This window comes from Anastrepha ludens, chromosome 5 (assembly GCF_028408465.1).
Source record: "Anastrepha ludens isolate Willacy chromosome 5, idAnaLude1.1, whole genome shotgun sequence".
NCBI lineage: Eukaryota > Metazoa > Arthropoda > Insecta > Diptera > Tephritidae > Anastrepha > Anastrepha ludens.
In genome coordinates, this window is record NC_071501.1 from 65873331 (window position 1) to 65934278 (window position 60948).

General features: G+C 38.0%; 2 protein-coding genes and 2 long non-coding RNA genes across 11 annotated transcripts; 1 reads left to right on the plus strand and 3 right to left on the minus strand.

Annotated features, from left to right (window-relative positions):
* The first annotated feature begins 13704 nt into the window (after positions 1 to 13704).
* LOC128863202 (epidermal retinol dehydrogenase 2) lies at positions 13705 to 60025 on the plus strand. Of its 6 annotated transcripts, none has more exons than XM_054102228.1 (6): positions 42860 to 43005; positions 45555 to 46245; positions 58595 to 58748; positions 58852 to 59006; positions 59100 to 59460; positions 59558 to 60022. In XM_054102228.1, exons 2-6 carry the CDS (start codon positions 46223 to 46225, stop codon positions 59816 to 59818), a joined length of 954 nt encoding a protein of 317 aa, XP_053958203.1. In that variant the 5' UTR covers positions 42860 to 43005; positions 45555 to 46222; the 3' UTR covers positions 59819 to 60022. The 6 variants fall into 6 exon arrangements, with proteins under 6 accessions (XP_053958207.1, XP_053958206.1, XP_053958203.1 ...); XM_054102229.1 differs by having other exon boundaries at positions 46021 to 46245; XM_054102230.1 differs by having other exon boundaries at positions 46030 to 46245.
* LOC128863201 (uncharacterized) lies at positions 18222 to 19960 on the minus strand. Of its 2 annotated transcripts, none has more exons than XM_054102225.1 (2): positions 19872 to 19960; positions 18222 to 19621 (listed from the first exon to the last, which is right to left on the minus strand). In XM_054102225.1, the coding sequence occupies exon 2, from the start codon at positions 19591 to 19593 to the stop codon at positions 18304 to 18306; it is 1290 nt and encodes a 429-aa protein (XP_053958200.1). In that variant the 5' UTR covers positions 19594 to 19621; positions 19872 to 19960; the 3' UTR covers positions 18222 to 18303. The 2 variants fall into 2 exon arrangements, with proteins under 2 accessions (XP_053958200.1, XP_053958201.1); XM_054102226.1 differs by having other exon boundaries at positions 18222 to 19596; positions 19872 to 19959.
* On the minus strand, positions 38521 to 50332 carry LOC128863204 (uncharacterized). Its single transcript, XR_008454580.1, has 3 exons — positions 50045 to 50332; positions 39135 to 39248; positions 38521 to 39052 (listed from the first exon to the last, which is right to left on the minus strand). It is a non-coding gene; the product is annotated as an uncharacterized LOC128863204 (long non-coding RNA).
* On the minus strand, positions 46648 to 49454 carry LOC128863205 (uncharacterized). Of its 2 annotated transcripts, XR_008454582.1 has the most exons (4): positions 49005 to 49454; positions 47263 to 47357; positions 46894 to 46993; positions 46648 to 46812 (listed from the first exon to the last, which is right to left on the minus strand). It is a non-coding gene; the product is annotated as an uncharacterized LOC128863205 (long non-coding RNA). The 2 variants fall into 2 exon arrangements; XR_008454581.1 differs by lacking the exons at positions 47263 to 47357; positions 49005 to 49454 and adding an exon at positions 47050 to 47138.
* Positions 60026 to 60948: the final 923 nt, after the last annotated feature.

A 60948-nucleotide genomic window follows, 5' to 3' on the forward strand; every position in this document is an offset into this window, starting at 1 on the left:
GTTCATTATCACAGAGAAACCAGTAGAGTTTAGAAAAGTTGATTTGATTTTCAAGTTCATAGAGGGTTCGAGATCGGGGCAACCGAATGTCATAGAAATGGAAGGACTTTCACAAACGACAAGATTTTTGATGAAAGAATTACACTCGAGGGCTTGTTATTACCTGTCTAGGAACGACTGTAATTCGAAAAAGAAAAACTTTTTCTGTGCTTTGATATTTCACAATAAATTGTATTCACACGATGAAGAGAATAATACAGGGTTTCATTGAAAAGTAATGAGCCTTCCCTGCCAAGCGATCAACCGAATCGGATGGTGGGGGAAAATGATCGGTGGACCTTCCCCTTCCACTAGTACCGAAACCAATGGGCTACTCAAGGAGGTTTACGGGGACCATTCTCTGTCCAGTGCCCAGTTAAAACGGTGGCACAAGCCGTTCAAGGCCCGACCTCGTCAACAATTGGACCCTTCATCACGACAATGCGCCGGCGCACACCGCCTTGCCCCGCACCTATGCATTGGCCAAGACGGGGGTTCCGGTGCTTCCCCACCCTCCCTACAGCCCAGACCTGTCCCCTCCGGACTTCTTCTTGTTCCCGCGCCTGAAAAGAAAGCTGAAGGGGAGGCGTTTCGACTCCATCGAGGCGATCCAAAAAACTGTGACAGCCGAATTGAACGCGATTCCGGCGGATGAGTTTAAAAAATGTTTCCTGCAGTGGAAGGACCGCTACCAGCGGTGTATTGACGTTCAAGGGACCTATTTTGAAGAATATTAGTTGTATAAGCCAAAAGGTTTAATAAAACTGCTTAAAAAAATAAGGCTCATTACTTTTCAATCAAACCCTGTAAAGTGGCGCCGATGGTGGTACCGGTATTTTGCTCTCAGCAAATTTGCCAATACAGATTTTCGTGACTTTACTCTGGTGTAATTGGTGATCAGTTGACTATGTATGTATATATATATATATACGATATATCATTCATATATATATATATAGGTTTAGAATTAAGAACCACAGCTAAAGAAAATTAAATCAAAAGTAGCTGAATATGTGAAGCAATTTTAAGTTTAATATTTTATGAAATGAATGAATTTAATTTGTGATTCTTATTTATATTTTATGAACCTAGAATAACTTTTAATTTTACCTGTATATAATTTAGAATTCAAAAGTTTTAAATGACATAAACAAACGCAATGAAATAAGGTAAACTATTTTGAAGTTATTCAATAACTCATCCTACAAAAAAGCATCAGCTGTTTGTCTTCTATGGGCAGTAAGAGCATAAATCGTAATATGAGTTCCATCCACGCAGCCAATCACATTTGGTATTCCTGATCTGGAGAAATATTTGTTCCTTACTTGTTGCTTCTCTGCTTCGATGCTTATCGAGGCACTGCAAGTTTCCCTTTCCAAAATAGATAGTATCTTCCTTTAAATTGAAATTCATTCCCCACAGTTTGTTGGTAACTGCCATGAGCAAATAATCCTAGGTTAGGTTAGGTTAGGTTGAAGCGGTTGTCTTATGGGACACACTCAGGCTCATAGCCCATTGTGATGCCGCGTGGGGGAGCTTTCCCTATTTCTCCTAAAACCATTGTGCGCTTTTCAAAAATTTTAGAAGATCTCCTATTTCTGTGGAACTGAGATCTTCCAATTCGTTAAAAAATTGTTTGCCTAGAATAGCAAATCTCCGTCTGGATAGAGCAGGACAATGGCACAGAAGGTGCAAGATTGTCTCCTCCTCTTCCTCATCGAGACAACTTCTACAGAAGTCGTGTGCTTGCACACCCATCCTTTGGGCGTGCCTACCTATTAGGCAATGTCCCGTTATGACTGAAATCAGTGTGCTAAGATTGTGTTTGTTTTCGCTTAGCAAAGATTCTGTGCGTTTAGCACTAAGAGTCGGCCACAGTTGATGGGCGATTTTGCAGGTGGCTTCATTGCGCCATCTTGCGTTTGCTTTCCTTACGATTCCTTCAAGGATAAGTAGCTTACATGTTTGTAAGGGAATGCCTATGTCGTTGTTTATGCACTCATCGGTCAACTTGGTGCCGAGTCTCGCTAGTTCATCGGCTCTACAGTTACCCTCAATGTCGCGATGGCCAGGAACCCATATTATCCTTAGGCGAAATGACTCAGCCATCTCGTTAAGAGATGTGCGGCATTTCATGGCTACCTTGGAGGTTGTCGACTGTTTTATGAGGAATTTTATCGCCGCCTGGCTGTCAGTGAAAATGTAGATGTCCTTTCCAGATATCGCATCACACTGTACCAGTGTCGCGGCTTTCGTTATTGCCATCAGTTCGGCCTGAAAGACACTACAGTAGTCGGGGAGCCGAAAACTGAAGGAGATCCCCAGATGCTCGGAGTATACACCTCCGCCCACCTTTCCCTCGAGCTTTGAGCCATCTGTGTATACATGGTAGACTCGCCCTGTCTTACATCGTCCCGTTCCCACTCTTCCCTTGAGGGCAGGAGGGTCGTGAACGATGTAATGGCAAGTGTGGGCGGGAGTGCATAGTCCACCAATCCGGGAATCTCCGAAGTGCCAGCCAGGATTTTGCCGTGACCGTAGCTCTTATTTGACCACTTGCTTAGAGTGTTCAGCCCTAATGCCGTGCTGCGCGCGATATATTTTGCCTGCAAATCTACTGGCAGGAAGTTTAATGTCGCATATAATGCTTTCGATGGTGTGGTTGACATCGCGCCAGTTATGAGAACAGATGCTAGTCTTTGAACCTTGTCAAGTTTTTTGATGTTCACCCCCTTCTCAAGGGCATTCCACCATATTACAATGCCATAGTAGAGAATAGGCCTAACCACTGCTGTGTACAGCCAGTGTACCATTCTGGGTTCCAATCCCCATCTCTTTCCAATTAGCCTTCCGCAGGAGTACAGCGCCATCATGGATTTGCGTACTCTATCTGCGACTGTGAGCCCCAATTTAGCTTTCTATCCAGTATAAGTCCTAGATATTTCGCCTTTTCTGTTACTCTAAGTGGTTTCCCTCCTAGGAGTATGTGTTTTAGAGCAGGTGTTTTATGTTTTCTGCTAAATAGTATCAGATCCGTTTTCTCCGGATTTACTTCAAGTCCTCGACTTTTACACCAGAGTGATAGTCTATTGAGGGATCTTTGTTGAAGATCGCATAAAGTTGGAAGGTGCTTCCCCGAGATTGCTATAACAATATCATCGGCATATGAGATTATTTTCCCTCCCATTTTTTCAAGTTCTTGAAGAAGATTATTGACAGTTAAGTTCCACAGAAGTGGAGATATTACCCCACCTTGGGGTGTACCCCTGATCGGGAATTTCTTGGCGGATGTGTCACCCAACTTTGCGATTATTGTTCGCCCAGTTAGCATTCGTTCTATAAACGAGACTAGTGCCCTATTTACACCCATTTCCGTTAGCGAAGTTGTGATAGCCTCCGGATAAATGTTATTGAAGGCACCCTCGATGTCCAGAAAGGCAGCGAGGGTGTATTCCTTATAGTGAAGTGATTTCTCAATCGTGTCGACTAGCGCGTGGAGCGCTGTTTCCACTGATTTGCCTTTGCTGTATGCGTGTTGGGACGGTGATAGCTTATTGCCAATTTCTCCTTTGATATGCATATCTAGTAAACGCTCCAGGGCTTTTAACAGAAAGGATGATAAGCTAATCGGCCTGAAGTCCTTCGGTTTCGTGTGTGTGGTTTTCCCTCCCTTGGGAATGAATACCACTTTTACTTCCGCCCATTTTTTGGGGATATAATTGAGTTGTATCGCCGCCTTGAAGATTAAGGCGAGTATAGGTGCGATCATATCTCTTGTATGTTGCAGATCAACGGGGATGATTCCGTCTGGACCTGGCGATTTGTAAGGTCTGAAGCTGCCAATGGCAAAGTTTATGTTATCCTCCGTTATGAAATCTGTTGGGGGATTCCCGTTGTGAGCTGTGGTTTGAGTTCTACTGTCTTTGTTGCAGAGACAACCTGGAAAGTGTGTCTGCATTAGTAATTCTAGTGTTTCTGCACTGCTAGCTGTCCAGTTGCCGTTCTCTTTTATGAGGTAGCTAGGGTTGCTTGGGCTCGTTGATAGGACTTTCCGGAGCCTACTAGTCTCCGAAACACTTTCTATCTTTTGACAGAAATCTCTCCAAGACGCTGTTTTTGCTGCCCTTATGGCATACTTAAATCTACGTTGACATTCATTGTATCTATCCCACGAGTTAGTTCTCTTCGCTTCGTTATACATAGTTCTACACTCCCTTCTAAGGTCTGCTATGTCAGTGGACCACCAAGGGGGGTTCGGTTTGCCTCTTCTTGTTCTCTGAGGACATGCTGCTTTCGCAGCTTGTTGAAATGCTGAGGTTATCTCGTCAACCGCTGTGTCGAGCTGTAGCTCGGAGTCAATTTGGTATGTCGCGCCAGGGAGTTTGCTGGCCAGTGTGGTTTCAAACACGCCCCAGTTTGTGCGTCTGCGGTTTATGACCGGCTTGCACTTCTTAGTTGGTAATGAAATATTGTACATTAGGTACCTAAGATCTGAGAAGGAGTTGTCTTTAGACACTCTCCATTCTTGTAAGATTTGCGCCCCTTGTTCATTGACACAAGTGATGTCTAGAACTTCCCTTCTTGTAGTAGTTACAAAGGTAGGGGTATTGCCTATATTGCTAATATAGAAATTGTTGCACATAATGAATTCAAAAATGTACTCACCGCGTGCATTTGTGTCTGAACTACCCCAGACATGATGATGTGCATTTGCATCTGCTCCCAGTATGAATGGGGTACCGCATCTTGATGCTTGCTCAGTTGCACTTCTTATGAGCGGTGATGGAGGTGGTTGCTCCGCGTCATGTGCCATGTATGAGGAGGCAAGCCATATCGTCCTTCCGCAGGACTCCACCGATATGATGACGTTATCCGCATCGCTAAATTGTATTAGTAAATAAACATTAATACATTTCTTTGCTAATATAGTATACACGACCTGGGTTTACCTTTGTCAGTGACATAGATCAATTTGTATTCTTTATTGCTCAAACCGCAAACCTGATCTTTTATGACCCATGGTTCTTGGATGAGCACTATATCCTCTTCTCTTTCTGCGAGACGGAGGATGAGTGCGGCCGAGGCCGCCTTACTGTGGTGAAGATTGATTTGTACAACCTTCACCATCGCTTGTATGCGTTATTGAAGGGCAGCCAACCACGGTTTGGTCGGCGTTCTCTTCATCGGATGTAGGGGGGAGAGACTCCTCATCCTCCATAGCGGAGAGGTCAGAGTACTCCCCCATATCCTCTAAGGTAACCCTTTCAAAGAGTTCACCAACCATGCCGGAGTTGGATGCCACCTCATCGTTGTCTGTGACAACTTCGTTCGCCTCTGCAGATGTGGTCGTATTTTCTGTGGAGGTGTTCTTATTAGCTACATCCTGTCTGTAGACATGGAGAGTTAGTGATTGGAAGCCATAGTTTATCTTCCAATTTCTTTTGGCGAGTGGGTCTAGTGATTCCTCGTTTAGGATTATCACTGCTAGTCTTCTTTTGCCGTCCACTTCGCCAATCTTTGCTACCTTCCAGTCGCTGGTAGGTAGCTCAGGGTTGCCTAGTTTAATGTGTTCCAGTACTTCCTCTGTGTCAGTATGGAAGTCTGGTATCCAGGCTCTCGATCTTGGCCGGTTGGGAATGTCTTCTCGAGGAACGACATCAAGACGAGCCCCCGGCCAAGGTACCCCTATGCGATTAATCGCCAGGGTGTAAAGGTCCACGGATCGCTGATCAGCGCACCTTATTAGTTTGACGCGGGATTGAAACCATCCCGCATCCGAGCAGCTGGGTGGAGGTCCTGGATTCTCTTTCAGGATGTCCCTGTACACCTTCCAAAGACTCCTGTTTATCAGGTCCCAGTTTTCTTGAGAGATCGCACCATCATGGGAACTGCGATCAATCACCGCCCGTATGTAGCTTTCTTTCGCTATATCCGCGAAGGACTTCTTTGCCGTAACATTTATCGTCTGAGTGGCGAGCATCTTAGTTCTTTTGGCTGCAGCCGATGCCCCTTCACTCGATCGTTTGCGTTTGATTTGCGCAGAGTCTATTTTGGCCTTCTCCCGGTGTTCGGTGATGAAAGCTTCAGCCCACGCCTTGGAGTCTGACTGTTCCTCAGTCAGGTCCTCTAGTCTGATGTCCTTCAGTCTCTCCAGGATTCTGAAGGCGGATCGCCTGGTACGATAGTACCTTTCTGAGGCACTTATTTGCTTCCGGGGGAGGGTACTACCCGGGGCAGTGATAGTGTCAGAAGGGCCGGCACCAGGAGCCATTGGCTGAGCCATGTGGTCCGGTGCTGCCGACGTTGCTGTGGGTGTTACTCCTCCCGGAGCTCCCGTGTCACCTGGAGTGACAGGGACAGCAAGATCCGCTTGTCTTTTGACAGGGCAGATTTTGCTTCCCGAGAGTTGTGTTGCGAGGGGGGGTCTACTGCTGGCACCAGACGTGGATGGAGTGTTGTCCCCAACTTGTCTTATGACAGGGTTGGGGTTGTTGGTATGGAGGCCAGCAAGAGACCTCGCTGCCGTGGAGGCAGTCCCTGAAGGGACGGAGCGGGAACTAGGCCCTGGCTTAGCCAAAGGTTTCGCTCCGCTTGTGTGACTGGTCTTCTTTGTGGGAAGACCTGACCTTCCCGAGGGGTTAGGTTTTTGTTTAGTTGTGCCTTGGTTTTCCGAGGCTAGGTGTTTTTTATTCATTTTACATATTCATAATCGTCCGCGCTGCTCGACGTGGCAAGCGTGGCGGACTAAGTTTTTTAGGGGGGGGGAAAGGGGAAACGCCGACCATGGCAGTCCCCTCTACCATGGCAAGGTCATTCTACCTCCTGAGGTGACCCAGTTTCAGGAGGGCGCCGTTAGAATACAGCCGGATACCCCTGGCTGCAAACCATCCATTGGGCACGGTGACGCGTAACACCCTGGATTAGGGGGGACAGGGGAAGGAAATGATAGGATACCAGGCTAAGGAGTGACAGTGGGATCGTCGGTACGGTAATCTCCGCATGGTGATTGAAGGGCCACCACCACCGTTTAACGGATGGGTGGCTAGCCAATACCCATAGGGAGCTTCCCTCTTAGTTCGTGGTGGTTTACCCTCCATGAATATGGGAGTTAAACCAACACTTAAGCCTCATCCCCGCGGCAAGGAGACCAACATGATGAGGAAATAATCCTAGCACACAACACAATTTTAGCATTGGCATTTTGGATAATGACTGGCGGCAATGAAATTTATCTTTAATTTTGTCAAGCATAAATATAAATGCGTCCTTACTTTTCCGTAAGTTCGTTATGAATCTACAAATGCAAATATGTAAGTAAATATGTATATAAAAAACACAAAATTTGCTTAAAACCATTCAATTTTCTTCGAATCGATTATCTGCATTAAATACTTAAATTGCGGTCGGCAGCTCCATGGGACTGGAGTGATTTCTTATAAAACGCCTCTGACGAAGAAGGTTAACTCCCGGTTCATGAGTGAGAATTAATGAGATCATTCGCCACTCCAAATGCAAATTTTAGTTGTGTTCGCCAAAACGTTCGCTTCGCCATATTTGGTCGGTTTGTGTTTAAAATTTCTTATCTTTATTTACATTTTTTCCAAGTTTGTTCATTTTGTTCTCCCTCAAGCAGTACATTTTCTCTCTCGTAACTGCAGTGTAGCCTAGTTTTGGATATAAAAATGCACCGAAATACCCATTTAAAGAAAAAAAAATCCCGAATTTGTATTGAATTACTTAAAAAACTTCGTATGCGTGTCAAATTGACTTAGACGTTATTTTCGGCTCTAAGTTTGTTAACCAGCTTCAGTGTAAGCAATATTTTGACTGCAGTATTGGGTTTTCGAAAGCTGTGTGCACAATGGGTGCCGCATTCGCTAAGAAAGGAACAAAAACATTTTCGAATACGACTTTCTCAGCAACATTTTAGCGTTTTCGAAAGGATAAAGTGTATTTGTGCATGGATTCATCACTATGGATGAGATTTGCGTTTATCACCATCATCCTAAATCAAAACAAGAGGCTAAAGAGAGGTGTGAACTTCGTTCTTCGGCTCCGAAACGAATTCAAGCAGGAGTTGGCATCAGCTTTTTGGGATGCGAAAGGAATTTTGTTTGCGGATTATTTGCAAGCTGATAAAGCAATAAATTCTGAATATTATTGTAACCTTTCAGACTAAATGAAGGAAAGATTAGTGAAAAATTACACAGTTTGCAAGAGAAAAAATTCTTTTTCATCACGACAATGCACCGTGCCACAAGATCATTTCGTATTCACCAGAGTTGGGTCCTAGCGATTTCCACCTGCTTCTAGACCAAAAAAGAAAACCTTATAGCATAAAAAATTAAAAATTCGAAAACAGGCCTTCCCTAAGTAATGGTAACTACACTTAAAATTTGATGAAACTTCGCTTTATTAAGTGAATTTAATCAAGCTGATGGCTAATTTTAAAATTTTCGCGTAGACAGAGACAAAGAAAATGACACGTTCTCCGAAGGAACACTTTATTCCTCAAAGTCTATTCTTGGATATCTTCCGTCATTTACTACTGCAACATGTTGAACCTTTTCCAAAAACTAAATAGAAGCCATTCTATCCAAATGTAGGTATTTTTTTCCAAATCTCAACTAGTGAACTCATCTTTGTGTCTAAAATCTTGCACGACCGTATACGATTCTGTGCAATTAGTAATGTAAGTACGCATGTTCGCCCTCCAGTTTTGTTAACTAGTACATAAATATCGCTGACTCTTTACCACATGCTGAGCCTTTAATGGCTCAATCGGCACGTCTTCGCCAGGTTGTATGCAAACAATTTGCAGGCGCTGTTTGAAAACACTTCGGTTTGCAGCAATCATACTGCACAGTTTACGTATTCTACGTACAATGTCCTTGTATACTTCTGTATTATTTACTGTCTTTATCGTTTTTTTTTCTGCATTGCAACGTTGCTATTCACTTAAGATAGAACTAAAATCCTTGTATGGCAAGGTCATTGCGATCATTAACAGATAATCTACGCAGTAACTGTAGTATGTCGCGCAACCCAATTGACGAAGGTCCACACACAGTTGGTGATAACATCGAAATTGTCAACACTCGACAACCACCTACTGACTTGTGACTTCGTCCTTTCCACGTTTCATTTAACTATTTGATTTCTCTACTTGCACTACTCGTGCTAACATTTTTCTGCTGCTGTCCTTTTGACACTTATTCTTGCTTAAAACTTTCATTTGCCTTCGTTCGACTGTGGATTTGTGTTAAATATCGTTTTCCTTGCTTGTCTTGTTTGTTGTCTCTGGCCAATGCGATGTTGTAAATGTTATGGTTGCTCTAGCAAAGTCATCTTATTGGATTTACCTTGGTGGGACCGATCGTTTGCTCTGATCCGCTGTGAAGCGCCGTGGAGCGTTGTTGTAGTGCATTCCTGTTCGAGTGAATGGTTAGCTTCCTTATGGGTTTAATTATAATTCTCATTCAGATTCTTGGGTTGTTGGATACGCTGTAGGGTGGGATGGTTTTGAAATCAAATTTGAAATGGTTGTGGTTTCCACTGAAATTTAATTTGGTTGACATAAATTAAAAAAAAATGTAGGTTGAAGTTTACTAATGAATGCAAAATTTTCATGCTTTTTAATTTTGGGTATCGCTAAGAGTTGTTCATTTTAGTATTTTATAAGGCACATTAACGATTTTTTATTTTTTTATAAAATCAATTTTTTATAAATGCCCCCATACGCTTATAAAGTAGGCCTAAAGATCTTTGGTTCGGGACGAATACCATTATTTTCTTAATAAAATAACTATAAGGTAATTTGTTAAGAAAAAAAATTAAAATTTATGAATTCTTTACTGTCCTACAACAAAAATAAAATTATAAAAAATAGCTGACGGTTAACTTAAAACGCATCACATTATACCATAAAGGCACACCTACTATTGCTATATTTTATATTATTGTGCACAACTCTCGATAAATGTTTGTATATTAGTTAGAGTTCAATAATAAAAAACGATATTTTGTGATTAATGATTAGTTTAAGAACACTTGACGTGCTAAGCTATTAAATAATATTTGACTCAGAGCGTTGAAAGGTCACTGAAATCGTTTCCAACGCATATCCTGCATATTTACACGTGTGTATACAAATATGCACATATGTATATGCATATACTAACATATAACAAAACATTCAAGCCATCGATGAGTGCTCCCTTGTGCATATCATGTAAAAGCGATATGGCGATAGCGAATGTCCGCTTCAACGCAATCGTCACAGTCGCAACCGAACTTGCTTCGTTATCAGAGTTAATGATTTTCCACTGCGGCAAAATTGCGCAATAGCAATGGTAATTCTTACCAACATTTCAGCTCATTTACGAACAACGCGCAATGGTGGTAAGTCGGCCAACACTACTTTACTATTTCACCGCACAGGGAATGTACGGCTGGCCATACTTATATTGCCTTACATATACATATGTACATACATTGGTTGATGATGATCGGTGCAATGGGACTCCTTAATTTCGGACTGCGTTGGCTGACGCCTAGCGTGACGATCGCAATTGCCTTTATTATATTATTGTTATTGTTCTTGTGTGGTTGTGTGGCGCTCAACGGTTACGGTTACGCTTTTACGCAAGCAAAAAAGTATAATAAACAATAACCAAAAAATATGTACTATCGTGTATAAAACGATAAAAAACACATAAGCTGTTAACTTAGTGGTAGCATTAATTTCTAAACCATTACTTATGTACAGGTTGCTTGAAAAGTAGGAAAGCTGAAAATTCTGCAAAATACTGTTCCACAGCACAAACTTCACTTCAAATTTTGATTTTCGTAAGGCCGTTTCACATCATACATAGTACCACCGATCACGCCCGATTTAAAGAATACAGATTTGTGGCCAACATCAGACAGTTGGCGGCTCTAAGAAATTTTAAAGAAATCAGCTGATCGGTTGACGCAAGCGACGTCATGAGATTGGTTGGTGATATATGAAAAAATCAATGCCATTCAAATGTTACTCCGTTGCTCTCTGAACAATGACTGATTGGGCGAGCGTGTGAATACGTGTGAAATGAGTGGTCAGTATTTTGTTCCCGGGTTCTTGGTGACGAGGCAGCCGAAGGTACTCTCACACTTCGGATGGCCAAACCTGGTAGTATATCATTGCCCTCGATCAGGCCCTAAACAACATCAAACACTCGTCGATGATTTCTGGTGTTGCTGCACTTTTTGAACGTCCACAGTGCATCCTTAAACTCTAAAGCACATCGATGTATCGACGCATAAAGGTGGAGGGACAGATTGCTTTAACACTTTCACCATATTTTGTTAATTTTCTATTGCTGATAAACCTTCCAAGGCAAGGAATGCACTGTCATGCCAATTTTAAATGGGGTGTATGTAAAAAAGAATGAATTGACAGAACGAAACGAATTGATTTTGTGTTCAAATGAGAGCTGGAATATTAATTGGTGGTTTGCACAGTTGTAATATTACAGCTTTGATACTCTCTTACAAAAGTTTGCATATAAGAAAGGTAGGAAAAGTGGAAAAAAATGATATCCCTTTTAGTAAAATTAGTATCCGAAAAGGTTTTTTTTACTCACATGGAACGCGAACGGGTTAAAATATAAATTTAAATTATTAGAGAATGTTTTGAAAATACACAAACAGAAGTTTGGAGCTTTTTGAAATCTACTGCAGTTTGCAAGAAGTGTTTGATGCTCTGAACAATTTTTTTTATCATAACTGCGTCTTGAAAATTGAGAGTCAAATAATGTTCAATGGTAAACGATTTTGACACTTTAAAAATAGTGAAAAGAAATTCCGGAATTCGTAATATGGTACATTATTTGGGAGAAGCTTCTACAAAAGTTGAAAACTTTTACTTGCCCTTATTGGTTTGAAGCTCTCAGCTGAAGAAGATCTTGCTGGTCTCTCGGTCATGTCAAATAATTCCTGGAGAATATGGTTTTCCTCCTACTTTATTGAAAAATTGCACTGCCGCATTAGCCTTACCTTTGTCAATTATTTTTACCAGATCACTAATTCCGGGGCAATTTCTTTAAGACGCAATTCGTCCGCAGAAATATTATTGTATCTGATGCTATTAAAGCCACTTCTGGTGTACCTCAAGGGAGCCATCTGAGGCCGTCACTCTTCTAGATATTTTTTACTGATATTCCGGACGTTTTTGTAATATCAGGTTCTGTGAGGTATGCAGATAAGCTGTAGATATAAAGTACAGTTGCATAGGTAATGTGTAAGACTGCATTAAACTTCAAGATTACTCAGATTGCGGGTATAGTGTGATGCTAAATTATAAAAGTAGCTGCCATTGCTAAAATTGCAAATGCGTACAGAAATTGCCAAGTGTTATTTAAAAAGAAAAATGGAATAATTTAATCCAAGTATTACAATATAATTTGTGAATTAAATTTTAAATTTGAAACAGATTGTGGAGCTGCCAAGTTACGCCATTATAAAGCTATCAAGTCATTTAAGCAAAATATGTTGTAATGAATTATTTCTTAGAAGAAGCGTGCGTATGTTTGGAGTTTTCCCTCAAGTCACGATTTTCCTTACACTGCTAACTACTTGACAAAGAACCTGCACTTATTTAAATTAGTTATTATTGTATTTGTTTAATGTTTAATTAGTTATTATAATATTTGTAAATGTTTAATTAATTGGTAAATTCTTGCTTTGAAGCAAAGCTTTTTGACGTTGGCGCAGGCATGTACGTTATTGGAACTCAAGAAGTTTTTCCAAGTAGTTATCACAGTGCCGAATAGTTGCACGGTTAAAACTTAGTATTCATAAGCTCTAATTTTTTGCAGTCGTTAAGCCTCCCCTGTACACCTCATCCACCCATTGGAAGGAGCACTAATTATTACTAAATCCCAGCAGTTTTCAATGTGTCCGATCGCAACCGCATGGGGAGGCTCTTCTTCTTGTTGGGAAATGATCTCCCGTTGCAAAACGAGAGTTCTTTCATAAGAAAGTTTATTAAATTCTTCACCGATGTACCACTTAGGCAAAGCCACTCCGCTTCATCAGTTTATATGTTTTCACGGGGGTTGCCGGCTGTAATTAATTACATATTGCTGATTTATGTATTTGTAAAACAACTTGCCTGTGTTGGGAATGCTTCGGGCAAGGGTTTTCAAAAATTTCACCTTTAGCGTGTATTGCCCCAAAGACATGCTCTATTAGATCTTGATTTAAGCGGTATGTCATACTGGGCCTGAACATATTATTGTTCATGATAAAATTTTTTGTTCATGAGCACACACTTTTGGAAACGAAATGGTCTTCCTACAAGTTTTACTTTTCCTCCACTTTTATTGAAAATTTCTGGAGTAAACAAACAGTTTCTTACTAAGGGAATCAATTTGTCAAGAAGGAACGAGAAAGTTGTTTACTGGGAGAACCTTTTATTGTAGAATCATGTTGGAAGTGTATAAATTCTGATTTACCTACTGTTTAATAGCCTTGACTTCCAATATTTTTTACGAACCTGTTCATGTCGAACGCGTAGACCAAAAGACGTACTAAGCCTTTGCACTTTGAATATGCATATCCATCTACGTACATAGGGGCACACATACACATACGCAAACTTAACTAGCAACCTGCCATCGCAAAAGAGTTGTCGACTCAAGAAATTTGTTGTGAACTATGTAGAATGACGTTGGCCGGCAATAACTTTTTATATTGTAATTAGTTTTATATTTTTTTTCTTTCATTTCGTCAAAGAGGTAGCGCGCAAGCAAGTGAGTGAAAATGTTGCACGCCATGCAGTCAAAGGAGTAATGAACGACATTGCCCGATATTTAACAGCTCCGTTGAAAGGATAACTACGTGCTAGGCCACCTAACAGCCGCCGCAATAGGTATATATTTATAAATATTTATGTGTGTATGTATATTTTAGCATATTTACATACATATTAAAGACCACAATACAATAGTTCTCCTTCAAACTAGCTGGCAAGGACTTTCACCCATATCATATTGTGCGATCAGCAAATAAGTATCGGTTGTTTCTTTAGTGTGACGTATCCATATGTAAAAATATTTGTGTGCAAAATAAATGGATTTGCATTCAAATAACTGACCTCATATGTGCATAAGTGTCTGTATTTTGCGCTAAGGCGGGACTATACATTTTTGCTGTCAAACGATGATTTTTTAAAACTAAGGCTACTACTAAGGCCCCCATGAACCGAGAAAGGTGAGGTGCATTTTTTTGTTTGTAGTTTCTATGTTCATACATCGTATATCTGATTGTGATCAAAGTTTGGTTTGTTGAAGTGAGCTTGGAGTGTTTGAGAGAAAGATTCTCCGCAAGATTTTTGGACCTTTGCACGTTGGCAACGGCGAATATCGCAGGCGATGGAACGATGAGCTGTATGAGCTTTACGACGACATAGACATAGCGCAGCGAATAAAGATCCAACGACTACGTTGGCTGAGTCATGTCGTCCGAATGGATACAAACGCTCCGGCTCTGAAAGTATTCGATGTGGTACCAGCTGGTGATAGTAGAGGAAGAGGAAGGCCTCCTCTGCGTTGGAAAGATCAGGTGGAGAAGGACTTGGCTTCACTTGGTGTGTCCAATTGGCGCCGGTTAGCACGAGAAAGAAACGGCCAAAATCGCGTAAGCGGTTATCGCGCCAATTAAGAAGATATACTTTACCGGATAAAACAATCTGCTACAAATTCGACGGCCGTTGGCATGAAAAACAGGACTAGATTTGGAACACGGAGTATTCGTACACTTATTGAAGCATCACGCCTGGCTCAAGTGAGCAAAGAAATTTTAAATAACTGCTCGCTAAGCAAGCGCGAGCGGCACTGATAGAGTGGAAGCAATACACGGATCGCATCATAGTTGCCTGTCCAAGATCTCGCGTCCGAAATATCACCTATATCCAATGTTATGCTCCTTCTGAAACAGTTCCCTACTCCGAAAAGGAAGCCTTCTGTTGAGAATAGACATAAACATCGCGAAAGGTGACATAATATTGCTATTAGGCTCAGGCAACAAAAACATGGAACGCGTGATGGGAAGGTGCGCATCCAAAAACAAAACGATTAGTCAATAATTGAACAAAACCTCAAAATTGGTGGGTGGCATGGGTGGCAAAATGCCACGGGCCCCCGACCCAAGAGGGCCCCGGGCCAACAGGCCGCGAGCTCAAGATTTTTTTTATATTGTACATGAGTAATTTATTTTATGTGAAAAGTATATTTTTATAAATTCTGCTTGAAATCCAATCAATAAAACGTTAAGCATTTCAACCGAACTTAAAAAAAAGATGTTTATTCATTTTTAGAGAACCACGCGTGACAAGTAATTTTACTTACTTAAGACCGTCAATCAAAATACCGATAATTGCAGGTTCTTATTCATTTTAAAACGCATCCATTGGTTTCTAATCAAGTGAAAAGGTTCGTGATTGCCGACATTGCAAACCTAATGGCCCTTTCTTAAAAGATAGTAACAATAGATCTTTTATAGAAAAACCATACTATATTGTTTCCAAGTCTGGCATCAAGCTTGAACGTACATGGCTTTCCTATTCTTTAATACTTCAGAGTGTGTATTGTGAACCGTGTTGGTTATTCGCAAATCGGGCATCTAAGAATATACAAAATGTTTGGATTGAGGGCTATGACAACTGGAAACATATTGTAGATGGCATACAAAGACACGAGACATCAAAAATTCCTGTCTTACGTATCAACAGTGGCGACTACATGGAACACTCGATGAAGTGCAAGAGTCTATGATCAAAAAAGAAAAATCCTTTTGGCGACAAGTACTTTCTAGACTCCTTGATGTTACTCTGACACTTTCAACATGTAATTTAGCCTTTCGTGGCCACAGAAAACGCAGATAGCATTGATCCAAGCTCCAAAGGAAACTTTTTGAGTATTGTTGAGTTATTAGGAAAATACGATCCGATTTTGCAAGAGTTGTTAAATAAACCAAAGGGCCAAATAAAATACTTAAGTCCGAAAATACAAAATGAGCTAATTTCTGTCCTGGTTTTAAAAGTAGAAAATTCACTTACAAATGAAATAAATGAAGCACCGTTCTACTCTATCATATTCGATACAACGCAAGATATTTCAAAAATTGATCAAATGTGTGAACTTTACCGTTATTGTGTGATCAAAAAAGATTGTAATGGGATCCCTAAGGCACTTGTCATTAAAGAAACATTTTTGGGATTTCATGAAGTTAAGGACTTATGGCAGGACTAATTATATCTCTATACAAAGAGAAGTAAAAAGTAGCGTTCGCCGAGACAAGCGCGCAGAAGTAAATGCACTAGCTACAGAACCCAACCAGCTGCCGAGTTCAACCGCAGCAGATACCCGTATATGGCGGCAAAAAGACTGGTTAAAAGAAATAACCAAGTAGCTAATAGGCCGTTAAAAACATCTTACGGTGAACTGGTGACCACAACGGAAAAACAACTCGCGATTTGGGTGGAATGCTACACTCGATTGCTCTCCTCTGTAGCAGGAACGGCTCAAAATATATCTATCTGTCCATCAATTCAATCCAGGTCGCTTAAATTCCAATCGGCATGCATGCTTTCATCTGACCATATTTTGCATAGAAGCTAATGCATGCACCTTAACAGCTTCTCGTCGCCATGTTTGAATAGCTCAGCCGGCAGTCCGTCGGCTGCCGCGGCTTTGTGGTTCTTTAGCCGCGTTATCGCTATTCTCACCTCGTCATGGTCGGGTAGCGGAACGATAATTCCGTCGTCAACGATTAGGGTATCGGAATCTTCACATTCTCTGTGACATGTGCGGCTGTCACTATTTAAAAGGCTCGAGAAGTGCTCCCTCCATAATTTAAGAATGCTCTGGATGTCAGTCACCAGACCGCCGTCTTTGTTCTTACAGGAAAACGCCCCGGTCTTAAAACCTTCTGTAAGCCACCGAACTTTTTGGTAGAATTTTTGGGCGTTGTTCTTATTGGCCGCAATCTCAAGTTCATCACCCTCACGCATTTCGGCCTCTCGTTTCTTCTTTCTGATAATACGACTCTCTTCCTTTCTTAAGCCCCGGTAGCGAACCCACATGTCGTCATACCAATTGTTTTTTCGGGCTCGTCGAAATCCAATTTCTTCTTCGGCAGCGGTACGTAAAGAGTTGCATTTACTAAGGTAAATTCAGGTCGGAATTGGGCAAACGTAATATTCACGAATGAATTTTCCTCTTTGGCGAATAATTTCATACGTCGGTCATGGTGAATATATTTTTTATTTATATTTAATTATATTATATTTACTTTACAATATTGGACTCCAACGATAAATTAGGGATTAATAAGAAGTATTGCTTCATTCTTTACAAAATTTGCTTTATAATTAAATATTCACAGTTTAATACTCCATGTTTAAGATAAGACGGTGAAATAGTTTTTTACAGTTTTCACTTAAGTTATGCTTAAGCACTGAAAATCGGAGATTTAGCATTGCTTATGTACAAGCTAATATTTGTTTTGAGTTTTCAGCAGAGGTTAATAGAATAAAATAAGAAATTTTTAGCTGAAAAAAAAAAACATTTAATCGGACTGCGGTTGTGATTGTGATAGTAATAATGAATATGATGAAATGTCAAATGTTAAATCAAATGCGACGAATAAAAAAAATCAGATCTCGGCCAGAATTCTTCAAGTTATATAAAGAAAACGATTTTCGCGATCGACTCCGGATTTGCAACGAAACTATCTGGAATGTGCTTGGTTTTGTTCGAGATACAATTAAGCAGAGTAGCACCGCAAAACCGCATACAAAATGCATCTAACAATACCAAAACCAAAGCATTGTAAATATGTAATGACGTGCTGAGTTACAATCTCTAAGTTTCTATGGAAACTAAGTAAAATCTAACAGAGTTAACAGAGCTCTAAGCTGTGGTGAAACCGGCGATCCAAAATATTCTGTCAAATTCACTACTATTTATTGATAGTCGTTCAAAATTCTATTGAGTAGACATTCGATTGTTTAAGCCAACATACTTTGAAATAAACTCATCACCTCAATACTCGTAATACATAACTTACCTATTAATAAATCATGTAAACTTTAATTAATAAATTTTAATTGAATTATATTTACAATTTACAGTTTTCGGTATTTATAATGTAAATACTAATGTACATTCACAACCTCTGTTTCTTAACTCCTTATCACAAGGCTTACATTTACGGCACCCTCTAAAATGTAGCCGAATGACACCGTCTCCATTTACAGGACGCAACTGTAGAGGATTCATCATTTCTTAAGCAACCGCAATGTGGACACATCTCATCAGGTGGCTTTTTCCAACGAACGAAATATGTTTTATAAATGACAGCGTGAATTTTGGATTTGGGCTTCGGGGCTTTTGAACGTTTGGGTAGCCAATGAAACAAATTCCTGCGTCGCTTCGCTTTCGTATTTTTACCGTCCACTACTGATGAAAATTTCTTCTCTGCCACATTTTGCATCAAATCAATTTTGTCGCCATTTACCCAATTGGCATGTTGCTCCAGTGTGATTGCATCATGCATAGATGTCTGTAGTGCACCACCAACCACAGGCAGTGGTGTAGCTTTAGAAGGCGAATTTAAAGGACTGCCGAAAATGCCGGTGTCAACTTGATTATTATTTTCTGCAACTGATGCACAACTCTCGGGAATGCGTACAGACTTGATGCGTAGATCAAGTGGAGCTTCCATGCCACTTTTAGTTGGCTGTATTGTTATGACTTTCGCAGGTATTTTCTGTTTCCATAACACACCAAAAATCTTTGTGCGCGATTCAAATATTTCGGGGCTTTCATTTACTCGCCAACAGCAATGCGCTAGTGGACACTTTGGTATTGAACGTTTTTTTTCGGTAGTCGCGCTTTCGGCGGACTCTTTTATTCTTTCCACTGCCCCCGCTGGCAATACGCGACGGTTTCTTTGGCACGGAAAATAACGCAAAAAGCCTTTTCCTCGTTCACAATTGTCAGTCTTACTACCCTCCTCTTCGACAATCGTATCCATCCTGCTGCTGTATCCAAATTGGGGTTCAGGCAGTTGTACGAAAATGTAGTGATCATTGACTAAGCAAATTTCTGAAACACGTTGAGGCCTCGCGTGATTGTTTGTGGTCGAATTAAAGAAGTCTGCTATATCGGCACTTTGGTAAGCAATAAAATCACCACGTGCTAGTAAATCCTCTGGGACACGATAGAAACTCTGGTTGTATTCTATGGCTGAGCATGGAGTGCTTGCTGTTGTTGAAATGCTATCGCTGCTACTCAAAGCTTGACAATTATTTTGCAACAATCCACCGTTAAAATCTTCCAGCAAAAGTAGCTCACTTTGTATTGAAGATCGTACGCTGTTCGGTTGGTACTCGCATCTTCGCTTCGGTTCTTCGCTATGAATTTCACAAGTGTGGGCATATTTTTTGGGCGCTGAATTAGCAGGAGCAGACGAAACCAGACTTTTTTGTGTATTCCGCTGCGTAGACATTTTCTGATGAAACAAAACAGAAAGTTTGCTATTAAATAAAAATATAAATGAAAAATGAAGAGTATTATTAGAATGGAATTGTAATGGTGAATAGGTATACACAGTAAGCAAAGTTCATATTCGCCACACTTGCTTAACAAGAATTATTATGTATTACATAATGATTGGTAACAAATAATTCGAACTTCTGTTATCACAACATATTTATCGATATGTTTACTTTGCAATTTGATAAAAAAAAACTCCAAAATTCATATTCGTTCTCCCTGGCAACGTACCGACACAGAAATAAAATTGTAAAATTTTTTTGTAATTAAAACGCTAGAACGGGAATCGGCCACAGTTCGCTTTCAACTAGCAAGTAATATTAGAAAGATTTTTTGTAATTTTAGTTTTATTCGTTTCAATTTCTTAGGAGCATTATTTATATTTCCTCGCCGTATAATGTCTACAATTAACTATATATGGATGCAATTGGCATTATTTTATTTTGATCAGTCGTAGCAGAGCAGCAGAAGGGGATTGTGTTTTGTTTCCCGGTCACAACGTATTTGTCATTGAATTTGAACGACGCCAGTTCTCTCGCGATTTCTGACGGTGTTGATGTGATTTTTTCTGTCTTTTCGTGTAATTATGTTATTTAAGTTTGGCAGTTACGTTTTTGTTCCCCCCCTAAAAGAGATATTAATAAAAAGATTATTTTTGCATTATGCATTTTGATCATAATTTTTGCGGCGAACCAAAATATTTGCGGCGATTATTTTTGCTTCTGTAGGTCAATGAAAAAGGTAAGAAATTAAAAATGTATACTTGCTATACTTAAAAATGAATTATAAGTGTAGCACGTTTGCCACATATTCCCATACACATGGACCCCATGCAAGGGATTTTTTTTTTATGTTATATCCATAAATCGATAGACAATGAAATTTTAGGAAGCTACCTGGAAGCTCAAACCGTTAGCTATAATATACCTAAATATGTTAAACTCGCATCCAAAGTCGAAGAAGGTCTGGCCAGGCCTGGGTGCCCAATGGAGGGTTCTTAAATAAAGGAAATCGCTTATGGAAAAGCGTTATTTTAGCGAAGAATGTAAACATAACTTGGAAATGTCCGACGGTCCGATTAAAATTTGAAGAGAAGCAACACTCGTTTAAATCGACGCAATCTCATGGGGATGTTTTAGTGGTTCGTTGAAATTAACTAAGTAATTAAGAAATACTTAAGCAGTACGAATATGAATTTTGCAATATTTAAGTTGAGATATTCAGTTTTTACAGCAACAATATCAGTGAATAGTTTTTTTTGTTTACTAACGAAAACCCTAAACCGCCTCCCCCATGGGTATAGGTTATATTCGAACATTCTCCATGAAAATGCATCACTGTACCAAAATAAAGAAATTGCAAGCAAAACGTGAACTTATTATGAAAACTTTAGCAGTTGTTTAAAAGAAATAGGCAATGCCATTGCAAATTCTTGAATTGTGGAAACGTGTCAATTTATACAATTCAGTGGAAAATTACCTGAGAAACACACTCTGTTGAAATGGGAATTTTTGAGTAGTAAACAAAGAAAAAACTAGTTTCTTTTGAATATAATGAGTTCTAAGGCATGAATAACTTTAAATAAGATAAATTAAATAATAACTTTCGCGGCATGTTTGGACTACTTCCAAGCTATTACTGTAGGATCTACATACAAATTATAAAAAAAAACTGGTCAACCTCATTTGCAGTTTCCCTGGAACGAACTCAGTTTCAAATTGTGCGTAATATATAAGTACATGCATATGTACGAAAAATCAAAGATGGAAAAATTTGGTGCGTTGTGCGAGTGCTGCCTCCTTCTATTTGTTAGCAATAACTTCACTCCCCTAACTAAACGTGGCCTTTGAAACAATTCTTTTTCACTCTATTTTACACGGTAGATAGATTCTTAAAAAAGCGTGCAAGAACAAAAAACCGTGTAACAAAACATGAGGCGTAGGTAAATTTGGGCATATGCTCCACAACTTAAAAAATCGTGTTAGATGAAAAAAACTGAAGAAGAAGTACTAATGAAATCAACAATTATTAAGTATTATTTATAAAATAAAACCATTTCATTTTTATTATAAATTGAAATTAGTGTACAGTGAAAATGCAATCCATAAGTACAAAGCATGTAAAAAAATTAGGAAAAAAATATCAGTTTTACAACTATTAATCGCTACTTGACAACAAACGTGATCGTTTATTACGGGCTGGACCAAAAATGCTACCATTTGTCAGATACTATGCCAGTTATGTGCAGCATATCTATCGGGTTTTATTCAAATTATTAACGGCTTCGGTTGGTTTTTAGTCTGCTTTTGAGCATTCTCGAGTTGTGTATACAAGGTGGCGCTAAATTAATCAGCCAATCGGAAAATTTGTAATTTTTGCAAATGGCGTCGTACGTCAATCATATTTGACACTTGTGATACAAAGATACAAGAAAAGAACTGCGTAAAGGTCAAATAAAGATGTCCACCACTCAAAATTATTCGATGCTTAATTTTGCGCCACCTTGTACTATACCTGTTATCCAGCTACGCGCAACCTAATGATTACGTTGAAATTTTAATGCACAGTCGGACTCGGTTAGTTCTAAAATGTACTTATTAATTTTAGGTTACACGAAACATTTTTTTTTAATAAGGCATTTTCGTAGAAATTATGTTTTGTTTAGAATAACATTTTGTGTTTTAAGATTCGTGCAAGAACGAAAATTTCGAGTAAAAAAAATTATTAGTGAACCGTGTTAGTTCAAAATCGTGTATAAAAAGAGAGTTCGATGTACATATCTTGCAATACTATCGGCTGGTGGCATCTTATAATGAGATAAACATCTTTATACTTATTGCTTTCGATTTGACACTTTTCTGTTCACTTACCAGTTCATACATACAACAACATTAGTTGTGTTCGATAACAAAATTAGCCATCATCAGCTACCAATCCAAATGCAGAGCGTAAAATTCTCTCTTAAAGAGCAGAAAAATCAAAAAAGTTCACGAACGGAAAATTCGCCATCACTTACTAAAACCGGAAGAAGAAGAGATATCAGCGAAAATGTTTAAACGTTTTTGTGTTGTCCAAAAAAATTCTTATCAGATCATATTTTTAGTGGTGGATAATTTGTTTTGACTGAAATTTCTCCAGCACAAAATAAGGGTTTCTCTTGCTTGGAACTGTCACTTTGCTCTCCATGGATATGTGATGGATACTTTTTTTACCCTATCGAACGCCTACTGGCAAGAATTAGAAATAACTATTACAAATTCTTGTTTTATAAAAGACAACTAATATAATATGGCGAGGAGCTGGTAAGGTGCATGCATCAGCTTCTATGAAAAATATGGTCAGATGAAAGCATGCCTGCCGATTGGAATTTAAGTGTGCTCTGCCCAATCCATTAGAAAGGCGATCCTGCAATCTGTGCCAATTACCGCGGGATTAGACTTCTAAATATCGCCTATAAGGTTCTAGCGAGCGTATTGAGTGAAAGGCTGAAGCCCACCGTCAACCAACTGATTGGACCGTATCAGTGTGGCTTTAGTAATGGAAAGTCTACCATCGACATATATTCACAATACCCCAAATCTTGGAAAAGACCCATGAAAAGAGAATCGAAAAACACCATCTTTTCGTCGACTTTAAAGCTGCATTCGAAGTACGAAAAGAAGTCACCTGTATGCCGCGATGTCTGAATTTGGTATCCCCAAAAAATTAATACGGCTTTGCAAGATGATGTTGCTCAACACCAGCAGCGCCGTCAGAATTGGGAAGGACCTCTCCGAACCGTTTGATACCAAACGAGTTTTCAGACAGGGCTCGCTGTCGTGTGATTTCTTTAATCTGATGTTGGAGAGCATCGTACGAGCCGCAGAACTTAATCGCTCAGGCACAATTTTTTATAAGAGCGTACAATTGCTGGCGTGTGCCGATGATGTTGACATCATCGGCCTTAACAACCGCACTGTTCGTTCTGCCTTCTCCAAACTGGACAAAGAGGCAAAGCGAATGGGTCTGGTGGTGAACGAGGACAAAACGAAGTACCTCCGGTCATCAAATGAACAGTCGGCGCCCTTGCGTATTGCCACCCACGTCATTGTTCACAGTTATGATTTCGAGGTTGTAAAGGACTTCGTATATGTAGGAACCAGCATTAACACCGATAACAATGTCAGTATTGAAATCCAATGTATCATAGAATCTCTCTTGCCAACAAGTGCTACTTTGGACTAAGTAGGCAATTGAGTAGTAAAGTCCTCTCTCGACGAACAAAACTAACACTCCACAAGACTTTCATCATGCCCGTCCTAACGTATGGCGCAGAAGCTTGGACGATGACAACATCCGATGAAACGACGCTTGGAGTGTTTGGGAGAAAGATTGTGCGTAAGATTTTTGGACCTTTGCACGTTGGCAACGGCGAATTACGCAGGCGATGGAACGATGAGCTGTATGTGCTTTACGACGACATAGACATAGCGTAACGAATAAAGATCCAACAGCTACGTTGGCTGAGCCATGTAGTCCGAATGGATACAAACGCTCCGGCTCTGAAAGTATTCAATGCGGTACCAGCTGGTGGTAGTAGAGGAAGAGGAAGGCCTGCTCTGCGTTGAAAAGATCAGGTGGAGAAGGACTTGGCTTCACTTGGTGTGTCCAATTGGCGCCGGTTAGCCCGAGAAAGAAACGACTGGCGTGCTTTGTTGAACTCGGCCAAAATCGCGTAAGCGGTTATCACGCCAATTAAGATGAAGAAGAAAAAGAGGGTAAGCAAAGTTTCGCATCTGGGAATGAATGCCAATTTTGTAACAATTTAGGCATTCGAATTCATAACGAAATTCATGGCTGAAATATACTATTTATAATCTTTTCCACAGCCCTATTTCTATTTCATAGGGAGAAACATTTTTTTAAATCTGAAAATTATATATACCGGGTGCTTCAAAAAAATGTATACACACTTTGAACTTCCATAGAAAATTTATTTACCGGTCTACAAAGTTAAATTTCAGGAAAATAGAAAGCTGAAAGTCCAATGTAAATGAAACATAAATAACAAATGTTAATACTGTTCAAATTGGTGACCTGCAGCATCAATACATTTTTGCTTACCTGGATCAAAATTTGGCGGGCCAGTGGATAGGACGCAGGGGTCCAATCGAGTTTCCAGCACGCTCTCCAGACCTTACACCACTGGATTTCTTCTTGTGGGGCACAGTAAAAGATGAGGTGTACAAACGTAAACCACGTAACCTAGACATTCTTTGGAATGAGATTCAAGCAGTGTGTAGAGAAATCTTATTGGACGTTTTGATACGATGTACAGAATCTGTGGTGACTCGTACTCAAAAATGTATTGATGCTGCAGGTCACCAATTTGAACAGTATTAACATTTGTTATTTATGTTTCATTTACATTGGACTTTCAGCTTTCTATTTTCCTGAAATTTAACTTTGTAGACCGGTAAATAAATTTTCTATGGAAGTTCAAAGTGTGTATACATTTTTTTGAAGCACCCGGTATAATAATAATTAGGTAATGGGTTAATTAGGAGTGTTTAATAGCTTTAGTTATGAGAATAGTTCGGATTTTTATGCAAAAATATGCAAGAAATACATATATAAAATATATCTAGAAGGACAAAAAGTTATATTTTATATTCTAATAGAACTGTCGCCGAACTCTCAAAATTAATACGAAAAGGAAACTATCTGCACATGCACGCAGCGACCGCCATTTAATAATCTGTTGAGGGCGTGCTTTAAACAAATAACTAATCTCCATATTATAGCCATTCCATAAACAAAACCAGTCTTAGCCGTTTCGGTGTGACAGAGAGAAGAAAGAAAGAAGTATACCACTCAATAAACCACACCCCCAGAGAACACTAAATTCTTAAAATTAGTTTAAAAGATGTTGCATACTTATAGGCTACTGCATACCGCGTACGTATGTACGTATTTCGATTCAATTGCCACGCAGCGTGATTGCATTAGACGATTGAACATTTAAAAAATTTCATTCAGCTTCAACTGTTTTTATAACTATTTTTATGGATTTATTTATTTATTTTACTAAAGTAAATTCACACATTTGCACGAGAACACTTTTCACAAATTATTTTCCTTGTTTGTATTGTTGTCATATGATTGCCCCTGCAATGAATATTAAAAATATAAAACAAAACAAAACAAATTGAAAAAAAAATTTTGTTGCCGGAGCGACATTGAAGTAATGACTGGTAATGGGTACCAATGCCAACAACACATCAGTGCACATAAACAAATCCACATGCTTAGAGCACACACATACATATATGCTCTTCGACGTCAATCAGCCTTTAAACGAACTTGTTTGTGCACGTATTTGTATTTTGTATTGGGTGTGTAAACAACTAACACCCCGACCGCGAAATGCAGCAGAGTCCAACGGCCCTATTTTGATATTAAAAGTTGTATTACGTGGTTTGAGTAGTTTGTGTATATTACTATTCACAGAAATGGCAGAATATTTCACTTCAGCCTTTATTTTGCTACGTATGAACGAGTCTACTACGAGCACTTCAATTTGAAGGTTCTTATTTCCTGCGCTCACGAAAGTCGACTGAATTTTGTTGAATTCTTGGCGCCTTGCAAAGCCTTTAATACATCTATGTACACATGTATATATGTATGCATACTACTCGTAAATTTTTATTGCCGATTTTTAGGCCAAAGTTACCAGATGTGCCAGTATGTATGTACGTATGTATGCGCGGTTGAGGCTTATATGCAGAGAAAATTTTCTAATATTGCATATTTAATATATTTATTACTAACAAACCCGGCCCCCTTCGCTGGGCACACTAAAATAGAATAGATATGGTTTAGAACAGAAAATATATGATTTTCATATTATTTATTTCTTTATTCTTTATTCAAGCGCTTTGGCATAAACAATATTTCTTGTTTTTCTATTTGTTTTTGAGTAAATATAAAATATAAATTGAAAATCAGGAAAAAAGAAGATTGTTTTTAAATTTCAAATCAACGCATATGAATAAACAATCGTCTTTTTTCCTGATCATCCATGAATTTTTCGTTTCAATTTATATGTTTTATTAAGCATTGGAGCTTTTTTAACCATTATCCATTTATATTTTTCAAAAAAAAAAAACGAAAAAAAATTTTTTTTCACGAACACATAATTTCATTCGGATTTCACATTAAATTCTCAAATTTCGTAAGAAATTATTCACTGTTCCAAAATTCACTCCAAAAAAATTCACAAACAATTTTTACATGTTGCACTTACGTTTTTTTCTTATGGCATCCAAATCAGAAAGAAATATAGACCCATTGTAACTCACACTGTCAATTTGACAGTTCAGTTCCGCCCCAAGCGTTAAAAAAGTAAGCGACATTATGGCTGGTTCAAAAGAACGCTGTACCCGTTGCCAGTGCTCCGAATTGCAAACAAACTTTACGAAACCCATTTTCAATACTTACTTAACAATGTGCGTAAGTTTGGTTTAATTCGGTGCAAAGACACGGCGGGTCCACGTTTTGGCATATATTTCCAGACCCTAGTCACCAATAGGTATGAAAATTACCCCGTATTAAAGCACTTATCAACAGCTTTCATTTGATACCCATATTGTACATACACATCCGAAGGTTACCCGGGTCCACGTTTTGACCTATATCTCGAGCCCTATCCACCAAAAGGTATCCAAACTATACGGAAACCATCTTCAATACCTTCTTAACAATGAGTGTAAGTTTGGTTTAATTCGGTGCAGACACGGCCGGTTAGCGAACACACACAAAAAGTTGACTTTATTTTATATATAAGATTTTTTTCAGTTTGTGTCCGAAAAATCCAAATATCTATTTTTTTCCAAAATAAAATGTAATCCATGTTACTCTTGGATAATGTAGTTTTCTAATGGTGAAAGAATTTTTAAAATCGGTCCAGTAGTTTTTGAGCCTATTCGTTACAAACAAACAAACAAACAAGCAAACAAAGTTTTCCTTTTTATAATATTGGTATAGATACATGGGCTAGTGCATATATCTACATGTACATATGTATGTAGTTTCATACACATGGAAAAGACCTTTGAAGAAATGTTCCACTAATACAACTCAGTACTTGATGTGTTTTTCCAAACTTTCAGCATATTACTAATAATACTAAATATAATTTCTCGCAATTGACGGAACATGAAGCATTAATCCGGCATAAAAAAAAACAAAGGAGTAATGTTACAAATTGAGCGCATTACTGCGACACAATAACAATAAACTGTCGGCTATTACCACTTGCAGGAGTAAATAGCATTTTTATTAGTGGGAAAGGGAGTGTGTAAAAATAGCAGCAGAACAAATATAATATAACTTGTATGTATGTATGTATTCGTTAGGTATGACAATTATGAGTGTTTTAGTTTGTCTTTCACACAAAAAAAAAGCATAAACCAACAAAACAAGGTAAAGACAATCCCGGATTCGTGATGATTTTAAATACCGAAAATGCAGGCGCTTATTCAAATATTGTATAAAAACAGTATATAATATATGTAAGCATTGACCACAACGGATCAGGGGTCAAAATTTGTCCGAGGTAAAGTATGCCTGTCGTAAGAGGCGACTAAAACCTAGGGAGAGTAAACTCTACACTAAATCCCCAATTCAAGGTGGAACAGCATATGCCGATGGATGAGTGGCTAGGGGGTATCTAGTTGCTAATATGCGATCTTGGAGCGCCCATGCAAGGCTCCATTTCAATAAGTGGCTTACTGCGCTACCGGGGCACAGGCACAGCGGACCAACCTTGCCCCTTTACTCGTGGGACCAAAATGGATACAATAAAAACAAAAATGGCGAGATCAGCCATAATAGCTCACCATTAAGAAAGGAGGAGCAGCCCTCAAATGGAGTGAGCTAAAGGGTCGTCACTCAAGACCCCAAAGGCGGAACCTCAGGGGCAGAAATGCCTCAGGCAAACAGCTTAGGTGTGACCTCAACAGCTGAAACACCTAATTGCACACCATCGGCACAGATACAGCCGAAATACCTGAAAAACTGAGCGGGGCAGGCGAAAAGAAGCTAAGTTACCTTCTTAAAAAGGGCTAAGCAGAGAGGAGGCATATGCCAAAACTCTGCTACCCACGTCCGCAAGGAAGACAGATGGCATTAAGCCCGGTCCAAAGCGGCAGAGGTCGTCGAAACAGACACCACCAGAGGCTACCTCGAAGAAGCGGGCTAAAGACGATAAGCCGTGCACATCCAAGGCCGCAGCAATAACAGCAACAGCAACTGCAAAACAAACAGGCAGCCCTCTGCCACCTACAAGGATGTAGCAACAGGTGTCAAAATGGCAATGCTCTCAAGGGACTATCCCAATACGCCGCTACAACAGAGCAAATGGACTCCATCCAGAACTTTATTCTTGGGAAAATACTGGTGGAGAAAGACCAGAACATAAAACTGGTATTATTGGGTGCGGTCTACAAAGCAGGGTACAGGTCCTGCATTGTAAGGATGGCGCTTCCACGGACTAGTTAAAAGCGGCTATCACTGGCGCGATACCATGGGGGGAAGCTTCACTGTGGACCACAGAGGAATCAAAGATACCTCACTCACGGATCGCAGTGGGGTACTTTCCCATTTCCCAGTCCGAAAATACTGGGGTTTTTACAGGGGAAAAATAAAGGCCTCCACGTCGACATCTGGCGTACACAAAGAAGAGTTGAAAGAGGCTCAAACGTAACACTGGTTCTGGCAGTAGACCAGAAATCAGCAGCCAGTTTGATGGAGTACAATGAAAGGGCAAATTACCATTTCAGTCAAGTAGCCCTCAAGCTGAAGGCTGCACCAGTCAATACTGATGTATTGGCGGACAAAATGGATGCTGGGGAGTTGGATGCAGAGGACGAAAGCTATCCATCCAACTCTAATCCAACAGACAATATATGAAGTGTATCCAGGCAAATCTCCATCATGCTAAGGTCGCATCAAGCGGGCTTGTGCGAAGACGCCTCAATGAAAATAAATTGTATGGGCGTGTCAACAGAGAAAGTATTTATATGTATATAGTATTTCGCAAATGCCCATAGAAGCAAAGACGTAAAATTCTGGAAAATATAAGTAATACTTTTTACGGACGAAACTAAAATTAATATGATTGCTCCTGATAGGAATACTTTGTTCGTTGAAAAAAAAAGCTTCCCCGGTACACAATAAAGACCGTAAAGCATGGTGGGGGTTACTTTAATGCTTGGGGATCATTTTCCAGTAACGGAGTTGGACCAATAGTGAGATTAAATGGCAATATGTATAAGTTTGCTGATCTTGACATTCTTAAAGATCCAATGGAAGCATATTCCTTTGAGTCTACGCCACTCAACTGGTTATTCATGCATCATAGCGACCCCAAACATGCAGCAAAAGAGGATTCGACAGATTGAAAAAAATTAAAAAACGCCAATGAGTTATGGCAAGGAAGAGGAGGAAGCGTGGAACTCTATTCCTTTGGAGACATGCCAAAATCTAATTGAAAGCTTACTTCGCAGCTGTGAAGTATAGTCGTTTTAAAAAATATTGGATACCCAACAAAAAACTAATTAGGTAAGTAAGTTATATTATTAATAAACAAATTTAACCAATTTGAAATAACTAATTTCTGTTTTTCTTATAGATCGATAAAAGTGCGTTATTTAAGTTTACAGTTCAAAATGTGATAAATTTCGATTTTTTAGGTCCCTTATAATTGTGCAAAAATAATTGTATTACTAGGCCATCCAGTAAAAAAATCATCATTATATCTTATTGTGGGGAAGTGCGCTATTATTTTGTCACAGCTGTACTATAAATCATAAAAGTTAGGTTTTAATGTGAATTTGTAATATTTTTCCACTTGCTTAATATAGAATATATTTACAGACGAATTGAAAAATATTAAAAAGTACAAAAATGGTTGTTATTACAAATGATAAAAAATGGATGGTAACAATTTTTTGGTTTCCTTTGTACAGCGTTTCAAAAACCGAGGGAAATTCATGCCTCCACACTAGAATACCCCCTTAATCCTCTGTTTCCTTTCCCAGCATTACATTTTGAATCATATTTTACTTCCGTGCTTTAAAATTTTTGGGGGCTTTGATATTCAGGTAAGTTCGATCCATCTTTCTGCAAAAATAATTATTCATCCTCAAAAAGTAGTGTCGCACAGCGTTGTAAAAGGAATTTATTTTTAATTTTATTTGGAAGGCTTGAAAAATTTAAGTGATCGATATATAATACGATATTCATGCATACATATGTACAAAGTAATTATTTGTGTAATTTGAAGCTCCTGATTTTTTTATTATTGTACATTTAAACAATCATTTCAGATAAATCATGACATTAATGATAATCCCGAAATAACGCGATTAATACTTGTATATATCACTATATTGACATTCTCAATGTACGTGCATACTGTATTTGTCCATGTGTGCATAGACATACTTATTTGTAATAACAGTCATAGCAGGTGTAGTTGTTGTTGCTGTTGTAGTGTTTGGTGCCCTTGCTCTTAGTTATTTAGCCATTATGAATAATCGAAGTTAGACTGTTGGGTATTAAGCATTGATGCCACTAGAGCATCTTCGATAACTGTGTTTCGTTTTGTTACGGTTAAATGCATTTAATCTGATTGGTTTCAAAAGCTTACTAACGCGCCAGAAAGTATGCTACAAAAGAATGGTTAATGTATTATACTTTCTCATACAATAGGGACTCGATTAAATAATCATTTTTGATCAAGTTAAGCAGCTTCACATTGTAAATTATTGTACATACATGTAGTGGTGTTCAGAAAGCATGGCAACATGCCCAGTCGATTTGCTTAATAAAAAACTTAGAAAATCAAGGGCAGAAGCAATAAAATCTGACTTCCAAAACAATGCACCCAAATAGTCTCAGTCCATTGGGATGGAGTGGAGTCGAGACAGGCATTCAAGCTTAGTTAATATTTTATAAGGCAGAATTAGACAAAGGCTTCTAAAAGTACGTTCATATATGCATTAATTACCAATAACACCACAAAATTAATCTACCCGTTCACATAAGGCAAATTACCTGCAAAATTGACAATCAGGTTGAATATTTTGGGTTTTTTGGTTTGTTTAATTATTATTAGCGATATGAAGAAAAGACAGGGAGAAGGAATAGCTAATTTTGTTGCGCAATTGGCTCCTATTAATATGCAGTTGGAGGAAATCCGTTTACTGAGGTATCAAAAAATGATGGCAGCTCTACGCATTCGAAATTCGATATTACATTTTATAATAAGTAAGAAGAGGACACACGTTTATGGACAAACGCTTTTTTCTGTTATATGAATGCATAGTGAATGAAACCTAACATATATTTTATTAGAATTATGTCTACAAACCTGTTTTCTTTGCCGGCATCCATTTCATTTTGTTTTTACTTTGACGTTTTTCTTTACATTTGTAATAATAATTATCGAATACACACAAAACACTGGGTTGTATGTCAAAAAGTATGGTTGTTATCTAGGATTATTTTATAATCTCAGATTTCGGGAGAGAAATTTTGTATGGAAAATCTGGCTTTTTAATTACGGATTGGGTGTTAAGCACGAAACAGTAGATCATCTACTTATGTATATGTGAACGTATTATAAAGCTTTTTACCAAACTTTGAAGCTCGGTCAGCACTGGTTGTAATTGTGCTAGAAATATTAAATTCTATATTTGAGCACCTTATAGCATTAGTAAAAAATTTAGATGGTATAAATTTCGAAATTAGAAAAAAAATTGTTTTTGTCACATAAGGGAAAAAATAAATTTTTTTTTCAAGCAAAAGCGTAGGCAAATAATGCACCAACTTAAAAAGTATGTGAATTTATGCCACAAAAGTATTCGGAAGAACAATTCCATATCGTATGGCACTTTTAACCAATACTCGTATCGCGTTCTCACAGCTGATATATCTACCCATTCTTAGTGTATCGTTGCTTTAAAGTTGTCCCTTGACGTAATTTCGTGTTTCCGAATGGCACGCTCCAAAAATGCTTACAAGTGCTTGATTAGATTTAGATCTGGCGACTAAGGTGATGCCAAAACATTTTGTATGTTATATAATATCCAAAGCTTCGTATTGTTAACTGTATCCTTTGGGTCGTTATCTTGCTGGAAGATATAAGGGCCCGAAAGCTCAACCCCTGTTTCCGGTTTCTTTTCACTTATAATTGGGTTTGTGGGTAGGTTGATATTTATTTTAGTGATGAAGTATCTGCTAGGGCTGTAGCAGTTATTCGTTTTAGTCTTCGTTTTTGCAGTTCTGAATGTGGAATTTTCAGCATATCTTCGTTTATGTGTGTTAGTAGTCTGTGAATATGATTTGTACTGCATTCTCGAATGACGTCTTCGATAAATTTAATTTTGAGGTCCCTGTGTATATCCTCATTGGTTATATACCAGCCTGCGTTTGTGATAGTCCTTAGGATTTTTGATTGTAGTCGTTGCATTATTTTAAGGTTTGATTTGCTTGCTGTTCCCCATAGTTCGATGCCATATTTCCAGGATCGAAGTCATGAGAGTTTTGAAGATTAACAATTTATTACCAAGTGAAAGACGCAAGTCGTTTCGTAGTAGCCAGTAGAGTTGTCTGAATCTGTTGTTAACTTCATTTCTCTTTTGAAGTATATGCTCCTTCCAGATCAGTTTTGCATCAATATTATACCTAAATATTTGGCTTTTGTATCATATTTAATGGCTTTATTATTTCTAGTCAATATTTGTAGCGGCCGTCGTAGATAATAGTCAGAAGAAGAGGCTTTTTAGTTCGTGATTGCATGATGTTTTGGATGTAAACTACTTCGTGGCCAGGTTCGGTAAGCTCTTGAGTTATTTCTTTTACATCAGTTGAGTGGTGCCTATTACGCAGAATTGCCTTAAACCCCTAGTGTTCCTTTGGCATGAAAGTGTAGTTGAATTCTCTTTTAATAATTTTATTATTGATGTGTAGTTCACTGAATCTATGGCTTCTAGATTCTATTTTTATTTCGTTATTACTTAAAACCTTCAATTCATATTTTACATGTTTGATGCAATTTAGTGCTTTGGTAAGATTGTTGATATTTTCAACATATTGAATATACATATATGGCCACCCCCCATAGGGTGTAGGATTTTTCTGCGTTAAAGTTGACTTTTCCCCACTGTCACAATCTGAGTGATCCGTATCAGCGAGAGGAGCGAATTGATTTGAGTCACTCAACCAATATGATGTGAGAGACGTTTGCTTTGTTTGCGTTTTTGTTTGTGATTTTTGTTTTTTAATTGTTCTGCCACCTTCGAATGCTGTGACGGGAGAATTTCGCGTGCGCTTTGGTGTAAAGTTTACAGTATTTGATGAAATTACTGTTTGTTATTGTGGTTATGGTGTTAGATGCAAGTGTTGTAACTGGAGTATTTGTTGTTGTTATTGTATAGCTGTTTGGAGTAGTTGTGTTGGTTTTTGGCGTTGTGCATTGATCGCTCCAGCTGAGCGTAGCTGAAGTTGAAATTGTGTGCGAAGTTATACCGGGATTTGAGGTAACAATTGTTGATACAGGTCGAGCAAATTTTTGCGTGCACAATGCATGCAAATTTGAGAGAGACGGAGAGCGCTTTACAGGCATTACGCGAGTGTTTTTGTATTTTTTTCCTTTTATTTATTTCGTTATTTTGGGGTTGATAAGCAAAATACGTTGCTAAGTACAGGTATGACTTAGCAAGTTAAAGCGTCTATTTGGATGTGTTTATTTGCTTTGTTTTGATTTTTACAATGCACTTTGCTGGCACTTTGTAATCACTATTGAAAAACGCGTCTGCACAGCTCGATAATTAAGCGCGAATGTGGAATTTGATATCTCTTTTAATGTTTTTCCTCCATTTCGTAAATTAAATATTATTTTCTTTTTTCAAAGTAGTTTCTAGTTCTAGTTTCCATGAAAACTACCGTAACCATTGAATTTTACTAACAGAATGAATGTTAAATTCCTTTGCAAACCCTATTACGATTTAAAACTCCAAATGCTTACGTGATGTAAATTCAAGTCAGGTCATGTTTATAGCGGTTAACATTCATAATTTTTGTTTTTGAAATGTTAAATTATTTTTTTCAAAAGAAATCTAAGTGTTTATATAAAACTGGATGTATATTTAAAATTATAATTATAAATAAATTTTTTTGGACTGATATAAATATTTTTTTTTTTTTGACTTTCTACTAGGAGAATAAGATACCCGAATACTTCTGTGAGACACTCTATATATAAACATAAAATTATAAACTCAAACATTTACTCAAACACACTTGCCGGGTAAATCACTTGCCGTGTATGCGTTCAAAGCACTTATGCTTACAACGCTAATGAATGAGAATCCATGAAGTTCAAGTTCATACCAATATATTTGCAAAAAGACCAGCGACCGGAGACGGATGGGTAATAAAAGAAATTTGTTATCACCTGGCCATTATAAATCAAATTAAACAAAAAAAAAGAACATATGTAGTCTTAGGAATAGACAGTACTTTATCTACTTATCCATACATCACCCATACAACTCAAAGGCGTGCCAACCTTGCTCGTTACCAAATTTTAAATATGGCTAATTAGAGAATTAAGTAATTACTTACTCAATGCTTGCACTTACTTGTGTATATGTATGTATGTTTAATATGTATGTATATGTGATTACAGATGATTCTGCCGGCCTCTTCATTAAGTGCGGGAACTACAGCATAAACTTTACACTTCATTGTTGCATTCTGTTACATTCCTAACCTTGAAAAGTTCAAAAGTTGTCGCGATAAGCAACAATTCAGTAAACAGGAAATGTGAGTGGGTACAAAGGAGGTACCAGCAACTCTTCCATGAATGCGTGTATGTATGTATGTAGTAGTTACGAACTCTATATGAGAGAAAGAAACAATAAAATGATCCCAAAACAATAGCAATCACATGCATACAAATATAACCCATCGAACCAATAGTAAAGAGCATCCAATTAATGTATGTAAATTCTAAAACGATTGCAAGCGAAATTAGTGAAAAATAATGAAAGAATTTATTTTAAAGTTTTTTTACGAACACGGGTAAGACTTTATCAAAAGTAAACGAAATGCAAGTAGTGTTTCGATTTTTTGGAAACTTTGAGCTGTATGGGGCTGCACTTTATTGTGCTATGAGGATGGTCCATGTCGTTCAAATATATATATGCGATAAATAAAAACAGTTATAGGTGAATAAATAAAAACAACAACAAAGTATATCGCGGATCGCTCAGAAATCAATATAAACTACTTTCACACATCTTTATAACAAAAAACCTGGTTTTGGTGAATAATTTCTATTTGGCACTCAATGTGTTAAAGTTTCCATAATTCCCTTTTTTGAATGAAAGGTAAAATTTTACATTAAAATATTTGAAAAACTGGCCGAATCAACTAAATATTGAACTAAAACATTTAAAAAATTTTTTATATTGTAATATTTTTTTATAATGATATTAAACTTTTGGATTTCAAAATTTCTCATATATGTATGTAAGACTTATTTTCAATGTTCCAAATAATCGGAACACTATTGGTATATACATACATACGTACGTATGTAAATGTGTATTATCATAATTTATCATTTTAGCTGTATTCTTTCGAACCAATTTCTTGAGAACGAAAAATAGAACTAAATGAGTAATTTCGAAAAATCTTAATCTTAATTCTAAATAAAATATTTCGTATATATATTTTTTATATGCCCAACTATTAATCATGCCGCATATAGTTAAGCGCTTTGAACCCAAATCGGTTATGCCCACACAATTAAGTTAATTTGTATTAATGCTTTCCACATAATTCGCTAAATTAGCTGGTATTATTTCGCAGGTCGTATATTTAGGCGAATGATAGTCACGCACCAACCCATTCGGCTACGGCGACCGCTTAATAGCTTAATTTATAAATACGACTTATTTTAACAGTTAATGCAATTTTGATTTAAAATAAATACATATGTAATTGAGCTAATGCTGATAGAAAAATATGTCGAGTGCTTCATTATATCAAGCATGAAAAAATAAACTCATACATACATACATATATATTAACACGAAAACTGTAAAAAAAAACTATTTTATTCTTCTTCTTCTTCTTAATTAGCCGAGTTTAACAAAGCGCACCATTCGTTTCTTTCTTGTGCTAACCGGCGCCAATTGGACACACCAAGTGAAGCCAAGTCCTTTTCCACCTGATCTTTCCAACGCAGAGGAGGCCTTCCTCTTCCTCTGCTACCACCAGCTGGTACCACATCGAATACTTTCAGAGCCGGAACGTTTGTATCCATTCGGACGACATGACTCAGCCAACATAGCCGTTAGATCTTTATTCGCTGCGCTATGTCTATGTCGTCGTAAAGCTCATACAGCTCATCGTTCCATCGCCTACGATATTCACCGTTGCCAACGTGCAAAGGTCCAAAAATCTTACGCACAATCTTTCTCTCAAACACTCCAAGCGTCGCTTCATCGGATGTTGTCATCATCCACTCTTCTGCGCCATACGTTATGACGGGCATGATGCAAGTCTTGTGGAGTGTTAGTTTTGTTCCTCGCTAGAACCTTATAGGCGATATTTAGAAGACTAATCCCGCGGTAATTGGCACAGATTACAGGATCGCCCTTCTTATGGATTGGGCAGAGCACACTTAAACTTCAATCGGCACGCATACTTTCATCCGACCATATTTTGCATAGAAGCTGATGCATGCACCTTACCAGCTCCTCGCCGCCTTGTTTGATAAGCTCAGACGGCAGTCCGTCGGCGCCCGCCCCTTTGGTGTTCTTTAGCCGCGTTATCGCTATTCTCACCTCGTCATGATCGGGTAACGGAACGACAATTCCGTCGTCAACGATTGGGGTATCGGGATCTTCACTTTCTCGGTGACATGCGCAGCTGTCACTGTTTAATAAGTTCGAGAAGTGTTCCCTCCATAATTTAAGATTGCTCTGTACGTCAATCACCAGTTCGCCGTCTTTGTTCTTACAGGAAAACGCCCCGGTCTTAAAACCTTCTGTAAGCCGCCGAAATTTCTGGTAGAATTTTCGGGCGTTGTTCCTGTTGGCCAGCATCTCAAGCTCTTCGGACTCACGTATTTCGGCCTCTCGTTTCTTCTTTCGGATAATACGTCTCTCTTCCTTTTTCAGCTCTCTGTAGCGATCCCACATGGCTCGCGTTGCTCCCGATCGCAGCGTGGCTCTATAGGCGGCATCCTTTCTTTCTGCGGCAGCATGACATTCCTCGTCGTATCAACTGTTTTTTCGGGCTCGCCGGAATCCGATTTCTTCTTTGGCGGCGGTACAAAGGGAAAGAGAAATGTTGCTCCATTGCTCGTGCATGCCGGTTTGTTGGGGAGTACTCTCTGAGAGCAGGAGTGAGAGTCGAGTGGCGAATCTTCTGGCTGTCTGTTGTGATTGCAGCTTTTCGATGTCGAACATTCTTTGCGTAGGTAGATGTACGTTTTTTGCTGCACAGAGGCGTGTGCGCAGTTTGGCTGCAACAAGGTAATGATCCGAATCGATGTTGGGTCCTCGGATCGTACGTACATCTAATACACTAGAAGCGTGTCTTCTACCTATCACAACATGATCGATCTGGTTTCGCGTTTTTCGATTAGGAGACAGCCAGGCAGTTTGGTGTATATTTTTATGCTGGAATCTGGTGCTGCAGACTGCAATGTTTCGGACCCGGCGAACTTGATCAGCCTCTGTCCGTTACCGGATGTTTTGTTGTGCAGGCTGAATTTTCCGACTGTGGGACCAAAAATTCGCTCCTTTCATTTTGTGTAAATAGAAAATTTTGCTCACTTTTATATCAAATAAAACATTAAATCAATTATATGGAATTGAAGCATATTTTCGAGTACTAGAGTGTAGAGTATATGTAACGGGTTGCTCAAACTAAATAATTTTAATTTTTTTTTAACAATACTTACCTTTTTGATACCTTTTTTATAATTTTCAAATAATTAAAATTCTTTGAGGTCTCAATTTGTGCAAGATCCTAAGTAGTGAATATTTCATTGTTAAGTTTAAGAAATATCGTCAGCAATTATCGTCAATTATCGTCAGCAATGTTGCAAAGTTTTATGATTTTACTTGGACCGGATGTAATTACTGTATGACTTACGATATGAACTCAGTTCTGGAGCTAGTATAAGGATCAATAAAAAGATTAATAATATAATTTAAAGGGAGTTTATGTGGTACAATTCAGTTAGGGATGAATGCTGATGAAATTTTTTGCTATTCGGAAGAATTTTTTGATTCGGATCTCAACGCATGCACTACCACTGAAGTTGGTACGCCCACCTTTGGCCTCTGTAAAAAAAATAAATGTCAGTTGGAACTTGGCTCATTATAAAGGCAAATGTCATTTCAAACATGAGCGAAGCAATCATACCCAATGGTAACCCAAAAGTGGTAAATGTCTCGACTTCATGAATTTCTTTGGTCTCTCCACATAGGTCAATTAAAATCAAGTTTTAGTTCTCCGTCCATTTCGCCCTCTCAATGACTATAAATAAAGCACAAGGCAGAAGGCACAAATTACTAAATGTTCGTAACTCAAATCGTACATTTATTTATGGGTTGCTTGGACGCAAGTGAAACAACCAAACAAGTTATTTTTACACAAGTTGGAGAAAGAAAAAATGTGGGCATCAAAGACTTGTAAATAATTTTTTTTTTTTTTTTTTTTTTTTTTCGAACTCCATTTATTCCATACAATCTGTCATAACAATAACAATAAGTACTATTTTTACCTACAATTTAAATAAGAATAATATAAAGAAGAATCTATGCTAAAAATTTGTGTTAAGGTTTTTTCTAGTGTATAACTAAACCTATATGTATGTACTTATGCCGTTGAAACACAACAACAAAATGTATATAAATATATGTTTTTAATGGCCCGTGCACCTCTGTTAGATATCTCTCTTGAAGTTCTTCCACAAAAGCTACCTCCGAACGGCAGATTTCTTTTGTTTAACTTCTTTTTTTTTTTTTGTAAATAGCGAATCAGAAATAGCACCTCGCACGAGATGGGGCAGTTTAAGCGCTATTGGGTTTGTTGGGAGATAATGCAAATATTACATTAAAAGGGAGGATGCAAAAGTGTTTACTGGTTATAATGTAGAAAAGTGAATGCTGCCACCACTGTTGTCTCGGTTGGCTTAAAGAGCGCTAGTCGTGTTCTGTCGCAAAGGGACGCTAATTGAAGTTGGTCATCGCTAGTGTTAAGCAAGGCCAGTATGGAGCCAGACATCAGCATCTGGTTTGTTTAAATAAAAAAAAATTTGCATACTGTACTCATATGTATGTACGTAAAAAGTTCTGTGAGCGTAACAGCATAACCACGAAGAAATGCATAGACGAGTATGGCTTTTTAATTTTTTAATTGACACGCATTTTACAATTAAAAGATCACGTACGGTTAATTAAAAAGTAAAATTGACTGTTGAAGTTATTCACATACATTCATATATGAACACCAGGGTTTGACACATTTTGCAATAGTTGAAGATACCAAAAAGTAATGACAACCAACTCAGAAAAAGCCGTGAAATATTTTTAAAATTGAAAAAAAAAAAAACAGTTTACAGCGGTAAAATCATTGAGGTGTCAAAAGACACCACTTGGTAGAAAACGGGACATACCGTGTGTACTTAGATACAAGAAGGGCTGGAAAAACATTAATTGAGAACGAATTTAAACCTTAATTGGCGCTTACACTCTTTTTTGGATGTTTACCTGCTACTCCTCGTTAAACCAGTTTGCTTAAAGTACAAATCCATTGAACCGGCTGACACTTTAGTATATCCCTAAGGTCATCAGTATCAGTCAAGAACGATGAGCCAAATTATGTAAGCCTAGTGGCATGCTTCGCAGGACAGAGAGTGAAAAGATGTCTGACAGACTCTTCCTCTTCCTCATGCCTAGTGGCATGCTTCGCAGGACAGAGAGTAAAAAGATGTCTGACAGACTCTTCCTCTTTCTCATGCCTAGTGGCATGCTTCGCAGGACAGAGAGTAAAAAGATGTCTGACAGACTCTTTCTCTTCCTCATTCTGACAGCTTCTGTTATGGTCGAAGTGAGGTACATTAAATATTTAAACATGTCGGCTTAGGAGACTGTGGCCTGTTATCAAAGCAACCTTCTGGTAGTATAAGAGAACCTTTGGCAAGACATGGGGTCTAAGACCGGCGATAGTACACTGGTTGTTGTACATACGCCACTGTAGTATGGTGGAAGGCTACGAGGTTAATTTTAGAGCAAACCCCCTAAACAGGCTACAGAGAAGTTGTTGCTTGGGTATCACAGGTGCCATGAGTACGACATCTGGTGATGCCCTTAATGCTATTCTAAAGTTGCAACCTCTAGATCTTCAAATTCGAAAGGAAGCGATGAAGGCTGCGTACAGGCTCAAGTTAAACAGAATCTGGGGAAATGAAGAAAGCACTGACCACTGACAGATATACCACCAGTTGTCGGAGCGGTGCACACTGTTCTCGATGCCAGTGGACAATCGGGTGTCTGTCGTTAGCTTCGGTAGGAAGTATGATGTTTTGCTCCCAGATAGAGATCAATGGTTAAGTACAGAGAACCTATTAACGGGATATCAGCACACTTTCTATACCGACGGATCCAAAACCAGTGATGGTAGCGAATCTGGGTGGTAATTAGACGACGACTATGCCACAGGTCAGATGGCCACGGTATTCCTTACGCAAGTCTATGCCATCTTCAATATGAGAAAAAGTGGCGTGGTAGTAGTATTGGAAGTAGTGGCAGTCAAGCTGCACTGAAAGCCCTTGCTAATCTATGCTGCTCTTCGAAGTTAGTCGGTGAATGTAAGACAAAACTGAACAGCGTTGCAAAACACAACAAAGTTAGTCTTATTTTGGTGCCTGGACATTGTGGTAGTACAAGGAAAGAGTAAGCTGATAAATTGGCTAAAGAAGGCTCTCAAGTATGGCAGTAGGCCCTGAACCCTTTCTAGGTGTCAATTCCGCATCGATTCAACTATGGATTGACGACTTCAGGAGGTATACCCATAGAGGACGCTGATCCGGGTTGAACTCGTGCAGAGTAGCCAAGTGCTTTGAGAAAAAACCAAACAGGAAAATAGCGACCTTTCTCTTAAAACTCAGCAGAAAGGACCTGAGAGTACTGGTGGGTGTAATCACAGGGCACAACGTCTGTGGTTAGCAGTTGGCTGCCATAGGGGTCGTAGACAGCCCGATATGCCTATCTTGTCTTGAGAATGGCGACTTTGCAGAGCATTTTCTCTGTCGCTGTCCGGCGTTTTCCAGAATCAGACTTAGGATATTGGGTTCCGATATACTGAGTATGGATAAAGTTCATACTCTTCCTCTTCCGGATCTGTTAAGATTCATCAATGAATCCGAGAGATTTGTGGAAGAGTGACCTCAAACTAATTTATCCGTCTTACCACCCACTCTTTACATTTCCTATCTCTACACAGCCAGTGAGTGTTCTTCGGAGAAAAACGACACCTGCGTTCTATAGCCTTTTTGCATGAAAATAGAGCTGCAGTAGGTTTCCTTATCCTGTACTCTACATTCATATTCCAATTTAGTTTCTTGTCGACAACTACACCTAAATATTTGGCTCTATCTTCTACTTTTAGCTTTGCACCATTTATTGACATAAATTTTCTAGCAAATTCTGCTTGCCTGATAGCAATTGGATAGCTTTGTTAAGTGTTTCTAGTTTGAAAGGTAAGAAAAGAAATTTTTGACTACAACTTTTGGCTCATTCTATCATTATTACATTACTCAACTGCTCAACTGATAAGTAATTAAATTTGAGCCCTTTTCGCAACGAAATTTAAAAACCTTAATCACTACATAAAAAAATAACAGTAATTTAGATTGGAACTAAATGACTGCACAAATATTTATTAACCATCTCTATTTACTAGTTATATTTAAGTTATTTAGTAATTTCCACAATACGTATTTTTCCATCTAAGCTTGCCACAACAGCTTTTCTTGAGTTGCTGCAAGCAAAGTAATGCACAAGAAGAAGAAAAACGCTGCAAAAGCTTACGATAAACGATGCCTGCCAAAAGCCAGCCTCAAACTGCAGTTTAACCAGCGCCCACCAGCGTAGCTCAAAACAGTCTGCGTCGAACAACGGCCGATGCAAGTTCAGTTTGAAGTGATACCAAATGAAGTTTGCGTATCCGCGCGATTAAATAAATAAATATTCTCCATCAACAGAGTCTCAGAGTTGCACATAGAATTTCAGTGAGTCCAAAAGTCAGGACAACCTTTGAATTTGAAATAAAAAATTAATACGAAAAACGCAAGCAAACTACAACAGTGATTTATTACGCTCATTGTGAATGTACAGTCCGAAAACAAGAAGAAAAAGAAAAAGACAAATTTAAACCAGTGCCGCAAAATTGAAATTAAAACATTATACTCTGTTTTGTTTGGAATGCATACTTACTAACGTGCACGCATACCTACAAATGCACATAGATTCACAAGTGTCGGCTAGGCGTTTCGGCTGTCTACCTGGCTGTCTGCTTGTGGTTTTGTTACCCATTGGGGAAACCAGTAAAAGGCCCACATTTGCAGCAACGCCTGCGTGCACCATTCACAAAATTGGCACTTCCACTTCCGCATTTCAGCATAGGCTTTGCACATACATACATATGTATGGACGTATTTTTAAGTTGTCGCGAATGTTGTTGCTGTGATAACTTATTAAATGGAATAACTTCAAATGGCGCGACTGTTGGCTGCTGCTAATGTGTTGCAATCTGAAATGTGGCTTAAGTGATGGTGTTTTTTTTCATAACAGCGCGTTGGCAAATGGGTGAATATGTATTCGAAATCTAAATTTGGTACAAAAATCAATCGGTTTTATTTTATTTGAAGTTGTATTATATACAATAGTAAATACATATAAATTTATTTGGTACCCGATCGATGTTTGTAGAAACTTAGATAAGCCCAAAATCAAATGAAAAGTTCTTGCTGAACTTATTGGAGGATCCGTTTATAATTGGGAGCAAAGCTAATGCTACATATGTCCACTTGATGTTAATTGTGTCACCAAGCGTTTGATCAATTGGAGATCATACATTTCATTGTTCAGGCTATTTACGAGGCCCGAATTGCAAAAATATATAAATTTTCTGAAGCAAGCACCGCACCATTGTCAGACACTTTCTATGTATCAAAAAACTTGGAGAAGTTATTAAGTATGCCTAAGATGCTGTTCATTGAGTTTTTGTAATTTTTTAGAGTCGTATAAATTACCAACATTGATATAGTGACCTTAAGCTCCCTCGTTTCACGCAATGGAAAGCTGCCTTAAAGCAATCAAAGGGATTGAGTGTATTATTGTTACATACGGTGCTTTTACAGATTCAGTGAAAATGCATCTAATTCGTCGATATTTCCGATATTTCAAATTGAAAATTCTTATTTCTATTGTAAATAACCCAAGTCGATAAGATTTTGTCTCCAGAATGTTGGCGATTATGTAAAGTGAAGTCAAATTCCTTCATTATATATCAATAATCGGTTAAAATGTCAAAAAATTACTTTTTAGCAGACAAAAAAATTAGGCCAAAGAGATATAATTGAAATTATACTGGCGGGTTAGTCTGGTTATTTGGGTTTAATAGGCACACCTCGTATGTAATTCACTAACCCACCGCACTCGATGGAAAAAGAATGCACATTTATTTGGGATAATTTCACCACAGAATTGTTTGCCATTTTCAACGGTGGACCAGTTTTCGACTGAATCCGCGAAATTCGCTGTAAATAAAGATTTTGCTGTTTTTGAACCCAAACATTTCTGCCGGGAAAATAAAATAAAACTAAAAAAATTCAGAAAAGGCTCATATACCATAGATTCCAAGGCTAGATAGCTTCCCTACTGTGACGCTGAACCTAATAATACTAATAACTTAGACAGATGGCGTATTCTCAAAAATGTGAACAAATAAGCGAAGCAACAACAAAACACCAGATCACTTTGTCATTGAAATCGGAAAAATCAGTTATTTCACTGCTATCACACAGTATGGATGCGCCTCGATTTCATGTGTGTATCTAGTAGTTTGTCGTTTAGCTGGACTTTCCAGCGGTCCATACATAATAATATTTTTTTTATTTTACAACACTACGAATCAGATCGCAAATCGTTAGACGGTCATATCAACTAAGTAGGATGTTTTGAGTTCTTTTTTTCTATATAGTTCGCTACTTTCCTAGTGTTCTTTCTGTTACTCGATTTGAAACCGATGTCCTTATATATATGTATATATCCATATATATATACATGCGTCTAGATTTTGTTCTACAAATAGAGGAACCTACGGTTTTATGCTGCCTTCAACTGACAGTTGATTTATATGATACGCTTTTTCATGGCAGAAATACACCCGAAGTTTATCCACTGCCCGCTGAAGGGTGACTACTATTAAAAAAATATTTGCTATCATTTTGGTATTTCTGCGTAGTGTGGGTTTCGACCCCACTGGCCAATACCGGTTCCCACTGCAATACTGTGTATTTAGTAATAGCAAAAGCTCTGACAACCATTACTGGATTAACTTATAAGCAAAATAGCCGAAAATAGAATTTTGCATTGAAATGAACGCATTTTTCCACCATCTACCTATATTCCTCGAAAATAAAAAAATCGCTAAATAAAAACCGCAATTGCACGCAGTCACCGCGGCGTTTACTTACAACATATGCAATTAACATGTCGGCAAATCCAGTTGTTGCGTCAACACTAGCCACAGAAGTTATTTTTTTTTTTGCCACAGCACTCAGCAACATAGAAGCCGATCACTAGGCACTGTATGGTATTCAACAAGTAGCGGGAAGTGAGTGCTGTAATGCACGACGAATGCTTCAACGTGTTTTAACTCGTCTATGTAGTCACTACCTGCAACTCATAAAATCGGATGCGCAATTGAAGTGGTATTTGTTTGCGCAAACTACAGTCTAACCATTCGCAAATGACGTTAGTTTCTTTGCCCAACATTAGAGCATAATCGTGCTAGTCGGACAACTTTAGCAATAACAAAACGCAATAATTGCTGACGGGTCTGTCGGGCCTCTGTCTATGCAGCGCATACGAGATGCTCGTGAATGGTTCTTTGTCCACTTGTGCAAACGAAAGTGAACGTGCTTGCGGTAAAAGCACCATTCATTTGCCGGTTGAAAATATAAAATATTTGTTTGCATGGGTGTTCATACATATGTGCATATGTAAATATGTGTGTGGAGTGTGCATAGGTAGACATCGATTAGACGAAGCCATATAAACATTAAGCACGTGTGAGTGCACACCTTTGCTGGTCACACTTAACGTTATATTTGTGATTGATATACATACATACATATGAATATAGTAATTCATATTTGTGTGATTTTGAAGGAGAAATAAATTGAATAAACAGCGAAAAACTAGCAATACAACACAAGCAAGATGATCGAGCGCGAAGTCATACAGTAAGTAAACAGCAATTGAGTTTTTAATATTTAATCTTATTATAAATGCGCTTAGTTGTTTTAAAAAGGGAGAGTAATTTAAATATGACTGTGGTACGTATGCGGTATAATGAAAAATATGCAGATATTATAAACCGCTCGCTTCGTTTCGGGTGATTTGCGCTCAATCGCATCGCTTTGAGATACTCTCTTCCGACGTCCACCGCATGAAAATGCGAAAATTGGCTAAGTTCGGGGGAACCAAACTTCGTGTACTCGGCGTATATTTTGAGTGACTGCTGCATGATTCAAAAACGAAATTCTTTTGTTTAAGAGTTTGGAGGTGGTTGCCGTCTTGATTCGTAAATACTTAGACTACTCTAAGATAAGGCCAAACACAGTGTTTTTATAAAGTTTGGGGCATTTGAAATATATTTATGTAAAAGAGGAATTATAATTTTATGTTTGTGTGTTCTCTATGGAGGCCGAAACCACTGAACCGATTTTGATGAAATGTTCAGATATGCTTTGGCGCAGTTTGGAGAGTGTTTGTATGAAGTTTGGTGTGAATCAAATTAAAGGAGTTACCTGAAAAATTTAAATGTAATTTAATTAATTAAAATGCCAAACGAGGGAGCCGCAGCTCCTGAATTTGGTAGGTATTCTTACCGGGCATTGCCCATTAGGTGTTCATGCGGTGAAACTTGGTATGGCTGTATGGTATCACAACGGGCGAAATTTTGATTAGTGGGCCGCTCGCAAGGGCATCCTACGCAAAGATCTTTTTGATATCTTATATATTATCTACCGGATCTTAATCAGTACCATTGAATAAGACATCCATTTCAATCGATCACATCTTCAATAAAGGAGCGACTGTTGGGATGATCTTATGATGTGAGGCAGAAAGAAGGGCCACGCTTAAAAAAAATTATTATGTTAAACGGTGTTGCAATACAATCTTGTTTCAAAATTGAAACACCTACTTATTCTTTGATAAGGGTAATTGTAAGTGTACTAAATATACTTAATCAGTACCATTGAATAAGACATCCATTTCAATCGATCACATCTTCAATAAGGGAGCGACTGTTGGGATGATCTTATGATGTGAGGCAGAAAGAAGGGCCACGCTTAAAAAAAATTATTATGTTAAACGGTGTTGCAATACAATCTTGTTTCAAAATTGAAACACCTACTTATTCTTTGATAAGGGTAATTGTAAGTGTACTAAATATACTTGTCTCGTTATTAGATGAGCTATTCCTTGGACAGTCCACGGGGTAACGAGAAGTCAAAACTTATGCTATATTTAAGGTAGACTTTGTTCTTTTCGTTTTCTAATTAAAAAGTGCGACTGATTGAGGCGATTGGTTTATGCGTTTGGTCATTGGTTGCCTATGGTTCAAAACCACGCGAACACACGTTATTCACCCGCCCACTTAAATAACGTGACTAAATAACCCGCAAATAACAAAGCTCACTTCGCTCATATGCTCAGCGGTTTGGGAGAAACTTTAAATTTAAAACCTTATTCTGCCCAAATTGAGGGGATTACTTATATTTTTCTCCATAATTTATCTCAGTTTCGTGGCAAATTTCGCTTGTTAACCATGGAGTGGGGAGCTAAGGAAAATCGAATTGCAGTGATTACATTACAAAAGTGTGGTAAAAGTGCAAGTCAGATTTAGGAATTGCTGAAAAAACCTCATATTTCGAGAACGTTTGTTTACCGTACGATCAGAAAAAGAGGTGGTCGTCCTCGCGTGGTTCGACCCAGTGCAGCCACAAAATCCGTTCAAGAAAGAATCCACAGAATTCCTTTTGAAAGCAAAAAATCATGACCAGGTAAATAAATGTATCGAACAGACCCACGTGAAGACTAATTAGAAATAATGTCCACATAAACGCCTTCTGTCGCTCAACTGGTCATCTTTTCACAACGTCTTGAACAAAATTAGACTCGACAGATGTATGCAGCTTCTTCGGTGACACGCGGTCAACATGAAAGAATGCTTTTCACAGATGAGAAAATGTACACTGCACAAGGAGTTTTTAATAAGCAAAACGACGAAATCTATACTAAAACTTCTAAAGACGCAAAAAATGTTGTTCCAAGAGTTCACCGTGGCCACCATCCATCCTCCGTAATGGTTTGGTGGGAAGTGTCTTGTAAAATAGTTACATCTCTTCATTTCTGCGAAAAAGGTGTTAATACCGGGGCAAAGTATACCAGGAAGATATCTTAAAAGGTGTGGTGAAGCAGTTGAGCAGTACTCTGTTCAATGAAGATCGTTGAGCCACCCAGCAGTGGCTAAATAACAATATTCCTGGGTTAATAGCTGCAGAATATTGGCCGTCTGGAAGTCCAGATCTAAATCCATTGGACTACAGTTTGTGTTCAGAATTGGGGAACATGGCCTACCGAAGACCTCACAGAAATTTGGAGAGTCTCAAACAATATCTGTTTCGCGCAGGGATGACAATATTCATGGCAACCGTGCATACTGCATTAGCTGAATGGCCTATTAGTTTGAAGGCTTACGTAAAACCAAATGGGGGCCATTCAGAGTGAAAATTTAAATTTTTTTTTAATATTTACATGATTAAATAAAACTAACTTCATTGAAAACAGTTTTATAATTTCATATCCATAACGGACTTAACTTGTAACAGAACTTAGAAGTTATATGCCCGTTACCCCATATACATATATACATATACATATATATGCATGTATACTTAAATATATATATGTACATATATAGTACAACAAATACCTGCCATGTGCTGCTCTGCGTTTAAAATAAAGTATACACCAAAAAGGAGCGCGCAACACAATAACAAATCAACAGATACTCGTACTCGTATGTACTCGTAAATCAGAGCGCATAGATTTTTCACTTTGTTTGTATTCACGCTTATTGAAGTGTGGTTCTAGCACACACACAGGAACAGCAATTTTTTGAAAAGATGTTGCTTTTGTTTTCAAAATTTTATTAGCAATTTTAGTATTTTTATTCTGTTAGCTCAAGACCGGGTTAGAGGTAAAACAATAAATTAAATAAATTGCTCACTATTTTATTTAGTAATTATTAAATGGCTTATTATTTCTCGTTATTTCGAACACACTTAAAAGGCATAAACGAGCATCCTTTGAGAGTTTAAGCAATTTATGTTAATGAAACCCTTTCAGAAGGGATAATCTGCAAAATACAAAAAAAAATAACGGGAATCGGAGTATTCTGTGCATGTTGTTGTTATGAGAAACCCATCACATGAAATTCGAATGGCTGAAGTCTGATTGAACCATACGAATTGTAGTTAAGCAGTAATCCACTCGATTTGCAATTTTTTGTTAAATAGAATTACACTTCACATTTTATTATGAGGCAAGCATAAAAATTTGCATCTTACCGCCAGTTGTGTGTATTTTCAGTATATTTTTTAAGGCCAAAACTAGCGGCATTAAAATTTACCCTATTACGCATACCTCTCGTGAATGGTTAATATGCTTAGGCGGTATCTGTAGCACTCACACTTTGTATCCACCATATTTGGTAATTGAAATTACTATCACGCGTATTTTGCATTTATTTCGCAAAACGCATACATACACATAGACACATACATACATATACATATTTATTACCACTTAGTACCGCGCCACTCATAAAATCCAAATAAATTATACGTGTAAATACACTTAATATAGAATTTGTCCCACAAACTTAGCCTGAACTTGAGAGTGCATACGAGTATTGTCTTAAAACTTAGCTAAGTACTTAACACACTTTCGATTTCCACGCCACTCACTCACTGCCTGTATTTCGTAATTCGCATTTTCCGCAAGTGTCGCATACAAATTCACTCATTAAATTAACAATTTATGCCTTTTGTAATCAAAATGCATTTTATTAAAACAAACACAATCAAATTATTGGCAGCCTATTAAAACAATGTTAATTGTTATAAATTTACATATCTCTGAATAGGTTGATTAAATTTGAAACCAATAAAGAAATGATTTACTAAATACGCAACGGGCAATTGCCTATACGAATGGTTATTTGCCACTAAAAAACAAATTGCACTTGTTGCAACATCACTGCGGCCATACGTACTAGCGTGTTTATTTGTGTGGGTATGTCAATGGGGCGTTGTTGTCATTCCACTTCTACTCTACTCAGCATTGCGTTTGTTTACGTTTCGTAAACATATTTTCCACCCTCTTGTTGGCAACAAGTGCCAGATTTGTCAAGTGGGCAAAGCGACGAAGAAATGCGAGCTTTTATTGCGGCCAACAGTGGCATGACATGCAATGCCTAGCCTGGCTGGCTTGTGTCAATTACCGGCAATTATAACAAATGTTTACTTAATTTTCCAAGGCATACTATTCACATATGCACATATACTCATTTGTTTTGGTGTGGTTTTTATACAGATTTCATTGTGTCCTTTCTGTTTTTTTAATTAACTATATGTAAAAATACAATATCTTTATCCATCCATTTCATAAATCAAAGAAAACAAAAATATTTGTTGTGTTGCCTTTTTTATTTAGTTATAATTTATATAACAAAAAAAAATTATTTTAAAGTTATATATACATAAACGCACCACTTGCTACGAGGCCTTCAGCCGCCTTTTCATTATAGCACAATAGGTACAAAGTATATGTATGTGGTAGGTGTGGCAGACAGTTCTTTATGAGGAGTTTTTTCATGACAGAAATACACTCGGAGGCTTGCCATTGTCTGCCGAGGAGCGACCGTCATTAGAAAAAAAACATTTTCCATCGAAGAACAAGGCGCTACCGAGCCTTTTAACTAAATTTTTATTTCCAAAAATTAATCAGCTAAACAACGATTACATGATTACCATACAGCGCGCTTAACAATCGATTTATTGCAATAATCAGGCCACCAATGACACCATACGGCCGGATTTATTAGGACAAGTATTCAAAAATTGAACTGATCTAATGGACCATGTAACTCGTAGACCATGTAATGCGATAACGCGACGGACATATGCTGGGTATCACATTCAAATGCCATGAAATTATCAACCAGATTACAACAAAAAAGGATTCCTTTTTTGTATTATCAGTTTAAGTTCTTGAACCCTTTAAACTCACCCGATATAATGAAGGGGAAGTTTAAAGTCGCTCAAAAATCTAGTTGACTTTTGACAATTTTCTCTACTGACGGTGTTGCGCATTTTCTTCGAAACATATGCTCTCTATGGACGAAATTTCTCAAAATCGTATGTGGAAAAAAGTCAAAAATGTTTCGTTAAAGTGGGATAATAAATGATGCACGTGAATTCCATAACTAACTGCGGAGTTCGACAGTGCAAATGTTCTTTGCATTATATAAAATAAATTGCGAGGCACATATTTTTGGTACTAGCGCGTTTTTCAATAGGTGCGCTTCAACTTTTTTCCGATAGGGAGGGCGAACGACGCAATATTTTTTATTTTTCGCTTGTCATTTGTAAACTTCATTAGTATACATTTCATTATGGAACGCTACACTCTTGAGCAACGATTGCAAATCGTGCAAATTTTTTATGAAAATAATCGTTCTGTTGCTGCTACTTTAAGAGCATTACGGCCATTTTACGGTCCATTTAACAAGCCATCCTATTTTGGCTCAATGGCTTTGTCAACAAGCAAAATATGCGTTACTGGGCAGAAAGCAATCCACACGTGATTCGTGAGGCACCGTTGCATCCCGAAAAAATCACTGTTTGGTGCGGTTTACATGCCGGCGGCGTAATTGGCATATATTTTTTCGTTGACGGGAACGATCGCCACGTTACTGTGAATGGAAATCGATACCGCGACATGATAAACGATTATTTTTGGCCGCAATTGAATGGTATGGACTTAGACGACATGTGGTTTCAACAGGACGGGGCCACAAGCCACACAGCACACGCTACAATTGATTTGTTGAAGAGTAAGTTCGATGAGCGCATTATTTCCAGAAATGGACCGGTCGAATGGCCGCCGCGCTCGTGTGATTTGACGCCTCTAGACTATTTTCTTTAAGGTTATATGAAGTCATTGGTCTACAGTAACAAACCGGCGACGATTTGTGAGCTCAGAGCCAATATTGAAAGCGACATTGCTGGAGTTTCGGCCGATTTATGCAAAAGAGTGGTCGAAAATTGGGTTCATCGATTGGACTTCGTAAAACGTGCACGCGGTGGTCATGCAAAAGAAATCGAATTTCATACTTAAATGTATACGTTCAAACTCGATAATAAAAAAAAATTAGTTAAAAAGTCAAACCGTTTGTGTTTTATTCAAAAAAAAAGTTTAAGCGCTCTTACTGAAAAACACTTTATATTTTTGTGTTTATTTGATTGAATTTAAAGTCAAGCAATAAAATTAGTTTTCCAAGTTTTTCTAACAATATTTGAAAATTCATATAAATTCAGGTGCGAACAGTGTCAACACGAGTATTAACTTTTTTGAAAGAAGAAATTATGTCCTCTACTTTTGGTATATCATTTAAACACATACGTTAATAACTAAATTATATAGGGCATTTTGTATCAGGTTATACATTTCATTCATAATAAATGAAATATCAAATATTTTTTGCTTAACTTTTGGCTCCCTGCCCCTTTCAAGGTAAAGGAATTTCTAAACTTTTCTTCTTGTGTCAATCGCTGTAAAAAAATGGTTTTAGTATCACATAGTGGCGCCATGAAATAACTTCTCATTAAAACATCATCAATAAAAAGAAAATGGGCGTCTTGTACACGAAGGCAGGCGGTTGAAGTAAAATTTCCTAATTGCAGTTGGAATAATTGAATTAATTTGGGATGACGAGGCAGCATTTGAGTTATTCATCAATCACATTTCAATGATATATTGGTAAGCAACGAAATAACAAGGGAGGAGTGATTTTGTATGACAATCAAGGACTAACCGCCCTAGACATTAGAGGAAGTGTGCTATGAAGGGAACTTAAAATATTTCAAGATATATAGTTATTGGAAGAACTAAGCTAAAAAGAGATGCTGATATATTGCAAGAAATAATAAATTTCATGTTGCAGGAAAAAAGTAGAATGATATATTAAAAATTTTCATGGTCCAAAAGAGCAGATGACGTGCTTGAATGTTTATATGGGTGGTCGTTTCGGTATTCGGTGTGTTGTTGTACGCAAAGCCACTGTCAAAAAAGTGGTTGCGGACTAATATTAGGGGATGCGGAACATCTGCATACACAAATACTTTTTAGAACTATTAGCTGAATGTTCAAATAACGCCTTATTAAATACTTAATATTTTTCATTTCTATAGAGAATTTCTTTAAACGCTTATTTCCTTTTATAACGTTTGATTAGAAGAGCCCATACCAAAAATAGTATTTTTTAATTTTATTTCAACCCATAAAAATTGGTTGCTTCCACCAAAATCTCAATTCTTTCACCATTCCAACTTATGCATAGTTTGCTGGTTTTCTTACTACTTTAGCCCTTTTTTCGTATTTATAGCACGACGAAATTTTTACATCGTCGTATGAAAGTACACTCAACTTTTTCTCGGAAACCATACGATTTGCCTCATAATTTTTACTACATTTTGTAATATTTCTTTCTTTAGTTCATTTCAACAAACTCAATTGGTTAGCGTGGCTACACATGGCGGTGAGAACCCTCTTTTCTATAGATTCCGATAAGCCCTTTCGCTTACAACATTTAAAGCTGTTCCTGAGGATATTTCGCACATGCTTAAAAAATTCCTATAATTTATAGGAAATCATATACTATTTTTCTGCTTGTGTTTTATAAAATTTAGTTTATAGCAACTTATACGGTGTAGACTTCGACATCAGCTTGAAAGCTCAAAACTTCACAGTGAATTTCTTTGGGTTGAAATATAAATTTTGCCAAGCCCCATAACGAAAATTATATATACATATATACGAAACTTACAATAACAGCAACTTGTAAAGTAATCCTTACGATTGTTCATTATTTTTACTACGCATGTCGATTTCTCATCAATCCTGCTCAAATTTTAAAAGCATGGAAATATTAACTGTATGCTAATAAATATGTACAAATATGTTTAAAAGTACATGCGACCGCCGCAGCCCTACCCGTTCAGAAGTGACTACCATTCAGGTTCAAAACACCGGCAATGGCGTCCATTCCTCGGCAGACAATAGCAAACCAAGACACATATCACAACTAGGACAGAGCTCGATCAAACACCCGAAAAGGGTATAAGCGTCAATTATATACGTACACACACCTCTGTATGCACTTTCTTAACTACTTTTAGTTTATTGAACTAGTATTGAATAATCACAAAACTATGCAGTGAAAAAAGTTCATCAGAGTAAAAATGGTTAGGGTTGAAGTCAAAGTATATACGAGATCATAGATGTAAATTTAACAAATTTTTCTATACAGAACTAATGTAGAATAAAAAAACCCTATAATTATTTTACAAAGTTAGCTGGCTTTTATAGTTTCTATTACATTCCCTTCTGTACTTTCTCTTTCACTTTTGGGTCTACCGATCGTATGAGTAACTATTTTTAAGTGCATCCATTGGAATAGAAAAATACATAATATACATTGCAATCCCTCAGCTATAAACGGCTATAACTTTTAAAAAGAAACTAATTTTTCCAAATATCCAAAGAAGGACCCAAATTGGGGGACATCAGAATTCGTTTTAGAGGTATGGTTCCTTCGGCAAAGTTTCTTATTTTAATCCCTAGAATATGATTTTCATAGAGCAATGGGCGATTTTTTTGCCTCCCCACAAATCGACCCGGCCTAATACATATGTATATTGTTGAGTCCAATAAATCATTTCAGGCCGCTGTAGCCAAATGGGGTGGTACGTGACTACCATTCAGTAATGCCCAGGTTCGAAACCGTAGCATGAAAGATCAAAGAAAAAATTGTTTTCTAATAGCCGCTGTACCAGATAGTTCTGTAAGAGAATTGAAAAAGTGTTTACCTAGACAACCTGCTCTGATTTTAGCTAAGGCTGGACAATTGCAAAGGAACTGCTCTACTGTTTCTTCCTCCTCCTCATCTCTACAGCTTCTACAATATTCATGGAAGAATACTCCTACTCTCAAGGAATGCCTTCCGAATAGCCAGTGGCCGGTGACACAAGCCACGACCTTCGAGATATCTTCTCTTGAGAGGCTAAGCAATTTCTTTGTCCTTTTCTTGTTTATTTCCGGCCATAGTAGCCTAGCTGTTACGCATGTATCTTCATCTTCCCATGACCTATTGGCCTCTTGGCTAATTTTTTTTTTATTATTAATTTACTCATGGCCAAAGGAACTTTTATCACGGAAAAAATGAAGAGCAGTACAGTTTTCCTCAATATCTCTGTGTTCCGGAACCCAAATAAGGTTGATCTTGAATACGACGCTAATATCATTTAGGGCTGCTCGGCATTCCTGTGCAACCTTTGATCTTAGTATAGTCATTGATTTAATGTCCGCTTGGCTATCCGAGAACATATTTATAGTCGTTTTTGTTACGGCATGCATATTTAATTATGTAGCCACTTCTTTTATGGCTAGAACCTCTGCCTGATAGACGCTGCAGTAGTCTGGTAGTCGAACGGATAGTTCCAGTCCTAATTCTTTCGAAAATACTCCATAGCTAACTTTATCGTCTAGCTTGGAACCGTCCGTTACCTTCCTTCTGACGAGTATTGCTTCTATCAGGGCAACAACGTGTGGTTCAACTCCAAAGTCTTCTATCCATTATTGTAGGGAGATTTCTTGTGGTGTTGCGTTTGGTTGTATTCGAATATTTTTTAAGCAAACAGCAACAGTGTGTAGATGCTAACCAGCTGGATATTTCCAAAAATACATTAAGTGATTAGTATTTATTTACTCCAAACAAAGGCTCTCTTTTAAAACACGAAAGTACAGACAGACAAAAGAAATCTTAATTTTTATTGTTATGGTTTCACTCGCCGATGATTCAATGGCTTTGAACCTTTTTCCTTTTTCACGGATTTTAGTAGGTAGACGAGTCATAATGCGACAACAACAAAGGTTTGCAAATTTTGAAAACACTGAAAAACCTAGGGAAATCTTTGGATGGATCTGACTCAAAAAAAAAAAAAAAAACATAAGACATCACACGAGAACAGTGGTAGTAAAATCGCGCTAGTCGCTAATTAGGATTATTTCCATAGAAATCCTCAACCACCTCAACAACAACAACATATTTTCAGTGTAGCACCGCAAAAACGAATACAAAATTCATCTAATAAACCAAAAAAAGGAACACTTCTCAAGTAACGGCTATGTGAGTAGTAGTAGCGCAACATAGGTCAGAGTAGTAGCTGGAGTACACACGAATAATTTCGCAAGTAGTGCTCCGGCCAATTCCCAGTTTTTTAAAACTACGGAGAGTATTAATTTTTTTGTTTTTCCTTTTTTTTTTGACTACTTTTTTGAGTTTCGGCAGCTCTTTTCCAGAGTAGGTATATATGCCAGTTGCTTCATCTATTCGCCACTCGCTAAGCCATTAAGAATCGAAAACGGTTATAAATATTAAATTCTATGTGTTTCAGATATTAATCAGCTAAATTCGCGTGAGAGCTCGCGCTGATTTCGAGCGAAGCTCTACAAAACAAATCCTCAAAAACTTATAAACCTAAGAGTTGTCGTCTCCTCCTCCAGAGTTTTTTTACTAACTTTCTTTCACATTTTAATTCAAAATATTTGAATATAATCCAGAGTTTTTTTACTAACTTTCTTTCACATTTTAATTCAAAATATTTGAATATATTTCTAGTTTTCGAAGACCAAGACTGAATAACATATGCGAATTTTGAGATTTTTATTATTATTCCCACGCCACCCACAATCAGATATGTTTCTTTTTGTTTTTTGTTTACAGGGCTCGGCGCTCGAGGTATAACCTACTTCAGACCGCTCACGTTGCTGATGCACGGGCATCAGCTGTCTGTTAGTTGGCTAAATGACAGTACAGAGTTTTCAAGTGCGCGAAAGTATTTTGCCGAGAGTAAACGCGAAAAAAGAAAATCAGTAATGTATTTCAAACGTAATAGGGTGATTGCATAATATTTGGTTGGAAAATCATAACCAGCGGTTTTTCGTGAGCTCGAGCACCTTAAAGTAAATAAAGTTTTTGTTTATCGCACCATTACTCGTTGCAATGATACTGGTAGCATCGCGAAACGTCATGGAGGTGGTCCAAAAAGTGAAGAAGTGATTTGAGCGAAATCCCCGACGAAGCGCCAATCAGATGGCTAAAGAACTGAAAATATCTGACTATAGCATCCGCCGCATACTGAAAAATTATCTCAATGTCAAGCCTTACATCACCCAAAAGGCGCATGATCTCACACCAAAGCAGCAACAAGTTAGACTTGAGAGAGCGAAGTAGTTGCTTCGTTTCGCCGAAAGTGGTCAATTTCCGAACATTGTGTTTTCTGACGAGAAAATGTTCAAATAGAGCAATTCGTAAACTCCCAAAACGATAGGGTTTATTTAACCGACCGTTCATACGAGAATTTGAGCCATCGATTGGCCACCAAAAGCCAGCACCCGTCACAGTAATCGTAGGGGCCACTGTAACCGCAGATGGGCACTCTCCAATCCTTTTAAGCGAGCCTGTTGTCAAGGTAAATGCGAAATATTAGCGGGAACGTATTCTGGAGGTTATTTTGAAACCGCGGGCAGTCTAACATTTCGGTGGCAGACCATGAACGTTTCAACAGGACTCGGCACCGTCTCAAAAAGCTCGAGTGAACCAAGAAAGCCTAAAAAACATCTTTATAACTTCGATGGATTATTCTCTTTGGGCCATTTGGAGAGCAAGGGGAGAGAGCAAGATTCACCTGAAAAAAGCCATTATCCGCGAGTGGGCCAAAATACCTGCAAGTCATATTCGGGCAGCTTGCGATTCGTTGCTGGACCGTCTCAAGGCCATAGTCAAGGCAAAAGGTGGCCATATCGAGCAAAAGTAAATTGATTCTTAATTTTATATTATTTTAACAAATTTTTTACTTTGAGTTGAATAAAAGTAATTTTCCAAACTTAATTGATTACACTTAGAGTGCAGCACCCTGTATAAGTGTGATATCTGGTCTATTGCTTGTAACTGTTAAATCCGTAAGGATTTTTATTACTATTAATATTATTTATAATTTACGAATATTATTTGATAAATACACCAGCGAAAATTTCGGTAAACTTTTTTTTTGCGAAATGTAGTATATCTGCATACTAACATGATACTTAAATACTGGCATATTTAACTGATAGTTGAATTCATGTAAATTGTTGTAATTCATTTTAATTAATTTTTTTCTTTTTAATTTTTTTCAGCACAAACAAAGTATCGAAACGCATCATGGACATAGCGCAGGACGTTAGCGAATTCTTTGTGGTGTTTATTAAAATTCTCTTAGAATTGTTGCATCGCCTTTTTGAAAAGATGATGAATAAAAAACTTAAAGATATAAGTGGCGAAATTATATTGGTGAGAATGCTATACGAGTATATGTATGTAAAAAAATAAAAAAAATTAAAATAATTGCCTTCTACATGCATATGAATGTATGTACATGCGTATACTCCCGCAGATAACAGGCGCAGGGCATGGTATTGGTCGCGAATTGGCCTTGCACTACACTGCCTGGGGCAGCATAGTAGTGTGTGTAGATATCAATGAGAAGAACAATGAAGAGACTTTGAAAAAAGCTAAACGACTTATGCAAAACTCGGTCTATGCGTATACGTAAGTGCACGACGTTTTATCATCGTTACTACGCATATTTTTCGCCAGCTAATAAACCATTTCCTTCCATTCATCGTCCTATTCTTCTTGCAGTTGTGACGTTTCCGATCGCGATGCGGTCTTGAAGTTAGCCGCCAAAGTTGAAGCCGAAGTTGGACGTGTTTCTGTGTTGGTAAACAATGTTGGTATCATGCCCACACATCCGCTGGAGCAACATACTGTAGAGGAGATAAAGCGTGTATTCGATATAAATGTATTATCACATTTCTGGACACTCGAGGCATTTTTGCCGCAAATGAAGCAACAAGGTCGTGGACATATTATCTGTATTTCTTCGATAGCCGGAATCGTAGGGCTGACCAATTTAGTTCCATACTGTGCTACAAAGTATGCGGTGCGTGGCATGATGGAGGCGTTGCATGAGGAAATACGCGATGGACCCTACAAAGATTTTGTAAATTTTCAAATGGAATTAATAGTAGACTTAAGAGAAACATTTTCTAAATGTGCATATTTGATACTTACATATATATATCATATTTTCATCTTAGATCAAACTCACCATTGTTTATCCTTATATGACCAATACTGGTCTCTGCAAGCGGCCGAAAGTTAAATTTCCTTCTATGCTTGGACTTTTAGATCCAAAGGAGGTTGCCAAGCATATAGTAGAGGCGCACCGCTCCAACGTCAATGAAACCACAATACCCAACAGTCTTTTGCATATCAACAATTGGTGTCGCCTGCTGCCTTTGCGTTGCGGTCTTTTGCTGAAAGATTATATAGATAGTGGCGTAGAGTCCGATTTGTGAGTGCATGAGCGTTGCTGAGAAATAAATAGTTTTGTATTTGAAATATTTTAATATGATTGTATTATAGTGTATATTGGTTGCATTGTACGAATTTAGAAAAAAAAAAAAAACAGGAAAAAAATTATATCAATAAAATCTAAAAAGACTTGTGTATTTGAAGCTGGAAGTAATTCATGAAATAAATAATTATTGCGGATACAGAATGGAAATGCGATAAGTCTTTATTAATCTCAAGCAATAATTTTTTATGAGTAATTACTAATGCTGCAATTTTAGCTAAAACTTTTAGCTCTGTTTAATATTTCCAGTTTTAATATTAGTCTGTCATCTAACGTTTGGCTAGCTAAAGGATTTGTAGTAAATAATATTGTGGACCTTCAATAAAGGGTGATCAGTTTGAAGGTACTTTTTCCAATAGGGTTTTTTTTGACAGATCACGCGTCACTACTGTGACCACATATTTTTTATCAGTATTAATTGATATTTCATCATGAAAAGACTTACGCCTCAACAACATTTACAAATAGTGAATTGTATTCCGAAATTCGACGCTCTGTGAAAAGTGTATCCTACTGATGAAGGTAACGAAAAAGCCGATAAACTGAGAAGAGAGGGATCTGTCATGAATAACGTTCTTGAAAAAGCAGTATTCACACCACTGACGTAATGCAAAATTAGCACCTCAAGCAAACGTCAATATTAACAAATATGAAACGACGGGACGCCTGGAGATTAACGGGCTTTTGCTCTCCGGGGAATAAGCAGCCAAAATGGTCATCCCTCACAACTCGTGCTATCATGGTTGTAAACAACCAAAGAAAAAGGAAATGATTTTCCATTTCCTCCTTATACTCTTAGAAGGAGAGAATGTCAGTCCTGGGCAAACCACTGTTCGAGAGTCTCGGCTGCTGGCTTCTAACAACTTAATAAGGTTTTTAAACTGCACTGACGGTATATGATCAGGCAGTAATTAACCGTTAAACAAGTTGGTAGTGAGAACATGGCAGCAAAATGGTGCGGAAGCCCTAGTTGGATTCTGGGTGAATAACCATTTAAACCAACCAACTCCGGCTACGCCATCTACAGCAATCTTACGAAGAACTCCTTTCCGCGTAAACTGCATTCACCCC

Excerpts from the sequence above, each read along its gene's own strand:
- LOC128863201 (XM_054102225.1), bottom strand. The coding sequence starts at position 19,593 with ATGTCTACGCAGCGGAATACACAAAAAAGTCTGGTTTCGTCTGCTCCT.
- LOC128863202 (XM_054102227.1), top strand. The coding sequence starts at position 58,051 with ATGGATTATTCTCTTTGGGCCATTTGGAGAGCAAGGGGAGAGAGCAAG. Across the intron at positions 58,749-58,851 it reads TAAGTGGCGAAATTATATTG|ATAACAGGCGCAGGGCATGG; the intron begins GTGAGAATGCTA and ends ATACTCCCGCAG. Across the intron at positions 59,461-59,557 it reads ATGGACCCTACAAAGATTTT|ATCAAACTCACCATTGTTTA; the intron begins GTAAATTTTCAA and ends TTTTCATCTTAG.